At 31.4% G+C, this 72,089-nt stretch overlaps 4 protein-coding genes and 6 pseudogenes across 4 annotated transcripts; 4 read left to right on the top strand and 6 right to left on the bottom strand.

Annotated features, from left to right (window-relative positions):
• Window positions 1–14,569: 14,569 nt before the first annotated feature.
• LOC110644959 (7-deoxyloganetic acid glucosyltransferase-like) lies at window positions 14,570–16,448 on the top strand (annotated as a pseudogene).
• A 12,674-nt stretch (window positions 16,449–29,122) lies between these two features.
• Window positions 29,123–30,652, top strand: LOC110634222 (uncharacterized). Its single transcript, XM_058150840.1, has one exon. It carries the CDS (start codon window positions 29,123–29,125, stop codon window positions 30,650–30,652), a length of 1,530 nt encoding a protein of 509 aa, XP_058006823.1.
• A 3,616-nt stretch (window positions 30,653–34,268) lies between these two features.
• LOC131182374 (7-deoxyloganetic acid glucosyltransferase-like) lies at window positions 34,269–37,103 on the top strand (annotated as a pseudogene).
• Window positions 37,104–37,286: 183 nt separating this feature from the next.
• On the bottom strand, window positions 37,287–39,877 carry LOC110668651 (UDP-glycosyltransferase 76B1). The gene is made up of 2 exons (XM_021829976.2): window positions 39,382–39,877; window positions 37,287–38,322 (listed from the first exon to the last, which is right to left on the bottom strand). Exons 1-2 carry the CDS (start codon window positions 39,875–39,877, stop codon window positions 37,427–37,429), a joined length of 1,392 nt encoding a protein of 463 aa, XP_021685668.2. The 3' UTR covers window positions 37,287–37,426.
• Window positions 39,878–44,918: 5,041 nt separating this feature from the next.
• Window positions 44,919–46,574, bottom strand: LOC110668644 (UDP-glycosyltransferase 76C2-like; annotated as a pseudogene).
• On the bottom strand, window positions 44,952–45,844 carry LOC131182552 (UDP-glycosyltransferase 76B1-like; annotated as a pseudogene).
• A 9,570-nt stretch (window positions 46,575–56,144) lies between the features above and the next one.
• On the top strand, window positions 56,145–58,134 carry LOC110668604 (7-deoxyloganetic acid glucosyltransferase-like). Its single transcript, XM_021829936.2, has 2 exons — window positions 56,145–56,838; window positions 57,020–58,134. The coding sequence occupies exons 1-2, from the start codon at window positions 56,343–56,345 to the stop codon at window positions 57,985–57,987; spliced, it is 1,464 nt and encodes a 487-aa protein (XP_021685628.2). The 5' UTR covers window positions 56,145–56,342; the 3' UTR covers window positions 57,988–58,134.
• A 171-nt stretch (window positions 58,135–58,305) lies between these two features.
• LOC131182373 (UDP-glycosyltransferase 76B1-like) lies at window positions 58,306–60,956 on the bottom strand (annotated as a pseudogene).
• A 236-nt stretch (window positions 60,957–61,192) lies between these two features.
• On the bottom strand, window positions 61,193–62,288 carry LOC110668635 (UDP-glycosyltransferase 76B1-like). Its single transcript, XM_058152087.1, has one exon. The coding sequence runs from the start codon at window positions 62,233–62,235 to the stop codon at window positions 61,552–61,554; it is 684 nt and encodes a 227-aa protein (XP_058008070.1). The 5' UTR covers window positions 62,236–62,288; the 3' UTR covers window positions 61,193–61,551.
• On the bottom strand, window positions 61,193–62,800 carry LOC131182551 (UDP-glycosyltransferase 76B1-like; annotated as a pseudogene).
• Window positions 62,801–72,089: the final 9,289 nt, after the last annotated feature.

Here is a 72,089-nt window from a genome sequence, read left to right as displayed (position 1 = left end):
AGTTGAAATTAAATAGTACATAATTATTCCTTTTACAGCTGAGAACATACCGATAACTACGTCTGAAGTCTCTACTTCTTCTCCTTCATGCGTGGAGTATGCCTTGGCTGGTGTCCTACTCTGTTCAGTTTGATTCATTGTGCTACGATTGCCAGTAGTACTGCCTCTATCTCTAATTCTGCCCCTATTGACTATTTATGGACCGCTGAGGGCAGAACCTTGGACTGATCTCTTTGGTGCAGTTTATGACATAGGTCGATGTGCTCTAGTACAATCCCTAGCAAAATGTCCCAGTTCACCACAATTATAACAGGCTCCAGTGGCCTTATAGTAATTACCCCATGTAGCTTGCCATAAACGTCACAGATACAGGTAGGATAGGAACTTCTGGTTGTTTGACGACTGGTTTTTGGTGGCTTCTATTCTGAAGATCTGCCTCTATCATATCCGTAAGCACTAGACTCCCCAGTGCTCTTCCTCTTTCCCAAGTTATTACTCGAACTCTGACCAGTTAGTTCCCCACTTTTTCCTTTTCCATATTGTCCTTGTGGGGATTGGGTTTGGGCCTAGGCTGATGTACTATCAGTCAGTTGTTGAAATTACGTAGCCAACTGCTGGGCCATTTGTGTAGAAATCTGCATAAGCGAAACTGATGCAGTTGGATCTTTGACATTCTGAGGAGTTGGGGGTTCCTCTTATGCCTCAACTATAACTGGTTTTTCTACTATCTTATCTCCCTCGTCCATTTCTATTCACAAAATCTTCTATTCTCTGAAAAACCTACACAAAGAGATTTATCCCCGTTAGTTCATATTTATGATGTAAATGTACTATATGTATCAAACATTTGAGCGGTTGTACTTATTGAGAAAAATAATCAAATTCATAGTTCAAAATATACTTTGAAAACCATGCTCTGATACCACTAAAACATGTTACATCCTACCCCTCTGTAAGGTATGACATAATCCCATAGTATACCTAATAAATTACCGAACTTCGTCTACCGATAATCTATTAAATATACTACAAGGGATTTTAACAAAACAAATACATTTTCAAATTTAGCGTGGGGAAAAAGAAAATTTATCTTGAGCATTTTCAACTCAAGGATGTGTCATAAAGCTTATTTAGTAATAATTAGGCATTTTTAAAATTTTGCAAAAAATTCATGTGGTTACGGCTAAAACTGGGTAAAAACAGTTCTTCGATTTACCTGAAAAAGAAATTTTATACAGAAACATTCCAATCCAAATTTTAACATTTCACAATTCATTTCAAGCCATCAACTCAATTTATTCTCAATAGAACTCATCATAAAGAAATTAATTTATTATTTATAAAATTTAGAAAAAAATTTGAATACTACATCCATTAGGGTAATAAAATTAATATTACAAAAATTATACAGCTAAATAAAATCTCAAATTACTATAACAATAATTTGCAATTGAGTACATACCAATATAATATTATAAAAGTTTTATACAACTACTCGAATGCACTTACATACACATAATTACATTTTTACATCAAAATCTAATGCCTAGTGGTATACCTACAATATGCCCAAAATTATTCCCAGCCTACACAGCTTCAAGTGATCTCACTCAGCTACTCTATCCTTCCTTTCACCTGCGACAGCATACAAAGCTATCGCTGAGCGATGAACTCAGTAGTGCACAACTAATAATTTAAAATGTAATACACTATACATTGACAAAATCATAGCAAAGAATTTGGAAATATTTAAATTCATCATAATTCATAAAATAAAAATCAATGCTTCCACTAATGTAAATCATTTGTTTATTTGATATTGATCAATAATTACAATTTACCAAATCACAAATGGACATTTGAAATATTCCCATCAATTTATGGAAATAAATATTAAATTTCACTAAATAGGGAAAAGCATAAAAATATAAACCAACTAAAATAAATAATCTCTTTTAAATCATTTGTGTATAAGATATCACTTGGAAAACACGATTGCTCACTTTCAAATCCATTTTTATTCTCACTAACTTAATACAAGACCAATCCGTAAGGGCCATCTTCAAAGTATTCTCACTCCCTATGGTAGGGGAGATTGAATCGTGCACATTCCACCCATCATACCATAACAAATTAAATTCCGAAAGGGCCATCTTCAATTTAGATCTAACCTCTTATATGAGGAAGATCACATCATCAATGTGTACGTACCATGGTATTCAAAACAAAGCTAACTCTAGTGTCTCCTCAACAAATGAGAGACGGATGATAACCATGTCGAGCATTAATAGTGAGATATAAAATAACATCATAAATTTATTTCCCCTTTTTGTGAGCACAAAATCACAATATAAGTTCATTTCCATGCCAATCACAATTCAAAGTATAATTTTCCATTTTCCATGCAAACCACATTTCAATCATAATTTCCCAAAACCAAATTCATTCAACTCATAACAATATTCAATAATTATTGAAATAAAATAATAACTTGATAAACATAAATCATGAAGAAATAAAATCATTTAATCATTCAAAATATGTGAAACATTTATAAATTAAAGACTAGTTGTGCACAAACATCTTTGGTTGTCTTGATCTAATCCAATTTTTCCTTCTTCATTATATGGTTTCTTTCCAACTGAAACACATAATTTTAAAGTGTTTCAATATCCCTCCATATCATTTCTAATAATTAATCCCATAATTAATCTTTGCATATTTAATTTTACCTATAAAATCTCCTAAGGTTGGGTTCTTTGTATTTATGGTTATGGTGGTTACTATTCATTTGACTAATTAAGTAAAATTTTGACTTTTTCATACATAATAGGTATACTAGTTCTAATTACACCAATATACCACATTTTGGGTCTTACATTTGTTGGCATTGGTTGCCACTTGAAATTTAATACTCATTGGAAAATTTCCAAAAATTCAGATTTTGTCTCCTAAGTCTACTGTTCTATTGGACTAATCTACAGTGAAAATTTGGCCAACTTTTCTTCATCAAAGTTGTTCCTTAATGTCTTAGCTTTAATTTTCTTTTTGAATCACTCCATTTGGAGTTTTGTAGCTCAAGTTATACTACTTTTTCTAAGGTTGGCCGGATTGGTCAAAACCCAGAAATTTTGAGCACTTTAGGTTCTGCAGATTTGGGGATCTAAGTTTGGTTGACAATTTGACTTGGTTATAGTCAGAATTTGGGTTTGTGCTCTTCATAAAAGTTGTTTTACTATGTCTAATCTTTCCAATGGTTTAAAAATCAGGTCATTTGGACCTTTCTACACCAAGTTATGACCATTTGAACATGTACTGTTCATATGGTCAGTTTTGTCTAGTGGCAGGGTACCAAATTCGGATTTAACCAAATTTTACGCCAACTTGTGGTCACTTTTTGGACAAGGTTTCTACATGAAAATTGTTGCATTATGATTCTATTTTCATCTCTAATTGACCTCACACTAATTGGAGCAACACAATGCAAATTATAACCTCTTCAATGGACAGAGGTTAAGCTGCTAGAATTCATCACTTCAATAACAATAACTCAACTCACTTCCATCCACAAGCACTCCAATTGCCCAAAATTAAGCATAAAATATCAATTGGTCATCAATTTCTCAAAAAGCCTCAATTTTTCCCAAAACCCTAATCACCAAGAACCCTAATTTTCCAATTATCACAAATCATACATACTAATCATCTCAATCATGTTTACTACTCTAAACAAGTTCAAATTCAAGTTTAATTAAATTAAAACACTTCAAAACCCTAGAATTTCATGGCTGGCTGAAATTTCATCTCTCGTCAACATGCATGATTTTTCAATTTTTTTTAATTACCCCAAAATCAACCTCAATCCCATGATTACATAAGAATTAGTGTGTGTAGGAAAGCTTACCTTGTTGTGCTTCCAAAACCTTCAATTCTTTAATTTATTTTGCTCCCAAACTTCTTACCAAGGCCAAATAACAAAACTTTGCTTTTATGGTTATGGGAATTAGGAAGAAATTCAAGGTGTTTTGGAGCTTTAGACATTCAACAATGGAGGAAAGTTGGAGAGATGAGTGAGAGAGAGTGAGTTGGCAACTTATGGTGGAAGAAGAATGAATTTTTCCCTTTCTAATTTTTTTGTCTCTTTTATGCTATAATTATCCCTATTTTCATAATTTAAAAATATAAATTAATTAAGTCATGCATGATGTCATAATCACTTTTATTTTGAATTTTTTTCTTTTCTTTTTCCTTTCTTCTACAATACCTCTTCACTTTTAATCTATTTTTTATAATTTTAATTTCCTATATTTTAATGGACATTTAGACCAAAAGTCACCTCTAAGGGTGAATTGACCATTTTGCCCTTTTTCGGTCTGATCCATTTTTCCAATAGCATTAAATTGCTTTTGGAACTTTGGTTCAATTATTTGAGCTGGTTCTCTATTCTTTTCTGTGGTTTACACAATACCATTAACTTCGCAATAATCCTTAGGCCTAGGGTGCCATAGGGTCCCATTCCAAAATAGGGTAGTGACTAGCCTCGCAGTCACTTCCCGGTTCGGTCACTCATCGCTGTGGCCTCGGCTCATTTAACCCATCATGCTTTATTTTCCTTATTTCCATTTCATCGTCATATAATTGCTATTAAATTTTGTTCATAGATTTTCTAGATGACTTAAATATGGTTCTGAACATCCTGACTGTCCAGACTGATACTAGTCACCGGAACAGTAGAATGTATGGAACTGTCCAATGTGAGGGTGTTACAATTTTTGTGTGGCAGTGAATTTTTTATTATGCTTGACTTTTAACTTAAATCTAGCCACATCTTAAGTACTGCGATATATCCTAAGCAGGATCTCAAGTAACTTCTCATGCAAATCTCGACTTAACTTGTGACTTGCCCTATGTCATAGGCTAAGCAGTGTGACATGCCATAAGCAACACCTTAAGCAAATATCAGCAAACTTAATTTCCAAAGCTTGATTTCTTCAACTCTTTTCCATTCTTTAAGGTTCCAAATTTCTTCAAATCATCTCCTAATGCATCATTGACCTTTAATTTATCACAAAAACCTATTAAAAACATCAAAATTACAAAAATCAAATATCAAGCAACTTTGGATGATGAGGACAAAATGCCTATATGAAATGAGTGTAACAACCAGTCAACCTACTAATGGAAGAGGAATTAGAAGAAGGAAAGAAAGTTCATCTCGATACTACACTTAGCAGACCGAGTAAGGAGGCAGTGATCCAAACATTAAAAGACAGAATTTCAACATTTGCATGAAAAGCGAAGGACATAAAGGGAATAGACCCAGTGATAATTACTCACAAGCTGAGTGTTAACCTAAAAGTAAAACTGGTTCAACAAAAGAAAAGGTCGTTTATACCAGAGCATTAACAAGTAATTGAAAGTGAAGTTAAGAAACTATTTGATGCAAGTTTGGTCCAGGAAGTTAAATACCCTACCTAAGTAGCCAATGTTGTCTTGGTCAAAAAGGCAAATGGAAAATGGCAAATGTGCGTTGACTATACAAACCTCAACAAACCATGTCCGAAGGATCATTACCTATTATCAAACATCGATAAATTAGTGGATGCGATAGTCGGGCATGCAGTGGTGTCACTAGTCGGTGTTGTATCAGGATACTACCAAATAAGGATGGATCTCAAAGACAAAGAGAAAACTACCTTTATAACAGATTCCAGAGTGTTCTGCTACAGGGCCATGCTGTTCGGTCTCAAAAATGCTAGGGCCACTTATCAAAGGCTGGTAGATCAAATGTTTAAAGAATAAAAAGGTCGAATAGTTAAAGTATATGTCTACGACATGATTATAAAATCAAAAAGACTAGAAGATCATGTCAAAGACATAGCCAAAGCCCTTGACATATTAGTTAGAGTAGGAATGAAGTTGAACTCGAACAAATGTACCTTTAGAATAAAAGCAGCAAGTTTCTCGGCTTTATGATATCCGAACGAGGGATAGAAGAAAATCCCAAAAAAATTTGAGCAATCCTCGATGTGCAGCCTCCTAGTAACATAAAAGAAGTATAACAGTTTAACAAATAAATTATAGCCCTTATAAGATTCATGAGTTGCTTAGCTAAAAAACAACTGCCCTTCTTCTGAGCTTTAAGAGCAAGAAATAATTTCAAATGGGTAGAAGAATGCCAAGTAACTTTCAATCATTTGAAACAATTTTTATCATCACCACCATTGATTGATTCGCTAAAACTAGGCGAGGTATTGTTTCTTTATCTTGTAGTAACAAAAGAAATCATCAGCTTGGTCCTCATTAGGAAGAAGGTAATCAAAGGCCATTACATTAGCCAAGTGCTAAAAGGGCTGGAACTGAACTATCCAATCTTGGAAAAGCTCACTTGCGCAGCCTTATCAGCAACAACTAAACTAAGCCATATTTTGAAGCTCACACTATTAAAGTCCAAACAAATTACACTTTGCGAAAAAGTCTTACACAGACTAGAAGCATTTAAACGATTAGCAATATGGTCCATCATCTTTGAAGCATATGACATTAGATATGTGCCAAGAATAGCACTCAAAGCATAGGTGCTCACAGATTTTGTGGCCGAGCTGACTCCAGTACCGGAGACTAAAGAAAAACCAAAAGAGCAGTGGAATGTATGGATAGATGGAGCATCAAGTTCATTTGGCGCAGGGTTAGGTGTGGTGCTAGAGGGACCACATAAAGCAAAGTTAAAATATGCAGCAAAGCTAACATTCGAAGCGACAAATAATGTCGTCAAATACGAAGCCATCCTTATGACATTGTGAATTATCAAAGAGGTAAGGGCCCAAAAGGTCAACATTTTTGTGACTCACAATTGGTTGTTAATCAATTATAGGGAAACTACCAAGTAAAAGACCCAAACTTGGGAAGATATGAGCTATGGATACAAAGCATGCTAAGATAAATCCAAGCAGATAGTGGAGATGTAAACATCCTCCAAGTACCAAGAGAGGAGAATAAAAAAGCAGATATTCTAGCAAAAGTAGCAGTGGCGGGCAAATAACATTTCTCCCAACCCATCCCTCTTGAAGAGATAACAACACCAACTGTGGACGAAGAGGAAGCACTACCGATTGATATTGGAGAAATATGGATGACACCCATCTTCTACTACCTAGATCAAGGCACACTTCCCAAAGATCAACTTAAAATAAAGAAGATAATATAGAGGTCAGTAAGATACAGCATACTAGATGGCTGGCCATATAGGAGATCTTACCTCCAACCATGGTTTACATGTATCAGTAGAGAATATGGTTTGTTAGTTTTGCTCGATATCTACGAAGGACTGTGTGGCAGCCATGAAATGGCAAGAATGATCACCAAAAAAGCATTCAAGCAAGGATTTTTCTTGCCTACAGCAGTACAAGATGCTAAAAAGTTGATACAAAAATGCCAAAAATGTTAGGAACATAGTAATATTCCTCACTTACCAGCAAAAAAACTTTCAACAATCAGCAGCACTTGGCCTTTCTACTAATGGGGCTTCGATATCCTCAAACCTTTTCCAATCACATTAAGATCCCGTAAATACGCCATAATTGCCATTGAGCAGTTCATCAAATGGCCAGAAGCTGAGGCATCATAGTATATAACAGCCGACCAAGCAATCACCTTTGTCAGAGAAAATATATTATGAAGGTTCTGAGTCCCCAAAGTCATCATAACAGACAATAGTACTCAGTTCGCCAATAATAAATTCAGAGAGATATGTACCAAGTGGGGGATTCATATTTTATTTTGCTTTAACCTATCACCCATAAACGAACAGAATGATCAAAGTTGCAAATTAAACAATCCTTTATGGATTAAAGAGATGACTAGGTAAGGTAAAATAATCATGGCCCAAACATTTACCGAACGTCTTATGGGCTTATAGAAGCACACCTAAGTCAGCAACAGGCGAAACTCCATTCTCACTCATTCATGGATTAGAAGTAGTAGTCCCGGTAGAAATCAATGTCCCATCAACTCGAATAGAACATCCTGAGGAAGCTTCACAAGAAGAGGATTTGTGATTTAACTTTGACATGGCAGAAGAGCTAAGGGAAATAGCCTTTATTTGGATGGCACAATAAGGCAAAAAATGATTAGATTATACAACAGGAAAGTCAAAAATTGAGCATTCATGGTCAGAGACTTGGTTCTTAAAAGGGACGATCTAACAGGTGGTGTGGCCGAAGCAAGGAAGCTAAGATGCAACTGGGTTTGTCCTTTTTTTATTTCCAAAGTTATCCATCTAGGATCTTACAAACTAGTTGAGACAGATGAGAGAGTAGTACCCTAAGCATTAAATATCTATAATCTCTATAAATACTATCAATAAAGAGGAATTTTTTAGTTATCTTTGATTCTATGTGTGTTTAGCCCATCCACAGCGATAGTCCATTAGGCTAAAAAATCTAAGGTTGCTTAGTCCATCTACAGCGATAGTCTACCAGGCAAAAAGATCTAAGGGTACTTAGCCTATCCACGGTGATAATTTGCCAGTCTAAAAAATCTAAGGGTGCTTCGCCCATCCCTGGTGATAATTCGCCAGACTAAAAAAATCAAAGGGTGCCTAGCCCATCTATGGTGATAATTAGCCAGGCTAAATAACTTAAGGGTACTTAGCCCATCCACGGTGATTATCCACCAGACTAAACAATATATGGGTGCCTAGCCCATCAACAGGGATAAAAGTTATCATTGATCACTCATCTACAAAACCGAGCTAAACGATTGACCTTAAAAGATGACATGAAAAAACAAACCAAGAAACCATGACCATTACTAATAAAGGCATATCAAGGTTCTGAAGAGTACTCTAAGTAACACTCTTTCGAAACAAAAAAAAAAAAAAAAAAAAAAACCCTTAAGGCCTAAAATATTGTGTCAAAATCACTATATCGATTAATTCTTAAATCATTATACCTTTTTACAATTCTACCAAAATCTTAAAGCTCGAAGCTTACATACAAAGAATATTTCTATCAAGTCATCAATACAGGGTACTTACTATTCTCAACCTGGACTCATGGACTGATATAATTACCATTAAAGATTTATATTATTGTTTGACCCAGAGGTCCGAGCTTTCTTACTATGAAAATTTTATAGTTAGCACTTCTTATTAATGTTCTATTATTATTTAACCAGTGGGTCCAAACATTCATTAAGATTCTTTTCAGAGAAATAATGAGCAAAATTAACAAAAGAAAAAACTAGTCCATTTCATTCATAAAACATAAAAGTTTTTACATGAAGGTCAGGCATAGGGACCAACATCCTTATGTACATCCCTCTGCCTAGTAGCATCATTCCTCTCCTCTCCCCCTTTTTGACCACCACCGAGCTCATCAACCCAAGAAAATCCTCACCAAGGAAGTGCTTTTTGGAGCTCGATAATGATATCATCTTGAGCCTTCATGTAAATTTCGACTAGGCTTTCATCAGTGGTGCCCATCTCAACTTCCTTCTCCTCCACCTTCTTTTGTAAACTAGCAACTGTGCCTTGAGCAAACTAAAGCTTGCCCTCATGTTTGGTCACCTTCTTTTTTAGCTCCTAAAGCTCAGCCTCCACGTCATGTATTTTCCTCTTTGAAGTAGATACCGAGTCTGCAAGGAGACCAATCTTTATCTTTTATATCTCAATAAGACCACGAAGAGCCTTGTGCCTCTCCTTCAAAATCTGCGAGCAAGCAAGATGCTCAAGCTGGATAGACATCGAGCATAAGGAGAGGTCTTCATCATCTACCTGATCGAGGCAAGCTCGATCAGCTAGGAAAATGTACTTTTTCCTAAACTAGCCTGCTAGCTTAAAATTGTCAACCGCAATTTAGGTGGCCCATCCCCGTTCAACCATTTTAGGAAGAGGAGGAGGAGGAAGAGCAATGTCTTCGATCCTTGCTTGATCTTCAAAAGGAGCAGGAGCCCTTTATTAGCCCAAAGACACTAGGGGAGATGAGGTCCTCACTAGTTTTTCTGTCAGGGGGTAGAGTGATCAGTAAAAGCTTTCCTAGACTTCTTCTTCCTCCAGATTAACTCCTCAAAATTTTTACCTTGGCTCGCCATCTTTACAAGAACAAAAGAATCTCAATATGTAATAAAAATCAAAAGAAAAGTTTAAGTTTTTACCCTCGATTGGAATATTGTTGTAGTGCTCTGCTGCAATTGGATCATTAGTTACATAAATTGACTCCCAATAGCGAGCTTCAATCTCAATCAAAATTTTGATCGAGATCTTGTCCCTGTGAATGACAGACTTTATTTCTAAAACAACTGCCTTTTCCTTGACATCTAGCCTCACTTTCCCTGACCTTTTATCAGCTAAACAATTCCAGCTCATCTAGATGCCTCCCTATTGCTCGTCCACTGTGTCTTTTATAAAGTAGAATCTATCTTTCCATTTTTTCAGTGAAGAAGGGAGATTGGTAAACAAACCTATACCCTTCTTGGCATGAAAATGCCAATATTCCTCATTGTCATGGGTATTAAGTTGGAACAGAGCTAAAAAAATCCAAGCAGAAGCATGAAGGTGTTTCCTTCGGTGAAAAGCCCTAAAAGCAAACAACAATCTCCATGAGTTGGGATGCATCTGGGAGATAGAAAGTTGGTAATATCTCAAAACTTTGACATCCAGGGGATTGAGCGGCAACCTTAACCCAGATCTCAGCTGCTTCTTATAAATGGCCACCCGAATAGGACGCAAGAAAATATGATCCGCCCACCCTCTCAATCCTGCAAGAGACAAATGAAATCTCTCTAATGCTAATGCCGTATGATATGTTGAGACTGAGCAAATCCCACCCTTGAAGAATAAAAACAGTCTCACTTACACCAAAAGGAACATTTGAACTAGTGGTACCCATCATGGCATTTCGAGCAGCAGTTACCTGAGTAGCCTTTGCGGGCCTGGTATCATTGGCTCGAGTATTATAAGGACCTTAATATAGTCTACCGCAAGTGCACTGGTCATTCAAGTAATATAAAAAAAAAGATATCGTTCCCACGCAGAATTGTGTTTTGCAATTGAATTTTTGATATAAAATAAACTATGTTAAAATTGTGTTTTAATCAAACAAATAAAAGAAATTTGGGAATTTGAAGCTTAAGGTATAAAAATATAAAATTTAATTCAAACAATGACTAATCTAATAATTCACAAAATAAAGAAATTGAAAATATCAATAATGAGATTAAACTAAACACTGAAAAGTAAAATTCCAAACAATAATTGATAAAAGATAATTCCAGAGTTAAGGGTTCATATTCAAATCAATTTGGGATTTTCCCTAGCTAGCCCAATCTATCAAATCTATGGGTTTAAAAGAGACCAATTCTAAAATCCTTTGAAATCTCTTTCGAGTGAGACAAAGAGTACCTTAATTAACTTAATCCTACTTTTGTGGAGTTAAAATTAATCAAGACCCATTAGGTTCTTTAATCAATCTATTAATCCCTCTTAATCCTTAGTCTATTTCTAAATCTAAGCTAATTAAGTCAAATTTCTTGATTATCTATCACTTGGTTTTCTCCTTTCGGTGCTTTAACTAAGGATTAAGAACATAATTTAATGGGGCCCTTCATTAAGCATGTAAATAAGCACACAAGAAATGGATTAAACCACTTAAATTTTATTAAATTGGGACTAACCCAATTCAAATCCAAAAAAATAACTCAAATATTACATTCCCAACTCCAGAATCAAAGAAAACTACTCACAATTCATATTTAATACAAGAGATTCTAAGTAAAAGAGAAAATAAATCATTAAAATAAACTAATTTTCAAATCTGGTGAAGAAAAGAAGAAAATAAGAAAATTTCAAATGGAAAAATGTCAGCTGCTGCTATCTTTTCCTTCCTTTTCTCTATCTTTCTTCCTCTTTTTCTACCCTCCTCCAAATGAGGTAAAAAGTCTCTATTTATATTCTCTGATAAAAGCCCTAAAATGGTGTGTGTGAGGTAACAATTCACGTGGGAGAATCTCTTTTCTAGCTCATTTATGAAGATGTGCACAGGTTGTGCAAGATCTTGTGTAATTATGACAGTTACCAGAGGCTTCCCGTGAGGTTGCATAAGCTGTGCAGGTTGCCTGTGCAAGTTCCTGCATGCTTTGAAGTCTTCTGTGAAAGTGCATAACTAAGCTGCACAGGTTATGTAGCAAGTTGTGCAAGTTTCAGCCAGTTGTGGCATTTTTTTGTGAAGCTGCATAAAGAGTTGCATAAGTTATGCAGCTAGTTGTGCAAGTTTCGGCCATTTGAAGTTCCTTCTGTGAAACTGCATAAGAGAAGGTGTGAAAGTGCATAAGTTATGCGGCATGTTTTGCAGATTTCGGCAGGTGCAAGATTTCTTCTAATTTCTATGCAGAAACTGCATAGCCTGTGCAATAAGTTGTGCAGATTTTGGCAACTTCACATTCTTCAATTTCCAAGCTTCATTTTAGCACTTTTGATTTAGAAATCACCCCTTACTTCTATAATTACTTTTTAGTCCCTCAAAAACACCATTTTATCTTCAAAACAAAAGCAAAAATTACAAATTAGTCCCGAAATTGACAATTATGAAAAATTAACTAAGTGACTAATAAAATTAATTAAAAATGACTAACAAATCAATAAAATGACTAAAATTTAACCTAAATGACTATATAAAATGCATGTATCAGACCTATAACCCCCTCATCTTTTGCAGTGACCTGGATTAGCTGGCCAGAATCAGAAAACAATTCCCTCGTACTAGAATCTTCATTAAAAGCGACTACCGGTGATGATATAGTAGTGCTAGAACCCTTTTCCTCACTCATTTTTAAATAAAAAGAAAGAAAAGACAACAAAAACAAAGATTTTACCTTAATTAGAGAATTGGAAAGACTTTGGAGACTCACCGAAAAAGAGGAAAGCAATCGAAACCCTCAAAAAGCAAAGATAAGCAGAGTGGAAAAAGGAAAAAGAACTTCCACTTATATAGGACAAAAATAGCGAAATAAATTGCTAGATTTCAAAAACTTAACCAACAAAATATGCCACCAAAAGACTTTTACGTTTTCAAGAGAAAATTTATGACAAGACAACAAATTGAAAGCACAGCTACAAAAACAACTATCCTCGAGTCTCACAAAAATAAATAAAATAGAACGCATGGACATCAACACCACACAAAGGAACTGAATGAGCATAGTACCTAAACCTAAAGATTTGTAAAAGATTGGAAGGAGGACTAATGATACTACTAGCCCAAAACATCTGACATGGCAGTCAAAGTGTTAACGCTCAAAATAAGATATTCAATGTGGTAGTCAAAATGTCAAAGCTTGTCAGAACCGTGCAAGAGCCGAATAAGAGACAATTTGGTTTAAATCCAGACCTAGTAGTAATAAAGGAATAAACATCATTTGCTCAGTCATCCAAGTTGAGGAAACATATACCGAATGGAAAACACCATCAAAGAAAGGAAAGCCGAATTATAAGGAGGAAATCTCTGAATGTCAATCCAATATTATCTTTGCGATTAAGGCAATGACTATTTTTCTAAAGCCTATAAATACTAGAGAAGAAACAGGAATAAGGTACGCATAATTCTACCATCTCAAATCAATTCTGATTTTTTTTCATTCTCTCATAACTAGTTCACTGACTTGAGCATCTGAGTGATGGGTCATAGGCCACCGATCTCACATCTTCTTATCTGCAGATCTACGAGGCATTGGGACTAGACCCTTGAAACTCACGGTAGCATCAGTAACCACAGTGATTGTAATATTGGTTGGCCGCCCCTTTCCCTAAAGTCCATTCTCCAAATCTGCACCATACATATTATTCAAGATTGGACCAGCCTTGACAACTATTGCTAGTAGCTCTTTAAATAGTTCCATAATGTAACAAGATATTATATTACACAGTAGATTAAAGCTAGAAGCATGAACTATAGCTCACTAGCTTGAATAGTAAAGCTCCTGAAATGAACAGCAAAGCAGCTCTCACTGCGCACCAAATGACAAAGCAGCACAAGGAAGCTGCTGCTGGATGTTTTGTTGTCACATAGTCAGAGGTGGCAAGTGGAAACAGAGCCTTGGTATTGAGACATGATGTGCTAAATTAAAGCTGTTGGAGCAAGGAGGTGAAAGAAGTTGGTCAATTGAGACAAGTGATCAGAGGAGTATAGCGCGCTCGTGAGCAAATGTACAGACCGCACTCAACAGTTGCTGCAACCATCGTAGGAGTGAGAATGTGAAAGCCAATTTAATATTTATTTATAATGAAATTTTAATATTTAGATGTCTAATAGATAAATAAATTAGTTTAGTGTTTATTAGATAAAACTAAAAAATTATATGTATCTGACAATGTATTTTATCAAATCAGTATGATGTCTTATTCTAAACATTGGTAGAAATTATTACATATCTAGAAAAACTCATAGTTGCTATCAATATTTAAAAATACTAATCAAAGCTTGTCCAAACTCATATATATCATATTTGAAAATACTAATCAAAGTTTACGCAACTACGGAGGTCCAATAATTTTATATGTAGCAGACAGGTTTATTGGACAGAGGTCCTATGCAGTTCAGTTGAGAACTAATCACCAAAAGGCAAAAATGGCACCTCCTTGTCCTTCTTCTGCTAGTACTCCTCATGTGTTAATCTTTCCTTTCCCTGCCCAGGGCCATGTCAACTCTATGCTCAAGCTAGCCGAACTTTTAAGCCTTGCCGGTCTTAACATTACCTTCCTAAACACAGAGCATAGTCATGAACGCCTAACCCGTTTCACAGATGTTGAGGCCCGTTTTGCCAAGTATCCAGGATTCCATTTCATGACTATGCCCGACTGTTTGCCTGTAGATCACCCACTTACGATGATCTAACGGATTTGTTTGAGTCATTGCAATTGAAGAGTAAGCCAATTTTTAAACAACTGCTGATTGAAACTAGGCCACCGGTTAACTGTATCATCGGAGATGGGCTCCTGGGTTTTCCTCTTGATGTTGCAATTGAGCTTGGAATTCCAATTATTCGTTTCCGTACCATTAGTGCTTGTTGTTTCTGGACCTACTTTTTTGTTCCTGATATGATTGAAGCTTGCGAACTTCCCATCCAAGGTATAACTCCGTCTTTATATCTCCGTTATTGCATTTGTGCCAGAGGCAATGTTAAGTTTGAACTCCAGAGTCTTGAAATTTCTTTCTACTTAATTCTGATTCAATTGTATTACTGCATGAGTGTTTCGCTGAAATCGAAGGAAAAGAAGATATGGACCGAATCATAACTAAAGTGCCAGGCATGGAGACCTTTCTCCGGTGCCGAGATCTTCCAAGTTTCTGCCGTGTTAGCGAAGTGACGGACCCCCATCTCCTAATGATTGTGAACGAGACACGGCAATCCCCAGAGCACAAGCCCTCATCCTCAACACCTTCGAAGACCTGGAAGCACCAATACTATCTCAAATCCGCAGTCAATGCCCAAAACCTACACCATCGGACCCCTCCACGAGCTCTTGAAAACCAAACTTAGCAACATAAATACGCAAGAATCGTATCAATCCTCAAATAGTCTGTGGGAAGTGGACAGGAGCTGCATCACTTGGCTAGATACTCAACCTCCACAATCTGTAATCTACATAAGCTTTGGGAGCGTTACGGTAATGACGAGAGCAGCTCATGGAATTTTGGCATGGAATTGTTAATAGCAAGAAGCCATTCTTGTGGGTAATAAGGCCTGACTCTGTTACCAATAAGGATGGTGATGCTGAAAATTTTCCTTAGAAGCTTAAGGAAGGTCCCAAGCAAAGAGGATACATTGTCAAATGGGCACCGCAGGAAGAGGTTCTGGCGCATAAGGCAGTTGGTGGGTTTCTGACACACAGTGGATGGAACTCCACCTTGGAGAGCATAGTGGCAGGGGTGCCTATGATTTGCTGGTCTTATTTTGCAGACCAGCAAGTGAATAGCAGGTTTGTGAGGGAGGCTTGGAAGCTAGGATTGGACATGAAGGATGTGTGTGATAGAGGGGTTGTGGAGAATATGGTGAATGATCTGATGGAGGATAGGAGGGATGAGTTTGTGAGATCAACGGCTAGGATGGCAGAGTTGGCAAGAAAGAGTGTGAGTGAAGGCGGGTCCTCTTCTTGCAATCTGGATCGTTTGATTGAAGATATAAGGAAGATGAGTGTGCAGGCAAATGACAATGGACAGGGTTCATTTTTACAAGAGATTGGGACAGCAGTCACTCGAAGCTGAAGGACGAGAGCATGCAATTGGTAGAGCTCTTTCCTCTCTCTCTCTTTTTTTTTTTTTTTTTTTTTTTGTAAGCAGAATTTTTCTAATAATAAAAGCCAAGAAAATTTTATTAATCAGTCATTATGATATATGATTATGCTTTACTTTCTTGGTGTTTAGTGACAATTATATTATATTATTAATAAAAGCTTGGCCACTTTCAGCTTTTACGTAAATATTTTTTTTCCTACCAAATTATGACGACACTCATGTGAATTGTTGGTCTCATCTCCAGAGCTGGATCATTTGATTGAGAATTTAGATGATAAATTAATAATAAAATTCTAGTAATAAATTTATTAATAATTGCTAGTTGATTGAGAATCGTTGGCCAACAGAAACATGATTAAAAATATATTTACTAGATCTTCAATTTAATGTTGTATATTTATTATATTAAAAATTTAAATATAAAAAAATTATTATTTAATCTCTATATATATTAATAAAATTAATTATTTAATTTTTATATTTTAAAAATATATTATTTAATATCTATATTTTATTTTTATTAAATTTTTAGTCTATCTGTTAATTAATTTTTTTATTAGTTAATGTCAGTCAAACTACTATTTAATCTTTTTATTTTAATAAAATTAATTAATTAATCCCCTTATTTTGAGAAATACATCACTTAAATTTAATTCCATTAATTATTTAGTCTCATAATTATTTTTTATACTTAAACTACCATAATTCTATTAGAAAATAAATTTTTCTCCTATCCTCCCTTATTTCTCTGTCCTCATATTTCTTTTTCCCTGTACTCACATTCTTTTCCCCCTCATTCTTTCTCTGTTTTCCTCTTTTCATAAAAATGATATAAGCTTTCTACACAAAAAAGGCTAATCAATTTCTCCGATCTCGAAGTAATCAAGGAAATTTATTTTCCAATAAAAAATACAAATACTATACCAAAATTATTATATTGAAACTAAAAATTTTGACTCAAAGAGTTATTTATTTGTCTCTATATATTTTTAGAGACAAATAATCATTTGTTACATTTATGTTATCCCTATATGTAATTAGAGACAGATATGGAGATAAACATATATTTGTCACGGATTTACATTTCAAAGATAAATATATTTATCTATATTAATAATTTATAGAGACAACAAAATTGTTGCCCTTTCCATTTTAGCAAACTATATTATTTGCCTTTTGAAATTTATTTTTAAAGACAAATTAAATTAACTTCAATTATGTAAAATAAAATTTCTAAATTTACTTTTTGAATCAAATAAATTTGTCTCTAATAATATTGTCTAAAAATAAATTATCTTGTCATTATATATTAATTTCTCCATATCATTAATTATTAATATAAATACATTTATGTGCCTTTAATAATATAATATTTATTTACTACTATAATAAATTAAAATTTATTTAAATCAATAAAAATAATAAATATTATTTAAAATAAATAAATATAATTTAAAAGAAAACTATAACTAGCGAGCCCCATATTTTAATCTCACTTTTTACTTGAAATGTCAAGAGAAGAGGATTGCCTTTTATAGAAAAACTATCACTTCTCAAGTCCTTGAAAAAATAATACGAGACATTGCTTTTTTCGTTTTTTTATAAATTATTATTTTCTTAATTTTTAATTTAGAATTTAAAATTTTAATTCATCATATAAATATTTTATTATAATAAAAAATTAATAACATATTATATTATATAATTAAATTTTATTATATTTACTTATATATTTTTAAGTACAAGTTTAATTAAAAATAAATGTTTAATATGTATAATTAATAAATTCAAATTATCAAAATATTTGCTGTTTAATGGTAAAAGTGTTTTTATCAAATTTTTAAGTTTTTTTCTTAAGAAATTAATAATACTTGTTAGCCCAATGATTAACAACAATATATTGATTAAAAGTTTTAATTATATAAATTAAATATATATATATATATATATATATATATATATATATAATTTTATTATTTTAAAATATACAAACATAATATAATATAAATATATATGATTATATATTTACATGTTTAATTTTTAAAAATCATTTTTTTATTTAACTATACATAATCTATACATACTAAACACACCTTATTTATATTTATATTATAGATTATGTATAGTTAAATAAAAAAATGATTTTTAAAAATTAAACATGTAAATATATAATCATATATATTTATATTATATTATGTTTGTATATTTTAAAATAATAAAATTATATATATATATATATATATATATATATATATATATATATATATATATATATATATATATATATATGTTGACCTTGTGTAGCTCAAAATGAGCATTGATTTTGATGATAACAAAACTCAACTAGAATTTAGCTAACTCAATTTTAAGTGATGAGTAGATTCTTTCTCTTATTAATGAAAAATCTTTAAGGTTGCATCTAAGAAGGAAGGGCACTCACAGGCATCTCAAAGATGAATCCAAGTTGAAAAAGAACAAGATTATGAAAGCTCAGACTCGAAGTAAAGGTATGAAAATCATAGAGTTAGGAATTGAGTCTTAGGACTTGTGTAAAAAGAATAGATGAAAGTTTTAGTCAAATGGAGCTCAAAATTAATTTTTCTTTCAATTATTTTATGAAATTTTCTCTCATCATGACCTTGGATATTGCTATTAGAATATATATTTTTCTTAAGATCTAAAGTAGATTTTTAAAGATTACAATTTAAAACAGGCATCTGATAAATTAGTTTACTAACTTATTTGCTAAAATATTAGTTTGCTAATGTGTTTGCTAAAATTATAGTTTGCTAACTAGTTTACTACTGTCACCAAAAATTTCATTAGTTTGCTAAATGATCAGAGTTGCTCTACTTCGTACAAAAAGATAAAATAATGGCTATTTTGCCTAAAACAGAGTGTATAACATTTCAAAAAGGTTTGGAACAGTTTAAAATGATTTGGGACTATAAATACACTTTCTTTACTTTATTTTACACTTGATGAAAGCTTACAATTGCACTCCAATCTTGATTTTTCATTTATTGATTTCATTCAAGAGCTTTAAAGTGTGTGAGCTACCATTGGCAAATCAACTCATCTCTTCTTTATAGTTTGATTTGTATTGAGTGAGAGTGAGTGTTAAAACATTAAATTGCTTTTAAGAGAGGTTGTACAAGCACCTATTGAAGCTTGTGAGCGTGAGTGCTTAAGATAGTACTTGTTAAAGGTTCAAGCTACCTTGATAAAAGCTTAGTGTTAAAGATTTGTAAAAGGTTTTTGGTTTCTTGCCTTTAAAAGAGCAAATAGTGGAGAGAAGACTCAAAGAGGGTTCTTTGAGAGAGTGGATGTAGGCTAGTTAAGCCGAACCACTATAAAAATCATTCTGTTTGACTTCTCTAGCCTTAATCTCTTTACTTTTGTGTAATTTAATTTCTATGCATGATATTGAATGTTGATTGAATAGATTGAGTTGATACACTTGAAGATATATTGAGTAGGTTGAGAAATTAGTTGAATATTTTGTGATGCATGTTATGTCAAAAATTACTATAAATATTGATTGAAGCTTGAATTGCAATTTAGGGACACATTCTTGAAACACATATCACTTTCACTATATATAAAGGAGCACCTAGTTAAATAAAGTCACAATTTTTTATTAGGCTACAAGCAAAGGTCAAAAAATTATTTAAGTCCAATTCACCCCCCCCCCCCCCCTCTTGGACTATTTTGGGACAACAATTTGGTATCAGAGCTTGTCTCTCTTGCTTAAGGTGTCACAACCTTGGAGTGATCCCCAATGGCTGGTTCATCTAGCAACACTGTCAGTATACCCGCACCACTAGCTGAAGGCTACTCAATTACTAGACCACCACTCTTCAATGGCACTAATTACTCATTTTAGAAAGTTAGAATGAGAAATTTCATACAATCTGTGGATATTGATGCATGGAGAATTATTAAAAATGGTTCATATGTTCCTAAAAAAAATGGTCAAGGAAATACTAAAGTTCCTAAAAATGAAGATGAATATGATGACAATGATTGAAAGAAAATTTCTGTAAATGCTAAAGCTATTAATATTTTACATTGCTCACTTAACCTTAATGAATACAATCGTGTTTTAGGATGTCAAACTGCTAAGGAAATTTGGGATAAGCTTGAGGTCACCTATGAAGGAACGGATGTCGTCAAGGAATCCAAAGCAAACCTCCTTATCCAAGATTATGAGCTATTTGAGATGAAACCAGGTGAATCAATTGCAGATATGAGTACAAGGTTTACGGATCTTGTCAATCTTCTCAAAGCACTTGGTAAAAGATTTGAGGAAGCCGAACTTGTGAAGAAAACTCTTAGATCACTTCCAAAATCTTGGGAAGCAAAGACTACGGTTATCCAAGATACCAAGGATTTTAAAACATTCACCTATGATGAGCTTATCGGATCTCTTATTGCACATGAGATGGTATATAAGAAAGATGAAGTTGAAAATGAGCAAAAGAAGAAGAAAAGCATTGCTCTCAAGTCCGAAGATGAAGAGAAGAAGAAAGGAGTAGTACTTAAAGTTGACTCAAGTGACAACTCAAGTGCTTCAAGTGATTATGATGATGAAATGGCTATGCTTGCAAGGAAATTCAAAAGAGCTTACAAGAAGGGAGGAAGTAAATACAAGAAATTCTTGAAAAAGTATACTCCTAAGGATAAACGTTTCAAGGAATCAAAAGAAGAAATTGTATGTTATGAGTGTCACAAACCAGGACATATCAAGCCCAAATGTCCATTGCTTAAAAAGAAGAAAGGAAAAGAAGACAAGAGCAAGAAAGCTATGAAATTTGTATGGAGCAATAGTGAAGAATCTTCAAATGATGAATCAAGTGACAAAGAGACTGCTTATCTTTGTATGATGGCATTTGAAAAGAAAGTCGAAAGTTCACAAAAGGAAGAAGAAAGTGATAATGAGGTAAATTCTCTTGAACCCCCTAATGTAAAGGAACTTGAACTTGCATTTGCTAAAGTATATGATGAGTATATAAACTATAAGAGAAAGTGCACTAAAATGAATTTAGAAATTGAATCATTGAGATCACAAAATATTGCTATGTCCAATGTGTATAAAGAAACTGAATTTTATAAAGGACAAATTTGTCACACCTTACCCCTCTGTAAGGTATAACATAATCCCGTAGAATACCTAAAGAACTACCGAACTTCACCTACCGATAATTCATTAAGTACACTACAAGGGATTTTAAAATCATTTTCTTACATTTTGGAAGTGGTGAGCATTTTGGTGGGAATTAAAACATTTAATTGAAGTTTCAAAATTAGTAAAAAATTTTGTCTATTTTATTTTTCCTCAAATTTTATAAAAATTTCGACAGAGTGCCGTCTATATTTTGAGAAAATAGTTCTTCAAAAACCTGTAAAAACACTTCTAATAAATTTTTCCACAACTCCCAACCTCCAAATAATCTCAATTCAACATAACTCAAGTCAATTCCACTTCAAAATAATTCCATAATTTAATCCCAGTTTGTCATCTCAAAATATTTCATCATTTCATTCAATAAAGCTAATTTACATTCACAAGTTTAATTTACAGATATTAAATACAAAAATAATATTATGATAATTTATTATACAACTGCTCAACTTTACATTGATACATAAACATTACAATATTTACATCAATTAATTACAAGGGTATAAATAAATACCCGTACAAAAAGGATCAGTGAAGTCCTCAATATCGTGACTCACTCTGCGCTTTCTCTGCTCTTATCTCATGATAAAGAAAATAAGCTATCGTTGAGTATAAAAATACTCAGTGGTGCACAATAAAAAATTTTAAAATACAATACATAAATCATTCATTGACAAAACACAATTTAAATATTGCACAATTACATTTCATAAATTATCACATCTCATTCTAGAAAAATTTTGGGTCAAATAATTTAATAAACACAGTGTTGCCAATTCATACACAACTTGAGCCATGACACAAAATTTTCGATTAATGCCGCGTTGTACACCATGACAAAGCAATCTACAACCTCACTAATCGAAATCAATGAGGGCGGTGGCTAGCTAGCTAATGAGCACTCATCCGATCTACAACCTCAATTGGTAAACCAGAGAGGGAGGAAAATAATCGATCTCAATCCCATAAATGGAGGAGGAATAATAAGGCACTGTCATGCTAAGTGTGAATCAAAAATCCACTTCAAACGTTTTATTCAAATATTGCATACAAAAATAAAATCAATTTCCAAAGTTACAATCTCATCACAAAGTGGCAACATAAAAGTTCTTAAACTCATAATGTGTACTAAATCAATTTTTCAAGGATAAAATGCTGAAATAGAGTTTATTGTGCACAAACCTGACGTGAGTCGCCTTTAGGCCTTGACTCAGTCTCTTAGACTTTCCGAGCCTTTTTCAGCTGAACCACACAGTTTCACAGTGTTTCAGTACCATAACTTAGCATAAATCCAAAAATAAATTCAAATTCACTTTTATCTAGCTTATATATGCTAAACTTGACGTTCTTTAAAATTTGTGTTTCGGGGTTACTATTTACTACACTATTCAAGTCAATTTATTGACTTTCTAAGGTTTAATAAGTATGGGAATTCCAACTTCACCCACATACCACATTTTGGTCACTAAATTTGTTGGTTTTGGTTGTTTTCTCAAAACATAGGTCTTTTAGGCAAAATTGCAATTTTTCAGTTTTGGTGTCTTATGTTGCATTGTTCCATTGGTCAATTTGCTGTTAGAATTTAGCAAAATTTTCTTCATAGAAAATGTTCCCTATTATCTTAACTTTATTCTCCTTTTTGAATCACTCTAATTGGAGTTTTGTAGCTCAAGTTATAGCCATTTGCATCACTACCGGATTGGACTTAACCCAGATTTTTGGGCAAATTCTGGTTCTGGCAGTTTTAGGTCACCAACTTTGGGTGGCTAAATGACTTGGTTAAGGGCAAAATTTGAGTTTGTGTTCTTCATGAAAGTTTTAGCTCTATATCTCAGCTATCCATTGGTAAAATTTCAGGTCATTTAGACCTGCCTAGCCCAAGTTATGGCCAAATGAACAGACTGTTCATTTGGTCATTTTTGTACATGTCAGACTGCAAAAATCCTGATTTGGTCAATTTGTTCACTAGGTTTTGGTCACTTTTTGGGCATGATTCCTAAATAAAAATTGTGTCATTTTGTGTCTATTTTTATTCTCAATTGGTCTCATACCAATTGGACTTGTAAATTTTTAGTTTTGGTCCCTCAAAGGGACCTTGGTCATGCTGCCTGTAGCATGATCATGACCATTTTCAATCCGAATTCAAACTCACTTCCAACACTTCCAGCACATCTCAATTGGTTACAAATAACCATTTTTCATCTCAAACAAGGTCAAACACACCAATCGACCAATTCTCACATTTTTTGCTTTCAAAACCCTAGGTGCTAAAACCCTAATTTGTCTAATCATCACAATTCATGCAATCCAACTACACAAATCACATATACACACTTAACCCAACTTCTCTAACACTTTAATTCCAATATTTTCCATCAAATCCAATATCTTCCTAGGCTGGCTGAATTTCCTATGGTCCCTTAACAAGTGTTTACTTTCATTTTTAAGTTGAGTTCTAGGTTAGTTAAACTAAAAACATAACTAAGAAACTAAATTTCTCAAACTAGATTACTTACCTCTAATTTCTTCAATTCTCTTCTTTCTTTCCTTTCCTTTGCTTCTTCAATCTTCCTTCCAAAGCTCATACACAATGTTTAAATAAGGAGCTTACTATCTCTATGGCTGAATTTAAGTTTTCTCCAAGCTCAAAGTGAGCTTCAATGGAGGTTTAAGTGAGAGTAAGGGAGAGAGTGAGAGAGAGAAGGCAATGGTGAGGAAGACAACTCTTTTTACTTTTTTTTTCTTTCTTTTTTTTTTTTATAAACTTATCCTTATGGAAGACCCATAATTTATCCAAAACTTAATTGTTTATTATTATGTTTATTACATCATGCATGATGTCATGCATTATGTCATCACCTTTTTCACTTTTTCTTTTTCTTTTTTTTTTTCCATTAGTTCTTTAATTTAATATCCGATTCTGAAATTTTCTTTTCTTCGATTTTATTTAACAGTCAGGTCAGGAGTCAGCTCTCAGGATCAATTGACCAAATTGCCCCTCGACGGTTCAACCCAGTTTGCAAATAATTCAATATTTCTTCTGGCTCCCTGACCTAATTGTTTGACTGACTTAACAATTCTTTTTCGTGATTTTCTCTTTTCCACTGTGTTCGCAATAGTCCTAAGGACTGCAGCGTCACATTTTACGATTCGAAATTTAAGTTTAAATTGACTTCGTAGTCTTTCCCGAGAAGGTCACCCATCGCTGTGACTCTCGGCTCGTTTAACTTCTTATGTTCTGTTTTTCTTATTTATACTTAACTAATTGGCAAGTACTAATTATTTGTGTTCAGGGCTTATCTAGTTGTCTTAAGTATGGTTCTAATCCCCTTAATTGTCTGGACCGACACCGATCACTGGAATAGTAAAATATACCAGGCTATGCAAATAGGGGCGTTACAAAATTGCTTTGTTTAAAGAGTTAGATTTGGAGTTGAAAAACTAAAAAAAAAACTTGTGAAAAGCTCATTGAGGAAAATAAGGTTCTTAAAGCCAAAATAGAATCTTTGACAAATGATTTGGCAAAATTTATGAAAGGAAAAGAAACTCTAGATGTACTTCTTGGAAACCAAAGAATTTCAAATGAAAAATATGGAATTGGTTTTGACGGTTTCATGAACTATGGTAAGTACATGAATCATTTCATTAAAGCATCTACATCCTCCTTGCCTAATGTCACATGTTATTATTGCAATAAAAGAGGTCATATGATTAGTTCTTATGCACTTAGGAAGGGTTTCCTTAAGGTAAAGAAGGTATGGGTGCCAAAGGGAACCTTACCTAAAGTCACTAACCCCCAGGGACCCAAAGTTGCTTGGGTACCTAAAGCTAAATGATTAAATTTCAAGTTTGTTTCAAAGGCATGAAGGAAAGTGAAAAATGGTATATAGATAGTGGTTGTTCAAAACACATGACCAGTGAAAAGGACAAATTTTCAAAAATCACAATGGTAGATGAAGGATATGTGAAATTTGGAGATAAAGGAAAAGGAAAAATAATTGGAAATGGCACAATTAGAGCCAAACCTTACATTGAAGATGTGTCACTTGTTGAAGGTTTGAAATACAACTTGCTAAGTGTAAGCCAACTTTGTGATAAAGGTTTTGAGGTAAAGTTCATTTCTTCTCATTGTACAATCAATAACTTAGATAATGACACATTGTTTTTTGCCAATAGATCTAATAATGTTTACTTGCTTGACATGAACAACTTTGAAATTAATCATGGTACATGTCTAGTATCTTTTGATAATTTTAGTTATTTATGGCATAGAAGACTAGGACATACAAGCATGCATACACTCTCAAAATTATCTAAGAAAGAACTTGTTAAAGGTCTTCCTAAGATTAACTATGAAAATGAATTTCAATGTAAGGCATGTGCACCAGGAAAGCATACTGGAGCATCTTTTAAATCTAAAAATATTGTTTCTACTACCAGGCCATTAGAATTGCTTCATCTTGATTTGTTTGGACCCGTGTCTCCTGCTAGTCTTGGTGGGAAGACATATGCTTTAGTTATTATTGATGACTATTCAAGATATACATGGACATTCTTTCTTGCTCGTAAAGATGAAACTTTTGAGAAATTCACCTCTTTTAGTAAAATGGTTCAAAATGAAAAAGTTTTTTGCATCACATCTATAAGGAGTGATCATGGAACTGAATTTGAAAATCATTTATTTGAGAAATATTGTGATAAACATGGAATCAACCATAACTTTTCAGCTTCTAGAACTCCACAACAAAATGGGGTTGTAGAAAGAAAAAAATAGGATTTTGCAAGAAATGACTAGAACCATGTTGAATGAAAATAATTTGCCAAAGTATTTTTGGGCTGAAACTATTAATACTTCTTGCTATCTGTTGAATAGAATTTTGATTAGACTAATTTTGAAAAAGACCCCCTATGAGCTTTGGAAAGGAAGAAAACCAAATATTTCATATTTCAGAGCATTTGGATGTAAGTGCTATATCTTAAATAACAAGAAGGATAACTTGAAGAAATTTGATGCTAAATCCGATGAAGGAATCTTTCTAGGATACTCAACAAAAAGTAAAGCATATAGAGTATTTAATGGAAGAATATTAATTATTGAGGAAACTATTCATGTTTTGTTTGATGAGGCTAACCCTTCTATTAGAAGGAAAGAGGTTTTTGATGACAATAATGAGCAGGTGTTTGGAAAAGATAATGTAAAATCAAGTCAAGAAATGGAACAAATTGATGACAAAGATGAAGAAACTAAAGGAGATACCACAATAGATGTCCATAATGCCAACAATGATCAAATCAATGAAGAAATGCCAAATTTGGAAGAATTACAAGTGAATGAACCCCAACATGAAGATTTACCTAAAGAATGGAGATTCCATAGAAATCACCCCCAAGAAGACATCATTGATGATCCATCTCAAAGGATGATGACTAGAGCACAATTGAGAAAATATTTTGGTAATGTTGCATTTGTTTCACAAATTGAACCTAAATGTTTTGAAGAAGCTCAAATTGATGAAAGTTGGATTCTTGCCATGCAAGAAGAATTCAATCAATTTGAGAGAAATAAAGTTTGGAATTTGGTTCCTAAACCTAAAAATCATTCAATTATTGGTACTAAATGGGTTTTTAGAAACAAAATAGGTTTTTAGAAACAAAATGGATGAAAAGGCAATGTTGTTAGAAATAAAGCTAGACTAGTGGCTCAAGGTTACAACCAAGAGGAAGGTATTAATTTTGATGAAACCTTTGCTCTAGTTGCCAGAATTGAAGCTATTAGAATGTTGTGTGCCTTTGCATGTTACAAGGATTTTATGCTTTATCAAATGGATGTCAAGAGTGCATTTTTAAATGGTTATATTGATGAGGAAGTGTATGTTGCACAACCTCTAGGCTTTGAAAATCATGAGCATCCAAATTATGTTTATAAACTTACTAAAGCCTTATATGGTTTAAAACAAGCTCCCAGAGCATGGTATGAAAGGCTTAGTAAACTCCTTTTACAAAATGATTTCCAAAGAGGTAAAGTGGACACAACACTTTTTGTTAAAAAGCATCATAATGATATGCTCATTGTGCAAATATATGTTGATGATATAATTTTTGGTGCTACTAAAGAATCTCTTTGCAAGAAATTTTCTAAGATTATGCAAAATGAATTTGAGATGAGCATGATGGGGGAGCTCACATTCTTCCTTGGACTTCAAAATAAGCAAACGAAAGATGGCATCTTCATAAATCAATCAAAGTACATCAAGGATATGTTGAAGAAATTTAAAATGGAAGATTTGAAGAGCATGGGTACTCCTATGAGTTCAACAATTAAAATAGACAATGATGAAAAAGGTAAAGAAGTAGATACAAAACTTTATAGAGGTACGATTGGCTCTTTTTTGTATCTTACTGCATCTAGACTAGACATACATTTTAGTGTTTGCTTGTGTGCAAGATTTCAATCATGTCCAAAAGAATCCCATCTAAGTGCAGTTAAAAGAATCTTTAAATACCTCATTGGCACACACTCAATTGGTTTATGATATCCAAAATGTGAATCATTCGATCTTATTGGTTATAGTGATTCAGATTTTGCTTGAAGTAAATTGGATAGAAAAAGTACTTCAGGTACTTGTCAATTTCTTAGTTTTGTACTAGTTTCTTGGCACAGTAAGAAACAAACTTCAGTGGCTCTGTCTACAGCTGAGGTTGAATATATAGCTGCTGGTAGTTGCATTGCTCAAATTTTATGGATGAAACAACAATTGGAAGGTTTTGGTTTAAAATATAATCTTGTTCCAATTAGGTGTGACAACACAAGTGCCATAAACTTGATCAAAAATCCAGTCCAACATTTAAGAACAAAACATATTGAGATCAGACATCATTTTATTAAAGATCATGTTCAAAATGGAGATATCAAAATTGAATTTGTTGCTTCTGAAAATCAACTTATAGATATTTTTACAAAACCACTCAATGAGAAAACTTTTTACAAAATTAGAAGGGAAATTGGCATGAGTGAACCACTTGCTTGAAATTCAATTCATATAGATTCAATATATTTGCATATTATCTAATGTGTGAGTAATTTACTGTGATATTAATTTGCTAAGAAAACTCTATATAATAGTAGCTAACTTATTTTTGTAATCTTGAAAATTAGTTTACTAAGTTGTATGCTACTGTTGCGTGCCTAAAATTAGTTTGTTGTATCGTGTACTGTTCAAATTTTAAGCCCAAAAAGTGTCTGTGCTTTGAACTTTCTTCGCGCTAATCAATGTACTTACTCATTTTCGTTATATATATATATATATATATATATATATACATTAAAATAAAAATAAAATTCAAATAAAGTAAACTAGAAGAGGGAAAGCGCGAGACTCAAGAAAAATCAATTTTTCATCCGCTGCTATACGAAACCTCAGCCCTTCAGTTACTTTTTTTTTTCTTCTTTTTCTCCCCATACCCGACTCCTCTCTCACCTTCTTATCGGTTCTCGGTACCAATCTTACCCATTTTTTTTATCAAATCTTTCTTCATTATACCGACCCATCTACTTCGAGCGCCTCTCTCACTCTCTAATTTCTCACTCATTTCTCATTGCGTTGGAACCCATTTTTCCCGACACCTCGCTACTTCTAATTCGCCATTCATGGCTCGCACCAAAAGAAAAACCCCAGCAGCAGCCTCACCGTCCTCTTCTTCATCTGAAGAACTCCATGTTGCTGCCTTAAAGAAGAAATTGAAAGAAAAGATGAAAACACCAGTAACTGAGTCCAATAGTGTATCCTCTGACCCATCTGAGGAAGTCGAACCTGCGGTGATGGCACCAGAAAAGAAAAGGGGAAGGAAAGTGCATGGGATTGACATTCAGCATGAAAAGGGTGCTTCAAAACCATTAGGCTCTCTTGTTGACAAAGCGCTTCTAGACTGTAAGTTCATAAAATGGGACAATTTTGATCAGGTTGATTTTCAATTTAGGGAACTCTTTGAATTTCAAGAATGGCTGACTGTGTGTGAATGCACTGATGTTTATTATCCTAGACTAGTCCAAGAATTTTATAGAACTTTAAAAATTATCGATGAAGAAGACAGATTTAAGGTTTCTTTGAATGACAGAGCCTATGAGGTTTCTGTTGAGTTGATTGCTAAAGCCTTAAAATTGCCGAATGATGGAAATAGAATCTCTGCTCATAGTGATGTTGCTAGAGTTCCAGGTTTTAATTTTACTGAATTTGAAAGTGAAGTTTTTCCTGCCAACACTGCCACTAGTGAAAAATCCACTAGCACTAAAGCCCTTCAACACATTAAGATTATTCACAATATGGTGAATTATATATTTTGTCCTAAATCTGGTAGCTATGGATATTTGAGCTATTTGGATATGTGCATCATGTGGCATATTGTTAATAAAGTGAGAATGAATTTGGCCTATCTGATTTTCAAGAATATGTGTAAAGCTTATGGGATTGGTAAATTACCCTATGCACACCTCTTAACCGCCTTGTTTAGAGAATTGGATATAAATGTCTCTAAGAAGAGTTCTAGGGCAAATTTAATTGTGCTTAGAGAAAGTCATTCTCATACTGATGGCAGAAAGAAACGTTTTGAAAAAGGTGGATCTTCTAAAGCTAAAGTTGATTCAGATTCCAAAAGTGAGATTATGAGTGAGCTTCAAGGGCCAAGAACATTTATTAATGAAAAATTCAGTACATCAAATCAGTCTATTGAACTTCTGAGACAATTTGTGGATATTGTTGATTACAAAGTAAGTCATTTACTTACTCAAAATGAGGAGTTAAAGAAACAGATTGCAGATCTTAACCAGGCACAGGGAACTGATTTTGCAACCAGAGTTGAGACTGATGCACATGCAGATAATCCTTCTCGTCATGATGGTAGTGCATTTGATCATGGTAATGTTGAGTGTGGAGGCACTGGACTTAGTGAGTCTACTGCTGCTGTAGAATATGAAAGTGAACAGGTTACAAAACCTGCAGTTGAACCTGTTGTTGAGCATGATAGTGAACAGGTTGTAGAACCTGTAGTTGAGCCTACTGTTGAACTTGAGAGTGAACAAATTGTAGAACCTGTGGTTGAGTCCACACAGAATAAGGAAGATTCTCTAAAGGATCAGCAGGAGAGTGTTCCACCTAAACCTTCTGCAGCTGAAGCTTCTTAGGCTAAGAAGAGCAAGAAAAAAAGTTAAGTCTACTTAGGCTAAGAAGAGCAAGAAAAAAAGTTAAGTCTACAGTGTGCAATCCATATCAGACTCTGGCTGCTGCTCTTCAAAGCCCATCTGATGAGGATGAATCACAGGAGCATGATTCTTTGGCTGACCAAGTTTCTCAGCCACCTACTGCCAAACACTCCAAGAAGAAGATAGTGCCTTCCAAAGCTACTCGAAGGAGCAAAAGACTTAATGTTTAGAAAATGATCTACTTTTTTAGTTAACTAATATGTTTACTACTGTTGTTGAATGGTTTTTCAATTTGCTACTGTTTACCTTACTATTTTTCAATTTGTGCTTACTTGGTTCTTTTTAGATTAATATCTCCTGTTTCCTTTTTGGATGATGACAAAAAAGGGGAGAATGGATATGTGCTTTCTGTTCTTTTATTTTGGAGAATGAATGTGTGTTTATATTTTGAAAATAGATGTATGCTTATGATCTAAAAGTATGTATGCAAACTATTGTGGCTTATGTGTGCAAACTATTAAGTTTAACATTTTGCATATTGAAATTGTGGATAAATTTAGGGGGAGTTTTGTATAGCTATTAATATTTTTACTTTTTAACTTGTGTGCATACATTTAAGGGGAGCAATTCCCGCATACTAACATGCTTGGTTATACATAAACTTATGCACACTTTTATTTATTCTTGATTGATGATTCAATTGAGTTTTGTCCTAATCAAAAAGGGGAGGATTGTTGACCCCGTGTAGCTCAAAATGAACATTAATTTTGATGATAACAAAACTCAACTAAAATCTATCTAACTCAATTTTAGGTGATGTATAGATTTTTTCTCTTATTTATGAAAAATCTTTGAGGTTACATCTAAGGAAGAAGGGCACTCACAGGCATCTCAAAGATGAATCCAAGTTGAAAAAGAACAAGATTATGAAAGCTAAGACTCGAAGTAAAGGTATGAAAGTCATAGACTTAGGAATTGAGTCTTAGGACTTGTATAAAAAGAATAGATGAAAGTTTTAGTCAAATTGAGCTCAAAATTAATTTTTCTTTCAATTACTTTATAAAATTTTCTCTCATCATGAACTTGGATATTGCTATTGAAATATATTTTTTTCTTAAGGTCTAAATTAGATTTTTAAATATTACAATTTGAAACAAGCATCTGGTAAATTAGTTTGCTAACTTGTTTGCTAAAATATTAGTTTGCTAATGTGTTTGCTAAAATTATAGTTTGCTAACTAGTTTACTACTGTCGCCAAAAATTTCATTAGTTTGCTAAATGATCAGAGTTGCTCTACTTCGTACAAAAAGACAAAATAACAGCTATTTTGCCTAGAACAGATTGTATAACATTCCAAAAAGGTTTTAAACAGTTTAAAATGATTTGGGACTATAAATACACTTTCTTTACTTTATTTTACACTTGATGAAAGCTTACAATTGCACTCCAATCTTGATTTTTCACTTATTGCTTTCATTCAAGAGCTTTAAAGTGTGTGAGCTACCATTGGCAAATTAACTCATCTCTTCTTTATAGTTTGATTTGTATTGAGTGAGAATGAGTGTTAAAACATTAAATTGCATTTAAGAGAGGTTGTACAAGCACCTATTGAAGCTTGTGAGTGCGAATGCTTAAGATAGCACTTGTTAAGGGTTCAAGCTACCTTGGTAAAAGCTTAGTATTGAAGAATTTGTAAAAGGCTTTTGGTCTCTTGCCTTTAAAAGAGCAAATAGTGGAGAGAAGACTCAAAGAGGATTCTTTGAGAGAGTGGATGTAGGCTAGTTAAGTCGAACCACTATAAAAATCATTGTGTTTGACTTCTCTAATCTTAATCTCTTTACTTTTGTGTAATTTAATTTCTATGCATGATATTGAATGTTGATTGAATAGATTGAGTTGATACATTTGAAGATATATTGAGTAGGTTGAGAAATTAGTTGAATATTTTGTGATGCATGTTATGTCAAAAATTGCTATAAATATTAATTAAAGCTTGAATTGCAATTTAGGGACACATTCTTGAAACACATATCACTTTCACTATATATAAATGAGCACCTAGTTGAACAAAGCCATAATTTTTCATTAGGCTATAAGCAAGGACCGAAAAATTATTTAAGTCTAATTCACCCCCCTCTTGGACTATTTTGGGACAACAACATATATATATATATATATATATGAAGAAGGGAATTTTTTATTGGAAAAAAGAAACTTAAATCTTCTTATAGAAATAATGTTAATCTAAATGAATTAGAAATAAATAATACAATATTTAGAGGCTAATAAGTTTTACGTCAAAAAATTAATTATTAAAAACAAATAATATAACATTTAGAGACTAATAAGTTTTGCCTCAAAAAATTAATTATTAGAAACAAATTGTTAGACTTATGACTCAAAATCCTAATGGGATTTGGAGAGAGATATTTTCCTAATTTGAGTGGGAGAAATATTCCTCAATAGGATGGAGAAATATTTCCTATAATGAGTAGAACTCTTATTTTAGTGTTATTCCTAAATTGAGTAGGACTCTAATCAGATAAGGATTGAGGGAATTAACACTATAAATAGGAGAATGATGGAAATGGTTATTTGGCTTTTGCCCATTGAAGAGAGTGGTTTTTGCCCATTGAAGAGAGTGGCTTTCACCCCATGGAGTGAAGCTGTCACCCATTGTAGAGAGGAGCTTTGTCAATTGCTGAGGATTTGGCTCTGCCTATTGATGAGGGGCACTTGCCCATTGCAGTGGAGAGAGGCTTTGGCCTAAAATGGAGTAAGGACATAGAATTCAAGAGAAATAGATTCTTATCCATTGGTGAGACCATATGGTTGAAAACATCCTTTTTAGTGTAGTGTTGTAATAGTAAATATATTGGGTTATATCTAGAGGAAACTAAGAGGGACTAACTAATATATTTGCCATGAGCAGTTTGATGTTGTATGGGTTCTCTTCGGTGTGATTGGGTTGATGGGTAGTATAGCTATAAACTTGTAATGATGATTTATTATTGTTGATAGTGGAAAATGGGATACCCGTGGATGTAGCCCTATATTAAGAGGGTGAACTACGTAAATATTGGTTTTGTACGTTTACTTTATTTCTTTGCAGTTTACACACTTCCACGGTGTACAACACAAATAATTATATATTTGGAGACTAATATTTTTTGTCTCAAAAAATGAGTCATTAGAAACAAAAAATGAGTATGAAGCACCTTTAAAACTTGGAAGGGAGCATTTTGCCCCACTTTATGGGCCTACCAGATGCGAATCCAGATTAGTCAGACGAGTAAACTTTGGATAGCGGGTGATTTCTACCAAAAATATATTACTACCTAAAAATGTAATTTATATATTTAAAAAAAAAAAACATGTGCACCAAATATACTTAATAATAATCACTCTGTGTACTTATGGTTTCCCGTTCTTCTTATTCTTCTTGCATCAGCGCACAGTTTCTATTTCCCCTTCTTTTTCTTGCGTAACTTCTTTTGCTACTTCTTATTCTCCTGCATATTGCTGCTGCTTTCTTCATCCATGTTTATTTTTTTTATTCTTATTCTTTTCTTATTTTATTTTCTTGCCATAATTTCAATTTTAGCGACTTAGATAGCGTCTCTTGGCATTTTGAGACTCAAATATTCCACGAATTGGAACATACGACTCAAATTGCAGTATCAATGAGGTGAGCGAATTTGAAAACTACGCTTCAGTCTAGTGAAAGTGGTCAGTGGTAGAAATTTTTACATGTTCAGACAAACTCATATTTATTATATTTGAAAATACAAATCAAGCTTATCCGAACTCATATTTATCATATTTATGCATCGGCTTTTGGGAAGCCTGAGCCTGGTCCTTCGTAATCATCTTGGACATATCTTGTGCATCTTCTCTGCCCATGTGTAATTTATGATTCTAACGTTGTTGAAGGATTGGCCATCCAAAAGGCTCTACAGCATTCAGTTTCTATCCAAAATTCTAGTTTTGATGGTATTATTATGACTCAGACTCCTCCAATACTATTTCTTGGATAAATTCAACTAATGATTGTAGGCCATGGAAGTTACAGCATGCTTTCAACGCCATATTGACACCCTGATATCCTTTCCAAATTTCTCTCTTAAACATGTGTTTGGAGAATGTAATCTTTTAGGGAATGATTTTGTGGCTTGGTTTTAATCTTAGTTTCCAGTGGTTCTGCTGCTGTGAAGGTTATTCTCATGATGTTATGCTACGAAGATCAGCTGGTTGAGGTTTAAGAGGTAAGGATTTCATGAAGGACGTCCTGCCCATTCCCCAACCTGTTTGCTACTTGTTTGTTGGCTAAAATTTTCTGTTACTTGTATTTTGTTTTTGCCTTCTCTTTAGCTGAACTTAGTAGTTTTGAGGAAGGGTTATGGTCTTGGTATGTTTCTATTATTGGTGTCAAGTGGTGTGTTAGGTGGTCCATCTCATGGGCACTGTTGGTTGTAATTTGCTGATGTCTTGTAGTGGTGGTCTTTGTATCTGTATTATGTACTATTTTCACTTAAAATCTTAAGCCATAGGATGGGTTTTTTGGGATGGTCTATTTTAGATTTTTACTTGAAGAAAAAAATCTTGGACTTCTTATGCAGTTCAGTTAAGAAATAATCTCCAAAAGGCAAAAATGGTTCCGCCTCCTACTCCTCCTCCTGCTATTACTCCTCATGTATTAATCTATCCTTTCCCTGCCCAGGGCCATGTTAGCTCTATGCTCAAGCTAGCCGAGCTTTTAAGCCTTGCCGGTCTCAACATTACCTTCCTAAATACGGAGTATAACCATGAACGCCTAATAACCCGTTTCACAGATGTTAAGGCCCGTTTTGCCAAGTATCCAGGATTCCATTTCACAACTATGCCTGACTGCTTGCCTGTAGATCACCCACGTACGAGTTTAATAGATGTGCTTGAATCATTGCAATTGAACAGTAAGCCAATTTTCAAACAACTGCTGGTTGAAACTAGGCCACCGATTAACTGCATCATTGGAGATGGGGGATTTCAACTTGATCTTGCAATTGAGCTTGGAATTCCAATTATTCGTGTCCGTACCGTTAGTGCTTCTTGTTTCTGGACTTACTTTTGTGTTCCTGATATGATTGAAGCTTGCGAACTTCCCATCAAATGTATAACTGTGTATATATCTCTATTGTTGCATCTCTGCCAGAGGTAAAGTTTGAGTTTGAACTTGTATTTTTCTTGTGTCCTGACTCCTGATTCTTGAAATTTCTGTCTACTTAGCTTTTGAGTTTGATAATTAATTCTGATTAAATTGTATTACTGATTGAGTGTTTGTTGAAATCGAAGGAAAAGAAGACATGGACAGAATCATAACAAAACTGCCAGGCATGGAGACCTTTCTCCGGTGCCGAGATCTTCCAAGTTTCTGCCGAGTTAGCGACTTGACGGACCCCATCTCCTAATGATGATGAACGATACACGGCAAACCCCCCAAGCACAAGCCCTCATCCTCAACACCTTCGAAGACCTGGAAGCGCCAATACTATCCCAAATCCGCAATCACTGCCCCAAAACCTACACCATTGGACCCCTCCACGAGCTCTTGAAGACCAAACTTATAAACGTAAAGATGCAAGAATCATATCAATCCTCAAATAGTCTCCGGAAAGTGGACAGGAGCTGCATTACTTGGCTGGATACTCAACCTTCACAATCTGTGATCTACATTAGCTTTGGGAGCGTTGCGGTATTGACAAGAGAGCAGCTCATGGAATTTTGGAGTGGAATTGTTAATAGTAAGAAGCGATTCTTGTGGGTAATAAGGCCTGACTCTGTTACTACTAAGGATGGTGATGCTGAAAATTTTCCTGAGGAGCTTGAGTAAGGTCCCAAGCAAAGAGGATACATTGTCAAATGGGCACCGCAGGAAGAGGTTCTGGCGCATAAGGCAATCGGTGGGTTTCTGAAACATAGTGGATGGAACTCCACCTTGGAGAGTATAGTGGCAGGGGTGCCCATGATTTGCTGGTCTTATTTTGCAGACCAGCAAGTGAATAGCCGGTTTGTGAGTGAGGTTTGGAAGCTAGGACTGGACATGAAGGATGTGTGTGATAGAGGGGTTGTGGAGAAGATGGTAAATGATCTGATGGTGGATAGGAGGGATGAGTTTGTGAGATCAACGGCTAGGATGGCAGAGTTGGCAAGGAAAAGTGTGAGTGAAGGCGGGGCCTCTTCTTGCAATCTGAATCGTTTGATTGAAGATATAAGGCAGATAAGTTTGCAAGCAAATGATAATCGACAGAGAGCTTCCTGATCTAAAGTGTGGAGCTTTCCTTTATCTTAATTATTTTTATTAATCAGTCATTTTGATATATGATAATGCTCCACTTTCTTGGTGTTTAGTGACAATTATATGATTAATAAAAGCTTGGCCGCGGTAGCCGGCCACTTTCAGCTTTCAGATTCTTATAATTACATAATTTTTTTCCCTGCCAAATTATAGGACATGATCAAATATAAGAATTGTGAATTGTGATTATATCATATCCCTTGATTACTAATCACTATAGTTATTGTCACTCTCTTATTATTATCATAATAAATAAATTAAATATTAAAGTAAAAGCTACCATGACATTACTTGTATTTTTATTTTATAATCAAATAATAGTTATACTACACTTCATTACTCATTTTATTACATAATTAATTATTAGGCAGTACCTAATATACATACCCTTATTTCTTAAGGGCACGATATCAAAAGCACGCTCAATGAGAACGCAAAGGCTGCAATAAGAGAATGTAATCTGTCAATCTCTCTAGAGAATCATATGAAGAACCTCCTTGTTTCAGGCAAATCTCCACCTTCTCCTTCAAAGACATTATTCTCTTCCTCATTTCCTGTCCGTCTGCTTCTACTATTAGTCTTTTAACAGCCCTCTCTATCTCCCCTCGTTCTAGTTTTTTCTCTAAATGCAACCCAATTCTCCAAATATCTGTCACATACCTTGCATTTACCTTTTGGTCTCCAGATATAGGGTGACAAATCATAGGAACTCCCTCACATATACTCTCCAATGTTGAATTCCATCCATTATGTGTCCAAAACCCTCCAATGGCGGGATGTGCTTGTACTTCCTTCTGAGGTGCCCATTTGACAATATGCCCTATTCCACCTAGCCTCTCCTGGAACCCATCAGGCAATGGTTCAATCCATTCTGAGCCACGGACTAATCTAGGTCGAACCACCCACAAGAAGGGTTGATTACTATTGGCTAGCCCCCAAGCTATCTCCAGAAATTCAGCCTCATTTATTTCTGCAATGCTTCCAAAGCTCACATAGATTACAGAATTTGGAGCTTTTTTGTCCAGCCAAGAAATGCAACTTTGGTCTTCTGTTAGTGAGCTGCTTGAAGTGCCTGAAAAGTACTTGTAAAATGGACCTATTGTAAAGATTGGAATGGGAAAGTCCTGGTATAGTTTACTCAGTGCATCTCGCTCAAGGTCTTCAAAAGAATTCCAAATCAGTCCTGAAGAGGCCTTGCTTTCGTTCACTAATCCAGCTACCAAATGATAAAAATCCTCCACATTCCTTGTTTTGATTTCTGGAAGATCTTTCACTTTCAGTGGTGGAAGCTCAACCACTGGCTCTTCTAGTTGGGAATCTAAGTGGGGAAAAAATGCAAGAGACAAGGAGGTGAATTGAAAGAGGCGGCAGAAACCATTAGAGAGATAATTAATAAGAATTGAGCATATTTTGATTAAAGTAGAGATTCCTTCATGAATTGCAATAAATCATCTCTAGGACACTCAAAAATTATATCAAGTTAGCTTTAATTTAATTTCTTGGTGCTCAAGCATTCAAAATTATACATGGGTCTGCAGTGTTATTTTCTAATAATCAATGTAGTGAAACATTTATTGACAAAAAAAAAAGACATCTAAGTGAAAATAAAATAAGAGCTAAGAGTCTCAGTATAGTCATGGTTAAAGTCCACAAGTGAGTTGAGCGTGCCTAGTGCTAGTCTTTCCGAATCTCATATCGAATGTGTGCACGGGTTATATAGAAATAAGGACTCTGTTAAAATTATCATGGTTTTAATAGCAATCCATTCTGTTACTAACTAGTGCGTGCGTGTGTTCTATCTATTAAAAAAAAAACCATCTTTTTCATATATCAAAACCAATCTCTAATAATGGGTCAAATTACACCAATTAATACATTTCATCCCATTTACATCCAAGACAAACAATGACTTAAAGTATTATTAATACATTATTGAATAACAACACAAAAAAACTAGGGTTTACATAAGGATATGTTATTATCATCACCGTTATATTCAACCACATCACAGAAAATGACTTTCACTAAATCCAGAAGGGTCACCATCTCCATTTCCTTACCTTCTTTTCCAACTGTATTTTCTCAATTGAAACTTTTCAGTGCCTCACACCAGATTAAAAACAAGAATTGAAGAATCGTACAAGAGTAGCATTTGATTGGTTTTTTTTTTTTTTGGTGAAGGAATTAAGGTGGTAGCACACGCAAACAGGAATCAAACAAATTAAATCATTTTCAATTCTTGCTCAGTTTATCGCATCAATATATTGCTGGTTACAAAAGTAATCTGCAAACTAAAGATCATACTGAAAATCATGCATCTTATGATAATATCATATTGATGATCCTGAAACTTGAGAAGTATTATATATGCACAAACCTTTGATGGGGATATAACCCTTTTCCAGCAGAAGTGGCAAAGCACCAAAAACAAGGAAGAAAGAAATGTTGCTGGTGCGTAACACGAGCCTTGGGAGCTTCAAACTATCAGCAACAGCTTGAGTGAAGTACCAGTCAGCATCTGTGATCAAGCAAGCAATAGGCTCCTCCTTAACTTCCAACAACAATTTAACCAAACTATCACGAAATGATCTGATACATTTAACATTGAGGAGTGTAACTAAATCCACAACATCAGCTGTGGAAGCCTCGCCTTCGAGCAAGCCATCGGGGATGGAATGGAAGGTGAAATGAGGGTATTTGGAAGGATTTGGAGAGTTGAATTTGGTATGGATTATGATGATGGAGAAACCTTTAGAGTAGAGTATGTTGGCAAGCCAAAGCATAGGGTTTATGTGGCCTTGTAGTGGCAGTGGAAAGAGTAACAGAGTGCAGCCCTTCCTTTGTTGCCTATGAGACTCTCTTACGTTCTCCATATGGCTGCTATACTTTGCATACTTCTCAACTCCATACTTTATATAAGGATACAAGATTCCTTATCACTAGGCCATTTCACTACTTGGTGTAAATGATAGACCAAAGTAAAATCAAACAATATTATTTAATAATTAAACTGAGTTTTTTAAGTTGGATTTTTATTTTTTTTTTTATTATTATTAGCTCAAATTTGAATTCTAAACCTCATAGTCCTAGTACCAAGCTTATTGATTAAGTTAGACTTTTATATTTGACTTAGAGCCAATAGAAAAAATTTTTATTCATGTTACAAATCATAATAAAATAATATATAGTTTTTTTTTTATTCTTCTAAGCGCATTGAGTGCACATATTTATGAAAAAATTGAACTTAAACAAAAGCTTAATTGCATAAACAAATATTTTTTTAGGAATGTGATTCAAATCACTAACGGCTAGTAGGAAGTGGTCTTGATGAGATTAGTAATAAATCTCATGATTGCAGGAACTGTTACTAGTTATCCTCATTTTGTGGGATTGTTATTAAGTGTCGTTCTGTTTTCTAGGAGTTCAGTTATATGAGTGTGGCTATTTATAGCTTGTTTTGTTATGTCTGTGTATGTGGGTCCTTTGATTTATTGAATAAAAAAAAATCAGTTCACTTTGTTCTTGTGTTGTGTTATTTCTTTACACCTTCTAGTTTTTTTCAAAAGTTTTTATTCTAACATTTTGGTATCAGAGCCAGGTTCTTCTTTCTGGCTTGAACAGCAATGGCCTCATCAGGATCCAACTCATTGCAGTCTATGATTCCAGTCTTCAAGGGTGAGAATTTCGATTTCTGGAGGATCAAGATGAGGACACTTTTCAAGTCTCAGGAGCTTTGGGAGGTGGTTGAAGATGGGTATAGTGAGACTGATGATGAAGCAAAATTGAGGGAGAATAGAAAGAAAGATGCAAAAGCACTTTTTTTCATTCAAAAGGACTTCATGAAAGTGTTTTTCAAGAATTTCAGCGATGAAAGTTCAATGGAAGCGTGGAAGATCCTGAAAACTGAATTTCAGGGTTCATCCAAAGTTATTACGGTCAAACTCCAGTCGTTGAGAAGGGAGTTTGAGACACTGTCAATGCAATCCGGTGAATCGATTCAGGAATTTTTATCGAGAACAAGAGCAGTTGTTAATCACATGAAGTCATACGGAGAAGAGATCATGGATGGGACTGTCGTTGCAAAGATCTTGAGAAGTCTCACTCCAAGATTTGATCACGTAGTTGCAGCAATTGAGGAGTCAAAGGATCTGTCAATCTACTCTGTGGATGAACTCATGGGGTCACTGCAGGCACATGAGGATCGATTGAACAGATCACAAGAGAAAAGTGAAGAAAAAGCTTTTGCCGTGAGAGATTCTACTCAAAATGAAGGGAGAAACAACAGTAGCGGTAGAGGAAGAGGACGCGGTGGTTCAAGAGGAAGAGGCAGAGGCAGAGGTTGGGTGGAACAGAGGAAATGTTACACATGCGGCAAACAAGGTCATCTTGCAAGAGACTGCAAAATTAGTCAAGCAGAGTTTGCTGTTGAAGAAACTGAAGCAACAGAAGAAGAATTTCTGTTCATGGCGTTAATGGAGCATGGAAAGAAAGAAAAAGCTGTATGGTTCATAGATAGTGGTTGCTCTAACCACATGACTGGGATGAAAGAGATGTTTAGAGAGCTTGATGAAACTGAAAGAAGGGTGATTCGTTTGGGAAATGACAAGCAAGTCCAAGTAGAAGGGAAAGGTATAGTTGAGGTAAAATCTATTTATGGGAAAAGTAAACTCATTTCTAATGTTCTATATGCTCCAGAGTTGGCCCACAATCTCTTGAGTGTGGGACAGCTTTTACTTAGTGGTTTTACTATTTTCTTTGATGAAACATGCTGCACTATTACTGAGAAAGCAACGGGTCATGTTTTGGCCAAAGTACATATGGCTGAAAATCGCATGTTCCCCTTAGTGTTCAGTGAACTGGAAAGTCATGCAATGGTCACTATGTCTAAGAATGCCTCTCAACTTTGGCATCTTCGATATGGTCACCTAAATACAACTGGATTGAGATTGTTGGCTCAAAGGAGATGGTTAGTGGTCTTCCACGAATTGAAACAACCAGGGTAGTATGTGAGGGATGCATATATGGGAAGCAAAGCAAAAGGCCATTCCCAGTTGGTCAATCTTGGAGAGCAACTAAGCCGTTGGAGCTTGTACATGCCGATTTGTGTGGTCCCATGAGAACTGAGTCATTGGGTGGCAGTAAATTTTTCCTACTGTTTGTCGATGATTATAGTAGGATGAGCTGGGTGTATTTTCTCAAATTTAAATCAGAAGCCTTTGAGTATTTCGTTAAGTTCAAGGCTCTTTTGGAAAAGCAGAAGGGAAGCAGCCTGAAGACTTTGCGTACTGACAGGGGAGGAGAGTTCACTTCTGAAGAATTTAATCAATACTGTGAGAAGCACGGAATTCACAAAGAGCTGACTGCACCTTACACTCCAGAGCAGAACGGAGTAGCGGAAAGGAAAAACAGAACAATTGTTGAAATGGCGAGAAGTATGCTGAAAGGTAAGGGGCTACCTAATAGATTTTGGGCGGAGGCGGTGACTACTGCCATCTATTTGATCAATGTTTCACCAACAAAAGATGTTCTTAACAAAACTCCTTATGAGGCGTGGTCAGGTAAAAAGCCTTCAGTTGAGCATCTTAAAATTTTTGGGTGCATTGTGTACGTAATGATTAATGCACGTGAAAGACATAAGCTAGAAGAAAAATCAATTAAGTGCATTTTTATTGGTTATTGCTCACAAACTAAGGCTTATAGGGTCTATAATCCAGCAACTGGTAAAGTGATTATAAGCAGGAACACAGTGTTCAATGAGGAAGATTGTTGGCAATGGGAAGACGAAGGAAAAGCTCCTGTGTTTCAGATCAACGATGGTGAGGAAATACATAGCAGGAAAACTGGAAGCATGACCACTTCAGAATCAAATTCTGCTGCAAGTCCAGTTGGATCGAACTCAGTGAGCAGGTCAAGCGTTGGCCTAAATTTGTCTAACAATGTTGCAGGTTCCTCGAATGGAGAAACAGACAATGATGATGATGATAGTGAGACATCACCTATGAAGACAAGGTCACTTAGAGAGATTTATGAGTCATGCACTTTTGCTCTTTATGTTGCCGAACCCTCCTCTTATGAAGAAGCAGCAAAAAGGCCAAAGTGGAGACTAGCAATGGAGGAGGAAATGTCAGCAATTGAGAAAAACGAAACCTGGAGTTTGGTTGAGCTACCAAAGAATAAGAAAGCTATAGGTCTGAAATGGGTATTCAAAACCAAATATAATCCAGATGGGACTCTAATAAAGCACAAGGCAAGGCTAGTGGTGAAGGGCTACGCACAAAGGAAAGGGATAGATTTTGAAGAAACCTTCTCTCCTGTGGCAAAATATGAAACAATACGAGTAATATTATCAATAGCGGCGCATCTCAAGCTTTGTGTCTACCAGTTTGATGTCAAGTCTACCTTTCTTAATGGAGAACTAGGTGAGGAAGTTTATGTATTCCAGCCTGACGGGTTTGTTAATCAAGAAAGTCCAGGTAAGGTCTTTAAACTTAAGAAAGCCTTATATGGACTTAAGCAAGCCCCTAGGGCGTGGTACATGAAAATAAATACATACTTTCTACAATGTGGGTTTAAAAGAAGTGAAAATGAGCCAACAATGTATATTAAGAGCTGTGGGAAGTATGATTTTTTGTTAGTATGTTTGTATGTTGATGATATGATTTATGTGGGGACTAACAGCTCCTTAATTATGGAATTTAAAAGTCAAATTATGCAGAAGTTTGATATGATAGATCTGGGCGAGTTACACTATTTTTTGGGAATGGAAGTAAGGCAAAGTAAGGAGGGGATTTTCATAGTTCAAAAAAGGTATGCAATGGATCTTTTGAAGAAATTCAATCTGAACGGGTGCAAAGCAGTAGAGACACCCATGAATGTGAATGAGAAACTTCAGGAGGAAGATGGGTCTGGAGCTGCTGATGCGCAGAGATTCAGAAGTTTAGTTGGTGGTTTGATTTATCTCACGCATACAAGACCGGATATCATGTTTGCTGTGAGTTTGGTATCAAGATTTATGCACAAACCAACAAAACACCATTATGGAACAGCTAAGAGAGTGTTAAAGTATGTTGCAGGAACTCTAGATTTGGGGATTTGGTATTGTCAAACTAAATCTCTGAAATTGGAGGGTTATTGTGATAGTGATTGGGCGGGTTCATCAGTTGATAGAAAGAGTACAACGAGTTACGCTTTACACTTGGGTCGAGTAGTCACATGGAGGTCAAAAAAGCAACCTACGGTTGCCATATCATCGTGCGAAGCAGAATATGTAGCTGGAGGAGCAGCAGCATGTGAAGCTGTGTGGATGAGAAAACTTTTGCTTGACCTTGGCATGAAGCAAGAGGGGGCAACTGAGATTTACTGATGTGATGGCTCACTATAGCTATGACAAAAAATCCGTCTTTCATGGTCGAGCTAAGCACATAGAAATAAAGCACCATTTTATAAGGGAGCTAGTAGCTAAGGAGGAAATCGGCTTGAAATTCGCAATTCGGATGAGCAGTTGCGGACATCTTCACAAAGTATTGCCATATTCCAAGTTTAGTTATTTAAGAAGCAAGCTTGGGATGGGAGAATTTGAATCAAGAGGGGGTGTTAGGAATGTGATTCAAATCACTAACGGCTAGTAGGAAGTGGTCTTGATGAGATTAGTAATAAATCTCATGATTGCAGGAACTGTTACTAGTTATCCTCATTTTGTGGGATTGTTATTAAGTGTCGTTCTGTTTTCTAGGAGTTCAGTTATATGAGTGTGGCTATTTATAGCTTGTTTTGTTATGTCTGTGTATGTGGGTCCTTTGATTTATTGAATAAAAAAAAAAATCAGTTCACTTTGTTCTTGTGTTGTGTTATTTCTTTACACCTTCTAGTTTTTTTCAAAAGTTTTTATTCTAACATATTTGTTACTAAAAATCATTGAACATAAGTTGCATCCTTGCAGGCTAATGATCAAATGTAATTGATCAAATTCTCAAGATTTTGGCAGGAAGATCCCTTTTCCCTTAGACAAAGATCCGCTTTATCCTTCAAATTTAGAGTCCTCATTCTCAATTCCTGCCCTTCTGCCTCCACCATTAGCCTTTTATTGCACTTTCTATATTCCCTCTCTCCAGTTTTTTCTCTAAATGTATTCCAATTCTCCAAACATTGCTCACTTATCTTGCATTTACCATTTGGTCACCGAAATTGGGCTGACATATCAAAGGGACCCCTTCACATAAACTTTCCAATGTTGAATCCCAGCCATTGTGTGTCCAAAACCCTCCAATGGCAGGGCGTGCTAGTACTTCCTGCTGGGGAGCCCACTTGACAATACGTCCTCTTCCTCTTATCATCTCCAAGAACCCATCAGGCAATGGTTCAAGCCATTCTGAGCCAAGGGCTAATCCAGGTCGAACCACCCACAAGAAGGGCTGCTTGCTATTGGCTAGCCCCCAAGCTATCTCCTGAAATTCAGCCTCATTTATAGCTGCAATAATCCCAAAGCTCACGTAGAGTGCAGAATTAGGAACTTGAGTATCTAGCCAGGAAATGCAGCTTTGGTCTTGGGTTAGTAAGCTACTTGAAGAAGCTGGAAAGTACTGGTGAAATGGACCAATGGGGAATATTGGAACAGGAAAGTCCTTGCCCAACGTGGTCAGCTCATCATCTTGCTCAAGTTCTTCAAATGAGTTCCATATTATCCCTGAAGAGGCCTTTGCTTGCTTAACCATCCTGTTTATTAATTCATGAAGACCCTCTGGTTTGCTCGTTTTGATCTCAGGAATATCTTTCACTTTTAATGGTTGAAGCACTTGCACTGGTTCCTCTAATCGACAAGCTAGGACAGGAGAAAATGCCATGAATATACATACTTTCTACTTTAATTTAGAAAATTTTCCAATAAAAGCAGTAATCAGAAACTAATTTGATTCAACTTGAATTGGGAGATCGCCATTATCCAGCAGGAGTGGGAAGGCAGCAAATCCAGGAAAAGAGCAGACACTAGTGGTCCGCAGAACAATTGTTGGGAGCTCAAGGCCTTCAGCTACAGGTTTAGCGAAGCAGCAGACAACATCTGGGATTAAACAAGCAATTGGCTCCTCCAAAACATCTAAGAACAACTTAGCCAAGCAATTCCTGAAAGGCTCAGCACATTTGAAATTGAGGATTGAAAGTAGGATGGCATCTTCTGTTGAGGCTTCACTTTCCAATAAGCCATCTGGGATTGAATTAAAAGTGAAGTGAGGGTACTTTGATGAGTTGAGAGAGTTGAAATTAGTGTGGATGACACTGATGGAAAAGCCTTTAGAATAAAGGATATTGGCAAGTTGAATCATAGGATTTATGTGACCTTGCAAGGGCAATGGAAAGAGTATTACTCTGATACCCTTTCTTTGCTGCATGAGACTCTCTAATGTTCTCCATGTTTCTTTTCTTTTCTTCTATTTTCCTTTGTTTCCTGCGTTCTTCCAAGCCTGTTGCTTCTCATGTACCATGCGGACACCAGTATAGCCTGTACCAGGCAATTGTGGATTTTGTAACGGTATAATCAGTTTGCTGAGGATAGTTCATAACTTACAGATATAAGAGAAAACAAATTTAAATGTAAAATAAATGAAATACAAATATATTCATATGTTAAATTCACAATACTTTTTCTGTCCTTTTTCTTTTATCTTAAAAATTTTTCATGGTAATTAAAGAAGTAATTAAATCATTTAAAATATAACAAAATACTTTATAATTTTATTAAATTACTCTTTATTTCATTAGAAAGGGACATGATAAGATGGATTTTATAAGATTATAGAAATAGTTACTGTATTTAGTAAAAATAAGAATAAATTAAAAAAATTAATTAATACACGTTAATCTTTTCAAAATGATAAATACTTTTAGACAAAATAACTTTTTAAAAATGAGAGATAAAAATGCAAGAGGGTGTAATAAAGTAGGTTTGAGTTAATTTTTGCCTTGCCAAGAAATAAGTTGTTTCAAGCAAAAAAATAGTTTATTTAAAGTGTAAATTTTTTTTTTAAATATGATTTATCATAAAGTATAAGATATACGGTAGAATTTACCTATTAATATATGGTTTTATATATTTATTTTTTGAATTTATAATAAATTAGATTGTAGATAAAAATTTTTAAAGTGCAAATATAACGTGAGCAGACATGTTCATGAGTCTCAAATCCAGGCTTATCTGATTTAATTAATAAGCATATCATGTTTAGGTAAATTTTTTTGTTTCCAGAAAAAAAAAAAAAAAAAAAAACGTATTTTTGTATGAAGAAATGTTTTTATTTTTTATGAATTTCTTAATTTATAAAATGATTGATATGACCAGACCAAAATTAAGGACAAATGTAGTGTAGGGGACCAGACCACATCACTGAAAGTCTGAAACATCAAAAGCTACATGTTGAGTTTTTAGAGAGAGAAGAAAAAGAATAGAAAGGGAGAGAATTGGAATAAACTTTAAAAGATTACATTTTTATCTATTTGTATGTGTAATACATAAAAAGTTTATATTTATAATAAAAAATATAAAATATATGACATTTCTTACATTACTCATTAATATAAGTATTAATTAAGTTAATTAAATACATAAATTTTTTATATCACATAAATTAAAATAAAATCTCATCAATTTCAATAGTGCATATGCCAATTTCTAAGCATTTGTGCAATCATAATATATATATATATATATATATATATATATATATATATATATATATATATATATATATAGTTGCATAGTTATTTCTTTTGTTTAATGAAATTTATATTTTTATATCCCTAATTACTTTGTTAAAGTGTTGATCTGAGAAATTGTTCTAATCAAATCCGGTTTTTTTTTTTTTAACGGTTAGACCTTTAATTATTCAATAAGTAGGTGGTAGAATAATGACTCATACACTATCTCAAACTCTATTTATTTCGAAAAAAAATAATTTATGTATGAAAATTATTTTTTATAAAAATATTTTTTATTATTAAATTATAATATTAAATTAATAATATATATTTATATTATACATATATAAATATTTTTATATTTTAATAAGATTATCAAATTTTAAAAAATAATTTTTTCTTTTGAAAGGATGTCAAAATGAAAATTTTTTTTCTTAAAAATAATTTTATTTTTCTTTTAACTAAACAAATATTTTTTATTAATTTATTTTTTAATATCCTAAACAGTCAAAAATATAAAAAAAATATTTTTAAAAAAATATCTTTTTCCATAAAATAAACGGAGTCTTAACCATTGATTTTAAATTTATGCGAAAAAAGTCATATTTATAAAAACATGAGAGGAAAAAATGCGTTTCTAAACACAATTAAGCATTGCCAACAACTAGGATGGCAAATTGGCAATATAGCTAGAAATGCCAAGAAACAAAGAGGTCAAGAATTGGCTGAATTGAAGAGTTAGAGATAAGAATAATGGAACATAAATGAGGTAGCTGTATGTTATGTCCAAATTGAAGAAACCAGGCACACCATCTAACCTTAATTGAGACAGGCCTTTTTGTCTTATGCTGAAGGATAATAGTTGTGGATGGAGATGCATGGTGTTATCTTCAAATTATTATCAGTATTTATAAGATATCTAAGTATGCTCTTCTTCCTCACAGCAATGACGCACACAGTGAGGTCATTGCACCAACACACTTCCTTTTCTACGTGTAAGCATTAAACTACAAAGCCAGCCCTCCTCGTCCATCCATTGTCTTATAATTCAAGAACTTTGTTTAAATTGAGGAAAAAAAATTATTCCAGAATTTATTATAAGTATATATGAGTTGTATTAATGTATTGTATCTCCTATATATGATACAAAATTTGCACAATTTTTAGGAATTTTAAATCCAACTAAAGAATTACGTTAAATTGAACTTATTTTATAGTTTTAGTTTTATTTTATTCTTTCATGAAAATCGAATCAGAATCGTGATGGTTTTGATTTAGTTTTGTTCTTCATTAATTGTATCAGACTCATATTGAATCAAAATTAAATCAAAAAATATATATTTTAAAACTGTTTTTCCATTATTTTTTAGATATACATTTATATATAATTAATAAAATTGTAATATGTAAAGAAAATGAATCAGGTCGATCTTTACCCCAAAAACTAGCTCAAAGGGAGAAGGTTTATCTAAATCTATATATATATATATATATATATATATATATATATATATATATATATATATATATATATATATATAGATTTAGATAAAGCAGACAGGTTTTTTCCTAGTGCTGTCACATGAAATTTTAAAATAATTATATTTATGCTATGTGGTACTATTTAAAGTAGTCAAATTTTCTAGTGTGCTACATGGCAATGCCAAGTGACAATATTAAATTGAATTTATTGCTAGCAATATTTTCTCATTCCCACATATGCCAATTATATTAAATTAAATTTATTACTAGCAATTTTTTCCCTTACCTCATTTGTCAATTTTATTGATAGCAATTTTTTTCCCTTATTTAATTTTTAAGTTATAATCCAAATTTAACTTTTTACTGCTTAAATACACATAAAAAGGCTTTTCAATATGCCTAAATACACATATTTTCTTTTTTATCAATATCAAAGTTCAATTTCTTGAGTACAAGAAATTAAGGAAATAATATTCTATTATTTGTTATCTAAATTCTATTATTTATATATTGTAATGATTTTTCAGACTTGAAGTGAGGCGAAAAAGTCACTGCTGGCCATGTGTCTTCATTTAGAGATTGTACCACAAACATATTATTAGATCAGTACTACAATATCAAATTTACAAACCAAATACTAAGAAGATCCATTATAAGATTCACCTTAACAAATAAAACATGCCTCTCATAGTATTAAAAATAAATAAATACAGTTTTTGTTTAACTGGTATTAGAATAAAATGATTCTTGTTCTTGTAAAAGAACAAGCCAAAAAAACAATCTTCTTAGTAAGGAAGGTTTTCCATATTCTTTGAAAATAAAGTTGGAATATTTTTCTTTTTAGAGAAATTAAGTAGAAAATCAACAATCCCAATAAGAAACAGAGCACAGAACCGAGTATAACCAAGTCAAATGAAAAAAAAAAAAAAAAAAAAAACATAGCAAAATTACCACAAAAGAGTGGCAGAAGAAGTGAGAATCCAAAAAGAATCACAAGAAGGATTGTCATTTTAAAGCAAAACACTAATAAAATGAAGGAGAAGAAGAAAAGAATGGTAACTACAAAAAAGACTCTGCCTTGGAGACCTAATCTTTTCATTATTTTTCTAAAGAGTTGAAATATATAATTATTATATAACTTCTAAATTTAAATATCCTTAATTTAAAAAACAATAAAAGGTCAACATTAAATTTTATTTATATTTCCTAAATAGTTTTAATTAAATTTAATTTTCTTTAAAACATCTGTTCTAAATTAAAACCAATAATCAAGGATATTTGAATATTTGTGAGAAATTAATAATTGGAATTTTTTTTTAAAAGATGTCTAATTATTAAAGGTTATTTAAAAAAAAGATGAAAATTAAATTTTATCTATTTCCTAAATAGTTATAATATATAATTATTATATAATCTAATTTTCTAAATATAATTCTTAATTAATATGATCTTTCAAATTTAAATAATGAAAAATTATTAATTACTATAATTAGGTTTAATTTCCTTTAAAATATCTGTTTAAAATTAGAACTAAGAATCAGGAGATATTTAAATTTTTTTTAGAAATTAATGATAAAAATTTTCATTAAGTTTAATTTCCTTTAAAATATATGCTTTAAATTAAAATCAAAAATCAAGAATATTTGAAATCTTGTGAGAAATTAATTATTGAAATTTTAAATGTAATTAATCTTTAATTTTAAAAAATTAAAGTTAAACATTAAATTTTATTTATATTTCTTAAATAGTTTTAATTAAATTTAATTTTCTTTAAAATATCTACTCTAAATTAGAAATAAGATTCTTAGTGATTAAGAGATATATATATATAATGAATTGTGGAAAAATTAAATGCAATAAAAATTTATTTTCATAGTTATGGCAAATAGAAAATTTATATCGATATTCAATTTTCATTTTTTTATATTTTTTATAGTATATTACTAAATAATTAATATTATTACCTTGGTTAATATTAATTATGTTATATTATTTTATTATCATTTAGAAAAATTAATTAATGATACAATTTTTTTAAATTATAATTAAATTATTAATTTCCTAATTATGTATATATAAGTTACAAACTATTTACTTATTTATTACTTTAATATTGTAATAAGTAGCTATTATTATTATTATTATTATTATTATTATTATTATTATTATTATTATTATTATTATTATTATTATTGTTATTGTTATATAGAAACCTCAATTTAATTAGATATAGGAAAAACTCTTTATTTTATATATATATAGCGGTTATATTTAATAATTTTATTAATTAATTATTATCATTATTGTTACCATTAATTATTTTTACTATTACTATTATTATCATAATTTTTATGGTTAACTAATTAAAAATATTAGACATATCTTAATAATTTTATAAATTTCTCATTTAATGATTCTTAAATTTTTAATTATTTCATTTAATTATAAAAGTTTAAGAATTATATATATCTTAAAATTAATAAAATAATTTAAAATAATGCTATGAAAGTAGTAACATGGAGTTAAATACTTTACTTTGTTTTTCTCTCTTTTTTATATATTTAACAATTTTTAATTTACTTTAATATTATTTTATTTTTATTTATCTTATTTTAGTATTCATTTAATAAAGACATACTTTTAATTAAATATTGAATGATATATAAAATGAATTGTGGAAAAATGAAATGAAATAAAAATTTATTTTCATAGTTATAGTAAACAATAAATTTATATTACTATTCAATTTTCATTATTTTTTTATATTTTTTATAGTATATTAATAAATAAATAATATTATTAATTTAGTTAAAGTTAATCATGTTATGTTATATTATTTTATTATTATTTAGAAAATTAATTAATGATACAATTTCTATAAATTATGATTAAGTTATTAATTCCCTAATTATGTATGTGTAAATAAAAAATTATATAATTATTACATTTTAATATTATAATAAGTAGTTATTATTATTATTATTATTATTATTATTATTATTATTATTATTATTATTATTATTATTATTATTATTATTATTATTATTATTACAAATGTCTAGAAAAGTTTAATTTAATTAAAGATAGGAAAAACTAAGAGTTAATTATATTAATTTATTAATTATACTAAATGAATACACATATGCTAATTTATGTATATTTCATGTTCGCTTTCATAAAATTTGTCACATTTATAATAAGTATAAATTTTTAATTAAATTTATTAATAACAATTTTTATATATTTCTTAAATAGTTGTAATATATAATTATTATATAATTTTATTTTTAAATACGATTCTTAATTATTTTGATCTTTCAAATTTAAATAATAGAAAAAGTATTGATTATTAAATATAATTGTCATTGATTACAAGTTTCATACTTTTTAATTTAAAAAGTCAATGGCAATTACTTTAAAAGAAAGTGAAATATTTTTGAATATATTTACTGTAATTAAATTTAGTATTTAATTGTTAATAATTTGACAACTCAAAACATTTAATTTTAAAATTCAGCTAATATTATAATGATTATCCAAGTATTACTACAACTAAAAGTTTAATTTCCTTTAAAATATCTACTCTAAATTAGAATCAAACATATTTTAATTTTTATGAGAAATTAATGATTAATTTTTTTTTTTAAATATGTAGAATTATTAAAGGTAATACCTATCCATTAATTTTTAATTTTTTAAAAGAGAAAAGTCAATATTAAGTATTTTCTGTATTTTTTAAACAGATGTAATATAATTACTAAATATAATTATCACATGTTATTATGTTCATAATTTTTAATTTAAAAAGTCAATTGCAGTAAAATCAAGACTCATATTTACTTTGAAAAAAGTTAATATTTAAAATTTTTTTCTCTTCCTTTTATGCATTTAATAAATTTTAATTTACTTTAATTTAATTTAATTTTTATTATTTTAAAATGATTTTATTATTATTATATATGAAGAATAATCTATGGTCATTAAAAGAAACTTATGGCTATTAAGTTCATTGATTTGAGAGTAATTGTTAACTTATTTAATTAAAATTTATTGCTAACATTTTAGAATTTTAATATTTTAAATAGTAATATTAAAATCTTTTTAATTAAAAAATAATATATATATATATATATATATATATATATATATATATATATATATATATATATATATATATATAGCACAAATACCTTAACCTAAACCAATGTGAGACGATACACTCTCTCATGCTCAGGCATGAACATCTAGAGCGTGAAATTTGCAGGCAAATATATCTGCGGGTAGTCCAATATTGAAGTAAAGTAGACTCTGATACCATATAAAAAAAAAAAATAAACTAGGCCTAACTCCACTCAAAAAGTTAGCTCAAGGGAAGCAAGTTTGACCAAGTTTTATATATAGCACCAACACCTTATCCCAAACTAATGTGAAAGGAAATTTTGCTTAGAAGTCTAAATGGGATAAAACTTCTAAAACTCGATTCACGCAAACTCGAAAACGAGAATGCAAAACCCAATATCCACACGAAACCGATGAGGAAATGAGTGTTTTAAGATAAATTTCACTAGAAAAGGGGGTCGGACAAGAGAAATCCAATGAAAATATTGAAATTGATGTTTTTGGACTTTGAAGTGATTTTCTGGCCAATTACTTGCCGGATTCTGATGGCTGGAGGTTGCTGGATGGTCACTAGAGGTGGAGAGAGATAGAAGCGGAGTAATTGACTTAGTGGGTTAAAAAAATTTTATTTTATTTAATGTATATAATAGCAAATTATCCACTAAAAGAAATATATATATATATAATACATATAAGTTTTTAATATAAAACTATAATTGAGTAGAAAAACTAATTTATTAAAATAATAAAATTTATTATGATCTTACATTTGCAATTATATTCAACGAGTTTTCATTTTCTATAAATGTTGCATGACTACTATTTACTTCATTATTAGTACCATCAAAGATATCTTTTTAATATATGTAATCAAATAATTATTTCACAACTAATCTCCCATTATATTCTGTTAACAAGTATTTACAATTTTGATTTCAGAAAATATCTTTTCAATAGAATGTGAATTATAAAAAAATAAAAATAAAAATTTAACTTGCGAACTATAGATTTTTTAACATATATAAGAATGAAAAGGAAAAAAATATAAAGTCAATTATTAGAGAATGAGAGAAAATAATAATAATAATAATAATAATAATAATAATAATAATAATAATAAATAGATGGGAGAAAGAAAAATTATGATTCTATGGATATAATACGTGAAGAGAAGACATAAAGGTTAAGAAAAATTTTGAGTAAAAAAATTATTTTAATGGCCCATATAAATAATTTTATACATAATATATATTAAAAATAATTCTTTTAAAAAAATTGAGTGGGTTCAACATCAAATAGATCCACCCCTAAGAGAGGTGGCTAATATAGGCAATGGTGGGTGGAGGAAGAAGAAAGAAAATGAAGAAGAGAGGGACTTAGAAGCAAAAGAAACAAAAGTAGGAAATTGGTTATATCGCCGGTTCTTTTTTTTTTTTCAACTTAAAATAAAACTACAAATTGATCCTTAAACTCTTAGGATTGTTCAATTAAGTCCAAACCCTTTTTCAAATAGATTCACTCTTACTTAAACTCATGTGAAACAAGTTTAAAATAATAATAATAATAATAATAATAATAATAATAATAATAATTATTATTATTATTATTATTATTATTATTATTATTATTATTATTATTACATTAAATTTGAAATATTTAAAGCATAAAAGTTTTTTAAAACTTTTCAGGTTATTACACAAACACATATAGATCTCCATCTCAAGCTCATCCTTAGAATTAATCCCATTAATAATCATAGACAAATGTTTAATGAACCTTTTAGCAATAATTCTCGACAAACAAGTACTTGTAGAAATCTTCAACATGCCTATAGTACTTATGGTTATCTTCATTTTCATTATCCTATAACTTTTTTACATTATTAACTTTGTTTTGGAGAAAATAATTTCCTAATTATTGATTATCTTGATCCTCAACAGCAACAATGGTCTTAAGAGACTGCCAGGGCCACTGCCCTTTAAAATTTTAGTTTTCAATTTGAAAGAATTTAAATATAAACATGCATGTATCTAATAGAGTCTCGCACTTAATCTCCAAAAATTTATAATAAAATTTAAAAGGTTAATTTCTATTTTTGCCCATTTAAACAAGAAAAAAATAATGAGCCTATACTCATAATTTAAAAGATTATTTTTTTATTGACCAAATTAAATTGAAAAATTAGTGATACATATTTTTAGAATTTCCTTTTAATTTAAAAAAAAATCAAATTATAAGTAAAATACGCAAGACATCTAAATCTAAATATTGTATTTGTACAATACCGAACTCAGACTAAAACGAGTCACTACCTCCCTTTAAAATTTTATTTTTTTTCATTTTAAATAGTTTAAATGTAGGCATATTCTCTTAATAGACTCTTAGTCCCTTAAAAATTTATAACAAAATTTTAAAAAGTTCATTTTTTTTATTACCCCTAATTCAAAAAATTAATAAGCTCATATTCTAATAATTTAAAAGTTTTTTATTTATCCAATTAAATTAAAAATTATTCACTCATATTTTTTAAATATCCTTTTAAGTGATAAAAAATGAATTTAAAATAAAATCAATTTGTGAGTGAGATATACAAGACACTTAGGTTAGGTATAGATGTTGCATTCGTCACTTGCCCTCTACATCTAAATGTTGCATCCGTATTGACTGACATTTTTTATTGACCCAATTAAATAAAAAAAGTTTATTGGGCTAATATTCTAATAATTTTAATTTTTTTTAATTATTTGCCCAACTAAATTAAAAAATTAATGTTACATATTTTTTAAATTTTCTTTAAGTAACAAAAAAAGAGTCAAATTGTATTGGTGTCAAGTGCTGTGTTAGGTGGTCCATCTCACGGCCACTGGTGGTTGTAATTTGCTGATGTCTTGTAGTGGTGGTCTTTGTATCTGTATTATGTACTATTTTCACTTAAAATCTTAAGCCATAGGATGGGTTTTTTGGGATGTTCTATTTTAGATTTTTACTAGAAGAAAAAAATCTTGGACTTCTTATGCAGTTCAGTTAAGAAATAATCTCCAAAAGGCAAAAATGGTTCCGCCTCCTACTCCTCCTCCTGCTATTACTCCTCATGTATTAATCTATCCTTTCCCTGCCCAGGGCCATGTTAGCCCTATGCTCAAGCTAGCTGAGCTTTTAAGCCTTGCCGGTCTCAACATTACCTTCCTAAATACGGAGCATAACCATGAACGCCTAACCCGTTTCACAGATGTTGAGGCCCGTTTTGCCAAGTATCCAGGATTCCATTTCACGACTATGCCTGACTGCTTGCCTGTAGATCACCCACGTACGAGTTTAATAGATGTGCTTGAATCATTGCAATTGAACAGTAAGCCAATTTTCAAACAACTGCTGGTTGAAACTAGGCCACCGATTAACTGTATCATTGGAGATGGGGGATTTCATCTTGATCTTGCAATTGAGCCTGGAATTCCAATTATTCGTGTCCGTACCGTTAGTGCTTCTTGTTTCTGGACTTACTTTTGTGTTCCTGATATGATTGAAGCTTGCGAACTTCCCATCAAAGGTATAAATGTCTATATATCTCTATTGTTGCATCTCCGCCAGACGTAAAGTTTGAGTTTGAACTTGTATTTTTCTTGCGTCCTGACTCCTGATTCTTGAAATTTCTGTCTACTTAGCGTTTGAGTTTGATAATTAATTCTGATTAAATTGTATTACTGAATGAGTGTTTGTTGAAATCGAAGGAAAAGAAGACATGGACAGAATCATAACAAAAGTGCCAGGCATGGAGACCTTTCTCCGGTGCCGAGATCTTCCAAGTTTCTGCCGAGTTAGCGACATGACGGACCCCCATCTCCTAATGATGATGAACGAGACACGGCAAACCCCCCAAGCACAAGCCCTCATCCTCAACACCTTTGAAGACCTGGAAGCGCCAATACTATCCCAAATCCGCAATCACTGCCCCAAAACCTACACCATTGGACCCCTCCACGAGCTCTTGAAGACCAAACTTATAAACGTAAAGATGCAAGAATCATATCAATCCTCAAATAGTCTCCGGGAAGTGGACAGGAGCTGCATCACTTGGCTGGATACTCAACCTTCACAATCTGTGATCTACATTAGCTTTGGGAGCGTTGCGGTATTGACAAGAGAGCAGCTCATGGAATTTTGGCATGGAATTGTTAATAGTAAGAAGCGATTCTTGTGGGTAATAAGGCCTGACTCTGTTACTACTAAGGATGGTGATGCTGAAAATTTTCCTGAGGAGCTTGAGGAAGGTCCCAAGCAAAGAGGATACATTGTCAAATGGGCACCGCAGGAAGAGGTTCTGGAGCATAAGGCAGTCGGTGGGTTTCTGACACATAGTGGATGGAACTCCACCATGGAGAGTATAGTGGCAGGGGTTCCCATGATTTGCTGGTCTTTTTTTGGAGACCAGCAAGTGAATAGCCGGTTTGTGAGTGAGGTTTGGAAGCTAGGACTGGACATGAAGGATGTGTGTGATAGAGGGGTTGTGGAGAAGATGGTGAATGATCTGATGGTGGATAGGAGGGATGAGTTTGTGAGATCAACGGCTAGGATGGCAGAGTTGGCAAGGAAAAGTGTGAGTGAAGGCGGGGCCTCTTCTTGCAATCTGAATCGTTTGATTGAAGATATAAGGCAGATAAGTTTGCAAGCAAATGATAATCGACAGAGAGCTTCCTGATCTAAAGTGTGGAGCATTCGTTTATCTTAATTATTTTTATTAATCAGTCATTTTGATATATGATAATGCTCCACTTTCTTGGTGTTTAGTGACAATTATATGATTAATAAAAGCTTGGCCGCGGAAGCCTGCCACTTTCAGCTTTCAGATTCTTATAATTACATAATTTTTTTCCCTGCCAAATTATAGGACATGATCAAATATAAGAATTGTGAATTGTGATTATATCATATCCCTTGATTACTAATCACTATAGTTATTGTCACTCTCTTATTATTATCATAATAAATAAATTAAATATTAAAGTAAAAACTATCATGACATTACTTGTATTTTTATTTTATAATCAAATAATAGTTATACTACACTTCATTACTCATTTTATTACATAATTAATTATTAGGCAGTACCTAATATACATACCCTTATTTCTTAAGGGCACGATATCAAAAGCACGCTCAATGAGAACGCAAAGGCTGCAATAAGAGAATGTAATCTGTCAATCTCTCTAGAGAATCATATGAAGAACCTCCTTGTTTCAGGCAAATCTCCACCTTCTCCTTCAAAGACATTATTCTCTTCCTCATTTCCTGTCCGTCTGCTTCTACTATTAGTCTTTTAACAGCCCTCTCTATCTCCCCTCGTTCTAGTTTTTTCTCTAAATGCAACCCAATTCTCCAAATATCTGTCACATACCTTGCATTTACCTTTTGGTCTCCAGATATAGGGTGACAAATCATAGGAACTCCCTCACATATACTCTCCAATGTTGAATTCCATCCATTATGTGTCCAAAACCCTCCAATGGCGGGATGTGCTAGTACTTCCTTCTGAGGTGCCCATTTGACAATATGCCCTATTCCACCTAGCCTCTCCTGGAACCCATCAGGCAATGGTTCAATCCATTCTGAGCCACGGACTAATCTAGGTCGAACCACCCACAAGAAGGGTTGATTACTATTGGCTAGCCCCCAAGCTATCTCCAGAAATTCAGCCTCATTTATTTCTGCAATGCTTCCAAAACTCACATATATTACAGAATTTGGAGCTTTTTGTCCAGCCAAGAAATGCAACTTTGGTCTTCTGTTAGTAAGCTGCTTGAAGTGCCTGAAAAGTACTTGTAAAATGGACCTATTGTAAAGATTGGAATGGGAAAGTCCTGGTATAGTTTACTCAGTGCATCTCGCTCAAGGTCTTCAAAAGAATTCCAAATCAGTCCTGAAGAGGCCTTGCTTTCGTTCACTAATCCAGCTACCAAATGATAAAAATCCTCCACATTCCTTGTTTTGATTTCTGGAAGATCTTTCACTTTCAGTGGTGGAAGCTCAACCACTGGCTCTTCTAGTTGGGAATCTAAGTGGGGAAAAAATGCAAGAGACAAGGAGGAGAATTGAAAGAGGCGGCAGAAACCATCAGAGAGATAATTAATAAGAATTGAGCATATTTTGATTAAAGTAGAGATTCCTTCATGAATTGCAATAAATCATTTCTAGGACACTCAAAAATTATATCAAGTTAGCATTAATTTAATTTCTTGGTGCTCAGTCATTCAAAATTATAGATGGGTCTGCAGTGTTATTTTCTAATAATCAATGTAGTTAAACATTTATTGACAAAAAAAAGGCATCTAAGTGAAAATAAAGTAGAGCTAAGAGTCTCAGTATAGTCATGGTTAAAGTCCACAAGTGAGTTGGGCGTGCCTAGTGTTAGTCTTTTGGAATCTCATATCGAATGTGTACATGGGTTATATATGAATAAGGACTCTGTTAAAATTATATAATGATTTTAATAGCAATCCATTCTGTTACTAACCAGCGCATGCGTGCATTCTATCTATTAAAAAAAATCATCTTTTTCATATACCAAAACCAATCTCTAATAATGGGTCAAATTACACCGATTAATACATTTCATCCCATTTACATTCCAAGACAAACAATGACTTAAAGTATTATTAATACATTATTGAATAACAACACAAAAAAACTAGGGTTTACATAAGGATATGTTATTATTATCACCGTTATATTCAATCACATCACAGAAAATGACTTTCACTACATCCAGAAGGGTCACCATCTCCATTTCCTTACCTTCTTTTCCAACTGTATTTTCTCAATTGAAACTTTTCAGTGCCTTACACCAGATTAAAAACAAGAATTGAAGAATCGTACAAGCGTAGCATTTGATTGATTTTTTTTTTTTTTGGTGAAGGAATTAAGGTGGTAGCACACGCAAACAGGAATCAAACAAATTAAATCATTTTCAATTCTTGCTCAGTTTATCGCATCAATATTTTGCTGTTTACAAAAGTAATCTGCAAACTAAAGATCATACTGAAAATCATGCATCTTATGATAATATCATATTGATGATCCTGAAACTTGAGAAGTATTATATATGCACAAACCTTTGATGGGGATATAACCCTTTTCCAGCAGAAGTGGCAAAGCACCAAAAACAAGGAAGGAAGAAATGTTGCTGGTGCGTAACACGAGCCTTGGGAGCTTCAAACTATCAGCAACAGCTTGAGTGAAGTACCAGTCAGCATCTGTGATCAAGCAAGCAATAGGCTCCTCCTTAACATCCAACAACAATTTAACCAAACTATCACGAAATGATCTGATGCATTTAACATTGAGGAGTGTAACTAAATCCACAACATCAGCAGTGGAAGCCTCGCCTTCGAGCGAGCCATTGGGGATGGAATGGAAGGTGAAATGAGGGTATTTGGAAGGATTTGGAGAGTTGAATTTGGTATGGATTATGATGATGGAGAAACCTTTAGAGTAGAGTATGTTGGCAAGCCAAAGCATAGGGTTTATGTGGCCTTGTAGTGGCAGTGGAAAGAGTAACAGAGTGCAGCCCTTCCTTTGTTGCCTATGAGACTCTCTTAGGTTCTCCATATGGCTGCTATACTTTGCATACTTCTCAACTCCATACTTTATATAAGGATACAAGATTCCTTATCACTAGACCATTTCACTACTTGGTGTAAATGATAGACCAAAGTAAAATCAAACAATATTATTTAATAATTAAACTGAGTTTTTTAAGTTGGACTTTTATTTTTTTATTATTATTATTAGCTCAAATTTGAATTCTAAACCTCATAGTCCTAGTACCAAGCTTATTGATTAAGTTAGACTTTTATATTTGACTTAGAGCCAATAGAAAAAAATTTTATTCATGTTACAAATCATAATAAAATAATATATAGTTTTTTTTTTATTCTTCTAAGCACATTGAGTGCACAATTTTATGAAAAAATTGAACTTAAACAAAAGCTTAATTGCATAAACAAATATTTGTTACTAAAAATCATTGAACATAAGTTGCATCCTTGCAGGCTAATGATCAAATGTAATTGATCAAATTCTCAAGATTTTGGCAGGAAGATCCCTTTTCCCTTAGACAAAGATCCGCTTTATCCTTCAAATTTAGAGTCCTCATTCTCAATTCCTGCCCTTCTGCCTCCACCATTAGCGTTTTAATTGCACTTTCTATATTCCCTCTCTCCAGTTTTTTCTCTAAATGTATTCCAATTCTCCAAACATTGCTCACTTATCTTGCATTTACCATTTGGTCACCGAAATTGGGCTGACATATCAAAGGGACCCCTTCACATAAACTTTCCAATGTTGAATCCCAGCCATTGTGTGTCCAAAACCCTCCAATGGCAGGGCGTGCTAGTACTTCCTGCTGGGGAGCCCACTTGACAATACGTCCTCTTCCTCTTATCATCTCCAAGAACCCATCAGGCAATGGTTCAAGCCATTCTGAGCCAAGGACTAATCCAGGTCGAACCACCCACAAGAAGGGCTGCTTGCTATTGGCTAGCCCCCAAGCTATCTCCTGAAATTCAGCCTCATTTATAGCTGCAATAATCCCAAAGCTCACGTAGAGTGCAGAATTAGGAACTTGAGTATCTAGCCAGGAAATGCAGCTTTGGTCTTGGGTTAGTAAGCTACTTGAAGAAGCTGGAAAGTACTGGTGAAATGGACCTATGGGGAATATTGGAACAGGGAAGTCCTTGCCCAACGTGGTCAGCTCATCTTGGTCAAGTTCTTCAAATGAGTTCCATATTATCCCTGAAGAGGCCTTTGCTTGCTTAACCATCCTGTTTATTAATTCATGAAGACCCTCTGGTTTGCTCGTTTTGATCTCAGGAATATCTTTCACTTTTAATGGTTGAAGCACTTGCACTGGTTCCTCTAATCGACAAGCTAGGACAGGAGAAAATACCATGAATATACATACTTTCTACTTTAATTTAGAAAATTTTCCAATAAAAGCATTAATCAGAAACTAATTTGATTCAACTTGAATTGGGAGATCGCCATTATCCAGCAGGAGTGGGAAGGCAGCAAATCCAGGAAAAGAGCAGACACTAGTGGTCCGCAGAACAATTGTTGGGAGCTCAAGGCCTTCAGCTACAGGTTTAGCGAAGCAACAGACAACATCTGGGATTAAACAAGCAATTGGCTCCTCCAAAACATCTAAGAACAACTTAGCCAAGCAATTCCTGAAAGGCTCAGCACATTTGAAATTGAGGATTGAAAGTAGGATGGCATCTTCTGTTGAGGCTTCACTTTCCAATAAGCCATCTGGGATTGAATTAAAAGTGAAGTGAGGGTACTTTGATGAGTTGAGAGAGTTGAAATTAGTGTGGATGACACTGATGGAAAAGCCTTTAGAATAAAGGATATTGGCAAGTTGAATCATAGGATTTAAGTGACCTTGCAAGGGCAATGGAAAGAGTATTACTCTGATACCCTTTCTTTGCTGCATGAGACTCTCTAATGTTCTCCATGTTTCTTTTCTTTTCTTCTATTTTCCTTTGTTTCCTGCGTCTTCCAAGCCTGTTGCTTCTCATGTACCATGCGGACACCAGTATAGCCTGTACCAGGCAATTGTGGATTTTGTAACGGTATAATCAGTTTGCTGAGGATAGTTCATAACTTACAAATATAAGAGAAAACAAATTTAAATGTAAAATAAATGAAATACAAATATATTCATATGTTAAATTCACAACACTTCTTCTGTCCCTTTTTTTTTATCTTTAAAATTTTTCATGGTAATTAAAGAAGTAATTAAATCATTTAAAATATAACAAAATATTTTATAATTTTACTAAATTACTCTTTATTTTATCAGAAAGGGACATGATAAGATGGATTTTATAAGATTATAGAAATAGTTACTGTATTTAGTAAAAATAAGAATAAATTAAAAAAAATTAATTAATACACGTTAATCTTTTCAAAATGACAAATACTTTTAGACAAAATAACGACTTTTAAAATGCGGTGACTAAAAATGTAAGAGGGTGCAATAAAATAGGTTTGAGTAAATTTTTCCCTTGCTAAGAAATAAGTTGTTTCAAGCAATAAATAGTTTATTTAAAGTGCATAATTTTTTTTTAAATATGATTTATCATAAAGTATAAGATATATGGTAGAATTTACCTATTAATATATGGTTTTATATATTTATTTTTTAAAGTGCAAATATAACGTGAGCAGACATGTTCATGAGTCTCAAATCCAGGCTTATCTGATTTAATTAATAAACATATCATGTTTAGGTAAATTTTTTTGTTTCCAGAAAAAAAAAACGTATTTTTGTATGCTCAAACCATAAAGAAATGTTTTTATTTTTTATGAATTTCTTAATTTATAAAATGGTTGATATGACCACACCAAAATTAAGGACAAATGTAGTGTAGGGGACCAGACCACATCACTGAAAGTCTGAAACATCAAAAGCTACATGTTGAGTTTTTAGAGAGAGAAGAAAAAGGATAGAAAGGGAGAGAATTGGAATAAACTTTAGAAGATTACATTTTTATCTATTTGTATTTGTGTAATACATAAAAGTTTATATTTATAATAAAAAATATAAAATATATGACATTTCTTACATTACTCATTAATATAAGTATTAATTAAGTTAATTAAACACATAAATTTTTTATAAGTATATCACATAAATTAAAATAAAATCTCATCAATTTCAATAATGCATATGCCAATTTCTAAGCATTTGTGCAATCATAATATATATATATATATATATATATATATATATATATATATATATATATATATATATATATATATATATATATATATATATATATATAGATATATATATATATATATATATATATAGTTGCATAGTTATTTCTTTTGTTTAATGAAATTTATATTTTTATATCCCTAATTACTTTGTTAAAGTGTTGACCTGAGAAATTGTTCTAATCAAATCCGGTTTTTTTTTTTTTTTTAACGGTTAGACCTTTAATTATTCAATAAGTAGGTGGTAGAATAATGACTCGTACACTATCTCAAACTCTATTTATTTCGAAAAAAAATAATTTATGTATGAAAATTATTTTTTATACAAATATTTTTTATTATTAAATTATAATATTAAATTAATAATATATATTTATATTATACATATATAAATATTTTTATATTTTTAATAAGATTATCAAATTTTAAAAAATAATTTTTTGTTTTGAAAGGATGTCAAAATGAAAATTTTTTTTCTTAAAAATAATTTAATTTTTCTTTTAACTAAACAAATATTTTTTATTAATTTATTTTTTAATATCCTAAACAGTCAAAAATATAAAAAAATATTTTTAAAAATATCTTTTTCCATAAAATAAACGGAGTCTTAACCATTGATTTTAAATTTATGCGAAAAAAGTCATATTTATAAAAACATGAGAGGAAAAAATGCGTTTCTAAACACAATTAAGCATTGCCAACAACTAGGATGGCAAATTGGCAATATAGCTAGAAATGCCAAGAAACAAAGAGGTCAAGAATTGGCTGAATTGAAGAGTTAGAGATAAGAATAATGGAACATAAATGAGGTAGCTGTATGTTATGTCCAAATTGAAGAAACCAGGCACACCATCTAACCTTAATTGAGACAGGCCTTTTTGTCTTATGCTGAAGGACAATAGTTGTGGATGGAGATGCATGGTGTTATCTTCAAATTATTATCAGTATTTATAAGATATCTAAGTATGCTCTTCTTCCTCACAGCAATGACGCACACAGTGAGGTCATTGCACCAACACACTTCCTTTTCTACGCGTAAGCATTAAACTACAAAGCCAGCCCTCCTCGTCCATCCATTGTCTTATAATTCAAGAACTTTGTTTAAATTGAGGGAAAAAAAATTATTCCAGAATTTATTATAAGTATAAATGAGTTGTATTAATGTATTGTATCTCCTATTTATGATACAAAATTTGCACAATTTTTAGGAGTTTTAAATCCAACTAAAGAATTACGTTAAATTGAACTTATTTTATAGTTTTAGTTTTATTTTATTCTTTCATGAAAATCGAATCAGAATCGTGATGGTTTTGATTTAGTTTTATTCTTCATTAATTGTATCAGACTCATATTGAATCAAAATTAAATCAAAAAATAAATATTTTAAAACTGTTTTTCCATTATTTTTTAGATATACATTTATATATAATTAATAAAATTGTAATATGTAAAGAAAATGAATTAGGTCTATCTCTACCCCAAAAACTAGCTCAAAGGGAGAAGGTTTATCTATATATATATATATATATATATATATATATATATATATATATATATATATATATATATATAAAGCAGACAGATTTTTTTCCTAGTGTTGTCACATGAAATTTTAAAATAATTATATTTATGCTATGTGGTACTATTTAAAGTAGTCAAATTTTCTAGTGTACTACATGGCAATGCCAAGTGACAATATTAAATTGAATTTATTACTAGCAATATTTTCTCATTTCCACATATGCCAATTATATTAAATTAAATTTATTACTAGCAATTTTTTCCCTTACCTCATTTGTCAATTTTATTGATAGCAATTTTTTTCCCTTATTTAATTTTTAAGTTATAATCCAAATTTAACTTTTTACTGCTTAAATACACATAAAAAGGCTTTTCAATATGCCTAAATACACATATTTTCTTTTTTATCAATATCAAAGTGCAATTTCTTGAGTACAAGAAATTAAGGAAATAATATTATATTATTTGTTATCCAAATTCTATTATTTGTGAATTGTAATGATTCTTCAGATTTGAAGTGAGGTAAAAAAAGTCACTGCTGGCCATGTGTCTTCATTTGGAGATTGTACCACAAACATATTATTAGATCAATACTACAATATCAAATTTACAAACCAAACACTAGGAAGATCCATCATAAGATTCACCTCAACAAATAAAGCATGCCTCTCATAGTATTAAAAATAAATAAATACAGTTTTTGTTTAACTGGCATTAGAATAAAATGATTCTTGTTCTTATAAAAGAACAAGCCAAAAAAACAATCTTCTCAGTAAGGAAGATTTTCCATATTCTTTGAAAATAAAGTTGGAATATTTTTCTTTTTAGAAAAATTAAGTAGAAAATCAACAATCCCGATAAGAAACAGAGCACAGAACCGAGTGTAACCAAGTCAAATGAAAAAAAAAAAAAAAAAAAAAACATAGCAAAATTATCATAAAAGAGTGGCAGAAGAAGTAAGAATCCAGAAAGAATCACAAGAAGGATTGTCATTTTAAAGCAAAACACTAATAAAATGAAGGAGAAGAGGAAAAGAATGGTAACTACAAAAAAGACTCTGCCTTGGAAACCTAATCTTTTCATTATTTTTCTAAAGAGTTGAAATATATAATTATTATATAACTTCCAAATTTAAATATCCTTAATTTAAAAAACAATAAAAGGTCAACATTAAATTTTATTTATATTTCTTAAATAGTTTTAATTAAATTTAATTTTCTTTAAACATCTGTTCTAAATTAAAACCAATAATCAAGGATATTTGAATATTTGTGAGGAATTAATAATTGAATTTTTTTTAAAAGATGTCTAATTATTAAAGGTTATTTAAAAAAAAAGATCAAAATTAAATTTTATCTATTTCCTAAATAGTTATAATATAAAATTATTATATAATCTATTTTTCTAAATATAATTCTTAATTAATATGATCTTTCAAATTTAAATAATGAAAAATTATTAATTACTATAATTAGGTTTAATTTCCTTTAAAATATCTGTTTAAAATTAGAACTAAAAATCAGGAGATATTTAAATTTTTTTTAAAAATTAATGATAAAAATTTTCATTAAGTTTAATTTCCTTTAAAATATATGCTTTAAATTAAAATAAAAAATCAAGAATATTTGAAATCTTGTGAGAAATTAATTATTGAAATTTTAAATGTAATTAATCTTTAATTTTAAAAAATTAAAGTTAAACATTAAATTTTATTTATATTTCTTAAATAGTTTTAATTAAATTTAATTTTCTTTAAAATATCTACTCTAAATTAGAAACAAGATTCTTAGTGATTAAGATATATATATATATATATATATATAATGAATTATGGAAAAATAAAATGCAATAAAAATTTATTTTCATAGTTATGGCAAATAGGAAATTTATATCGATATTCAATTTTCATTTTTTTATATTTTTTATAGTATATTAATAAATAATTAATATTATTACCTTGGTTAATATTAATTATGTTATATTATTTTATTATCATTTAGAAAAATTAATTAATGATACACTTTTTTTTTAATTATAATTAAATTATTAATTTCCTAATTATGTATATATAAGTTACAAACTATTTACTTAGTTATTACTTTAATATTGTAATAAGTAGCTATTATTATTATTATTATTATTATTATTATTATTCTTGTTGTTGTTGTTGTAATAAGTAGCTATTATTATTATTATTATTATTATTATTATTATTATTATTATTATTATTATTATTATTATTATTATTATTCTTGTTGTTGTTGTTGTTGTAATAAGTAGCTATTATTATTATTATTATTATTATTATTATTATTATTATTATTATTATTATTATTATTATTATTATTCTTGTTGTTGTTGTTGTTGTTGTTGTTGTTGTTGTTGTTGTTGTTGTTGTTGTTACGTAGAAACCTCAATTTAATTAGATATAGAAAAAACTCTTTATTTTATATATATATAGCGGCTATATTTAATAATTATATTAATTAATTATTATCATTATTGTTACCATTAATTATTTTACTATTACCATTATTATTATAATTTTTATGGTTAACTAATTAAAAATATTAGACATATCTTAATAATTTTATAAATTTCTCATTTAATGATTCTTAAATTTTTAATTATTTCATTTAATTATAAAAATTTAAGAATTATATATATCTTAAAATTAATAAAATAATTTAAAATAAGCTATGAAAGTAGTAACATGGAGTTAAATACTTTACTTTGTTTTTCTCTCTTTTTTATATATTTAACAATTTTTAATTTACTTTAATATTATTTTATTTTTATTTATCTTATTTTAGTATTCATTTAATAAAGACATACTTTTAATTAAATATTGAATGCTATATAAAATGAATTGTGGAAAAATGAAATGAAATAAAAATTTATTTTCATAGTTATAGTAAACAATAAATTTATATTACTATTCAATTTTCATTATTTTTTTATATTTTTTATAGTATATTAATAAATAAATATTATTATTAATTTAGTAAATGTTAATCATATTATGTTATATTATTTTATTATTATTTAGAAAATTAATTAATGATTCTATAAATTATGATTAAGTTATTAATTCCCTAATTATGTATATGTAAATAAAAAATTATATAATTATTACATTTTAATATTATAATAAGTAGTTATTATTATTATTATTATTATTATTATTATTATTATTATTATTACAAATGTCTAGAAAAATTTAATTTAATTAAAGATAGGAAAAACTAAGAGTTAATCATATTAATTTATTAATTATACTAAATGAATACACATATGCTAATTTATATATATTTCATGTTCGCTTTCATAAAATTTGTCACATTTATAGTAAGTATAATTTTTTAATTAAATTTATTAATAACAATTTTTATATATTTCTTAAATAGTTGTAATATATAATTATTATATAATTTTATTTTTAAATACGATTCTTAATTATTTTGATCTTTCAAATTTAAATAATAGAAAAAGTATTGATTATTAAATATAATTATCATTCATTATAAGTTTCATACTTTTTAATTTAAAAAGTCAATGGCAATTACTTTAAAAGAAAGTGAAATATTTTTTAATATATTTACTGCAATTAAATTTAGTATTTAATTGTTAATAATTTGGCAACTCAAGATATTTAATTTTAAAATTCAGCTAATATTATAATGATTATCCAAGTATTACTACAACTAAAAGTTTAATTTTCTTTAAAATATCTACTCTAAATTAGAATCAAACATATTTTAATTTTTGTGAGAAATTAATGATTAAATTTTTTTTTAAATATGTCGAATTATTAAAGGTAATACCTATTCATTAATTTTTAATTTTTTAAAAGAGAAAAGTCAATATTAAGTATTTTCTGTATTTTTTAAACAGATGTAATATAATTACTAAATATAATTATCACATGTTATTATGTTCATAATTTTTAATTAAAAAAGTCAATTGCAGTAAAATCAAGACTCATATTTACTTGAAAAAAATTAATATTTAAAATTTTTTTCTCTTCCTTTTATGCATTTAATAACTTTTAATTTACTTTAATTTAATTTAATTTTTTATTATTTTAAAATGATTTATTATTATTATATATGAAGAATAATTTATGGTCATTAAAAGAAACTTATAGCTATTAAGTTCATTGATTTAAGAGTAATTGTTAACTTATTTAATTAAAATTTATTGCTAACATTTTAGAATTTTAATTTTTTAAATAGTAATATTAAAATCTTTTTAATTATATATATATATATATATATATATATATATATATATATATATATATATATATATATATTACCGTGCATGGCACGAGTATTCCTCTAGTTTTATATATAGCACAAATACCTTAACCTAAACCAATGTGAGACGATACACTCTCTCATGCTCAGGCATGAACATCTAGAGCGTGAAATTTGTAGGCAAATATATTTGCGGGTAGCCCAATATTGAAGTAAAGTAGACTCTGATACCATATAAAAAAAAAATAAACTAGGCCTAATTCCACTCAAAAAGCTAGCTCAAGGGAAGCAAGTTTGACCAAGTCTTATATATAGTACCAACACCTTATCCCAAACTAATGTGAAAGGAAATTTTGCTTAGAAGTCTAACTGGGATAAAACTTCTAAAACTCGATTCACGCAAACTCGAAAATGAGAATGCGAAACCCAATATCCACATGAAACCGACGAGGAAATGAGTGTTTTAAGATAAATTTCACTAGAAAAGATGGTCGGACAAGAGAAATCCAATGAAAATATTGAAATTGATATTTTTGGACTTTGAAGTGATTTTCTGGCCAATTACTTGCCGGATTCTGGTGGCTGGAGGTTGCTGGATGGTCACTAGAGGTGGAGAGAGATAGAAGCGGAGTAATTGACTTAGTGGGTCAAAAAATTTTATTTTATTTAATGTATATAATAGCAAATTATCCACTAAAAGATATATATATATATATATATATATATATATATATATATATATATATATATATATAAGATAAAACTATAATTGAGTAGAAAAAATAATTTATTAAAATAGTAAAATTTATTATGATCTTACATTTGCAATTATATTCAACGAGTTTTCATTTTCTATAAATGTTGCATGACTACTATTTACTTTATTATTAGTACTATCAAAGATATCTTTTTAATATATGTAATCAAATAATTATTTCACAACTAATATCCCATTATATTCTGTTAACGAGTATTTATAATTTTGATTTCAGAAAATATCTTTTCAATAGAATGTGAATTATAAAAAAATAAAAATAAAAATTTAACTTGCGAACTATAGTTTTTTTAACTTATATAAGAATGAAAAGGAAAAAAATATAAAGTCAATTATTAGAGAATGAGAGATAATAATAATAATAATAATAATAATAATAATAATATAGATGGGAGAAAGAAAAATTATGATTCTATGGATATAATACTTGAAGAGAAGACATAAAGGTTAAGAAAAATTTTGAGTAAAAAAATTATTTTAATGGCCCATATAAATAATTTTATACATAATATATATTAAAAAAAATTCTTTAAAAAAAATTCTTTTAAAAAAATTGAGTGGGTTCAACATCAAATAGATCCACCCCTAAGAGAGGTGGCTAATATAGGCAATGGTGGGTGGAGGAAGAAGAAAGAAAATGAAGAAGAGAGGGACTTAGAAGCAAAAGAAACAAAAGTAGGAAATTGGTTATATCGCCGGTTCTTTTTTTTTTCTACTTAAAATAAAATTACAAATTGATCCTTAAACTCTTAGGATTGTTCAATTAAGTCCAAACCCTTTTTCAATTAGATTCACTCTTACTTAAGCTCATGTGAAACAAGTTTAAAATAATAATAATAATAATAATAATAATAATAATAATTATTATTATTATTATTATTATTATTATTATTATTATTATTATTATTATTATTATTACATTAAATTTGAAATATTTAAAGCATAAAAGTTTTTTAAAACTTTTCAGGTTATTACATAAACACATATAGATCTCCATCTCAAGCTAATCCTTAGAATTAATCTCATTAATAATCATAGACAAATGTTTAATGAACCTTTTAGCAATAATTCTCGACAAACAAGTACTTGTAGAAATCTTCGACATGCCTATAGTACTTATGGTTATCTTCATTTTCATTATCCTATAACTTTTTCACATCATTATCTTTGTTTTGGAAAAAATAATTTCCCAATTCTTGATTATCTTGATCCCCAACAGCAACAATGGTCTTAAGAGACCGCCAGGGCCACTGCCATTTAAAATTTTAAGTTTTCAATTTGAAAGAATTTAAATATAAACATACATGTATCTAATAGAGTCTCGCACTTAATCTCAAAAAATTTATAATAAAATTTAAAAGGTTAATTTTTTTTTTTGCCCATTTAAACAAGAAAAAAATAATGAGCCTATACTCATAATTTAAAAGATTATTTTTTTATTGACCAAATTAAATTGAAAAATTA

Source organism: Hevea brasiliensis, chromosome 8 (genome assembly GCF_030052815.1).
Source record: "Hevea brasiliensis isolate MT/VB/25A 57/8 chromosome 8, ASM3005281v1, whole genome shotgun sequence".
Taxonomy (NCBI): domain Eukaryota; kingdom Viridiplantae; phylum Streptophyta; class Magnoliopsida; order Malpighiales; family Euphorbiaceae; genus Hevea; species Hevea brasiliensis.
The sequence above is the reverse complement of the archived record's forward strand: the minus strand, read 5'-3'. Positions and strand labels throughout refer to the sequence as shown.

Bases quoted from the DNA above. Each gene is read 5' to 3' on its own strand.
- LOC110668604 (XM_021829936.2), top strand. From the start codon at position 56,343: ATGGTTCCGCCTCCTACTCCTCCTCCTGCTATTACTCCTCATGTATTA. The intron at 56,839-57,019 runs GTATAAATGTCT...TTGAAATCGAAG, and splicing joins TTGCGAACTTCCCATCAAAG to GAAAAGAAGACATGGACAGA.
- LOC110668635 (XM_058152087.1), bottom strand. From the start codon at position 62,235: ATGGTATTTTCTCCTGTCCTAGCTTGTCGATTAGAGGAACCAGTGCAA.
- LOC110668651 (XM_021829976.2), bottom strand. From the start codon at position 39,877: ATGGAGAACGTAAGAGAGTCTCATAGGCAACAAAGGAAGGGCTGCACT. The intron at 38,323-39,381 runs GTTTGTGCATAT...TTCCCCACTTAG, and splicing joins GGGTTATATCCCCATCAAAG to ATTCCCAACTAGAAGAGCCA.
- LOC110634222 (XM_058150840.1), top strand. From the start codon at position 29,123: ATGGCTCGCACCAAAAGAAAAACCCCAGCAGCAGCCTCACCGTCCTCT.